The 70247-nt window shown below is 46.8% G+C and overlaps 3 protein-coding genes across 7 annotated transcripts in view; 1 reads left to right on the plus strand and 2 right to left on the minus strand.

The window, feature by feature from the left end:
- The first annotated feature begins 2074 nt into the window (after positions 1 to 2074).
- LTF (lactotransferrin) lies at positions 2075 to 31413 on the plus strand. 3 transcript variants are annotated; one of them, XM_057555512.1, is made up of 17 exons: positions 2075 to 2145; positions 5988 to 6151; positions 7472 to 7580; positions 7877 to 8062; positions 8402 to 8549; positions 9492 to 9547; positions 12834 to 13012; positions 13464 to 13638; positions 14598 to 14752; positions 15857 to 15947; positions 18427 to 18474; positions 19428 to 19583; positions 21305 to 21446; positions 26107 to 26174; positions 28210 to 28394; positions 29511 to 29700; positions 31220 to 31413. In XM_057555512.1, exons 1-17 carry the CDS (start codon positions 2103 to 2105, stop codon positions 31315 to 31317), a joined length of 2193 nt encoding a protein of 730 aa, XP_057411495.1. In that variant the 5' UTR covers positions 2075 to 2102; the 3' UTR covers positions 31318 to 31413. The 3 variants fall into 3 exon arrangements, with proteins under 3 accessions (XP_057411495.1, XP_057411496.1, XP_057411497.1); XM_057555513.1 differs by having other exon boundaries at positions 7880 to 8062; XM_057555514.1 differs by lacking the exons at positions 26107 to 26174; positions 29511 to 29700; positions 31220 to 31413 and having other exon boundaries at positions 28210 to 28332.
- Positions 31414 to 42334: 10921 nt separating this feature from the next.
- Positions 42335 to 44139, minus strand: CCRL2 (C-C motif chemokine receptor like 2). Of its 3 annotated transcripts, none has more exons than XM_007168857.1 (2): positions 43985 to 44139; positions 42335 to 43414 (listed from the first exon to the last, which is right to left on the minus strand). In XM_007168857.1, the coding sequence occupies exons 1-2, from the start codon at positions 44024 to 44026 to the stop codon at positions 42356 to 42358; spliced, it is 1101 nt and encodes a 366-aa protein (XP_007168919.1). In that variant the 5' UTR covers positions 44027 to 44139; the 3' UTR covers positions 42335 to 42355. The 3 variants fall into 3 exon arrangements, with proteins under 3 accessions (XP_007168919.1, XP_007168920.1, XP_007168921.1); XM_007168858.3 differs by having other exon boundaries at positions 43978 to 44053; XM_007168859.2 differs by lacking the exon at positions 43985 to 44139 and adding an exon at positions 43843 to 43872.
- Positions 44140 to 66194: 22055 nt separating this feature from the next.
- Positions 66195 to 70247, minus strand: part of LOC103002871 (C-C chemokine receptor type 5) — a 4642-nt gene continuing 589 nt past the window's right edge. The window contains exon 2 of the mRNA XM_007168860.2: positions 66195 to 69230. Coding sequence (XP_007168922.1) covers positions 68161 to 69219 — 1059 coding nt within the window. The 5' untranslated portion in view covers positions 69220 to 69230 and the 3' untranslated portion in view covers positions 66195 to 68160. The remainder of the gene's footprint in view (positions 69231 to 70247) is intronic.

Genomic DNA, 70247 nt, shown 5'->3' on the forward strand with positions numbered 1-70247 from the left:
CTTAAGCTCAGCCTTTCGGTTTTGGCCCCAGGTTCTCTGTGTTCCTGCCAGCAGACATAAGAGGCTCTAGAGGCCTCTGACCTCCCAGCACATCCTTTTTCTAATTTGCACTTGGAGATACAGACATGGGTTGTGACATTTCTTAATTCTTTTATAATCATGGAAAGGCAAAGCCAAATTGCTAATTTACGTAAAAAGATGTTTCAGTGCTCCTGAGAACTAGCCAATTTTGTATTACTTCATTATTTTTGAAACAGCTTATTGCAACTATTGATGAAAGCAACTTTTAATGTTGCGACACTATATTTCCAAACAATGAGAGACCCTGGATCTGTCACCCCAAAGCCTGGCTGGTGATTCTAGTGCTGAACCTTGGACTCCACTCTCGTGCCCATCAAGCAGGATCCCTGGTCAGACACCACTCTCGTGCCTTGGCAGGATCCACACCCAAGACAGAAGGGCCCCACAGCCTCCTTGAGGGCCTCAAAGACTTGGGCTGGCTCTGCTTCTCCATGGCCAAGTGCTACTCGCCACATGCCCACTCTCAACAGTGCTGTCTCCCTAGGTCTTGCCCCTCTGCTCCAAGAAATGCTTTTTGTACCAAGTAGTCTAAGCAAAGAATCGAGACCAGCTTTTCAGGACGAGCAGATTTCAGAATAACATATTGTCCAGACTAAACACTAGAGGGCATGTTTAGATGACCTGCGATTTCCCTCATTGTTAGTACCTGACTTCTTCACTTAGCATCTCCTGGAGCTAAGTTCACACCAATACATGCAGGGTGGCCTGCTCTTTCTGGGGCCTCCAGTGTGTCCCACTGTAGGCACAGCACCATGCTCTATGTCAGCGGTCCCCAACCTTTTTGGCACCAGGGACCGGTTTCGTGGAAGACAAGTTTTTCATGGAACGGGGCAGGGGGGTGCTGGTGCAGGGATATTGTTCAGGCGGTAATGCGAGCAATGGGGAGCAATGGGGAGCAGCAGATGAAGCTTTGCTCGCTTGCCAGCTGCTCACCTCCTGCCATGCGGCCCAGTTCCTAACAGGCTACGGACCAGTACTTGTCCGCGGCCCGGGGGTCGGGGACCCCTGCTCTGTGTGACACCCCACACGCACACACACTCCGTGATGGACATTTAGTCTGCTTGCAACCAGTGAATGATACGCAGGGCTGCACTGGAGACCCCTGTATGTGAGCCGTTGTGCATCAGGGGAGTGTATTTAAAAGATGTAGAAGCAGAATTCTAGTTTTAGAATTTAAAACCAGCTTCCTGAAATAGGGTCAGCTTGTGTACTGAGGACAAAATAGGACATTTATCAAAATGAGATTCCCACCTCCCATCTCATACTGCCACAAAACAAAACAAAAACAAGTGGTAGGATATCCTTTACATCGGTAAATAAGGGAACCGGGAGACAGCTGTTGGTCACTGAGGCCTCTGGCTCTGTTTTCTGGGAGTTGTATTGCGGTCTCAATAGGGCCAGGAGGGCCCCATGGGCAGCCTGGGTCAGACAATGGGCAGCCTCTGTTACCTCTGCTAGCTGTGCCAGCCTGCTGCGGACCTCGGGCCAGGCAGCGCGTCCTCTTTCGAACGCTGGGCTGGCTGCCGCGTGCCGATGGAGGGGCACCCTTCTGCCCTAACTGGCTCCCAGGCACTTTAGGTACCATCTGTACAGTCAAGATGATCCACAAAGATTCACCTTAGGACCGCTCCTCTGTGTCCCACTCTCTAGGAAGCACTGAGACCAGAGGGAGGGCAAAACTTAGGGGCCGCCACTCCCCAGGGGCTGCAGACTAGTGGGAGAGGAAAAACATCCCAAATCCAGGCAGCACCGGGGCAGACTTGAGAGGTGGGCGTGGGCTGTGTATCCTCTCGGGTGTGCCAAACCCAGCCCAGGCACTATTCAGGCTTCCTCTGTCCTCTCCCCGCTGGTGCTTCCCTTCAAGGAACTAGTAGACCTGGGGAGGGGGGAGGCGACGGGGCGCTTATTGGGCCACAGGGCGTGGCTAACCTCGTGAGGTCACCAAGCGCTGGATAAACAGGTGCAGAGCGAGCGCAGGTGGCAGACCCTTCGTTCCCCGGAGTCGCCTCAAGAGCCCAGACATGAAGCTCTTCTTCCCCGCCCTGCTGTCCCTTGGGGCCCTTGGTGAGTGCGGGTACCTGGGGGCACGCCACTCCGGGTGGGCGTACGGGTCCTCTGGCCCCTCAGTGTGCGCGTCCCGGTCCCGCGCACCGCCAGGTTGGCACCAGCGCCTGCAGCGGGGGAGGAGCCCGGGAGTGGGCCGGCTCCCGCCCACTCGCCTGGGGAGGGGCCCGAGCAGGGCTCCGCGAAGCAGGTGGGGTCTTTTCCCTGGAGCTGGCAGAGCTCCCCGAAGGGTCTTCCAGGTCCGTGTCCCATTTTGTCCTACCCATAGTACTGTTACATGCGTATACGTGGGGGGAAAATGAGACTCAGAGAGGGTGAGTGACTTGCCCAAGACACACAGGAGACTGGAGATGGGATCCCAGCTCCTGCAAGGACTATGTAACTTGGGCAAGAGAGGGTCTTTCTGAACCTTGGTTTCATTTAAAAATGGTCCAGTCCTCTTCCCACACAGCTGTGAGGAGGGGGCAGGGGCCACCCGCTCTGTGGTAGGCAAAGGTGTACACAAGCCTCCCACTGCAGAAGGTCAGGGGTGGTGGCACAGACCCTGCTGATGGGACCCTTCTGCCAGAGGGTGTGAGAGAAGTGATCGGTTTCTGGTTTTTAATGTGCCAGGACTAGAAGGGGACTAAATAGAAGGGACTAAACAATTGTTAGTTCTGTACCCAAGTATCTGAAATAATTTCTGGGGTGCTCCGAGGACACTCACCTATGACGGACATTAGTGATGTAAATGTGAGGGCAGGGCTTCCTGCAGCGGAGGGGGAGGGTCCAGGGCAGCAGCGGTAAGGGCTCGAGGGCGTCAGCACCTAGGCAGTGTGTATGCATGGGGCTCAGAGTGAAAGCCCAGGCGTCACCCCCTCCCCCCGGCGGCAGCCCAGTGCAGCCTCCTCCTGTCCTAGGGCATCTACGCTGGGCTGGGAGCTTCCTGGATGAAAAGGGGTGGCTAAAGGATAGCAATGAGCTTATGCCCCCAAACCTGTCCCTGTCTTTTCTGGTCCCCTTCTCCAAATTCCTTCCCATGGGTATTGGTTATTTCTCTCTTCTCTAAGGCAGGATTGGCCTAGCCAGGACCAACTGCTCAGGACCAACTTCGCCTCTGCTCCCTGACACGTGGCCTGCTGGGCCCACAGCACAGGGTCAGGGCCACCTGGGAGAGGCCCGAGGGGTAGGAAGCCTTGCTTTCCTAGAGGTGGTCACGGGCGGTGGTCTGGATTCTGGCTCAGAGTTGCACCACTGGGTTCCATTTTCACTTGAATCTTTGGTTGTCTTGGCCCCCACAGAGGTCTGCAGTTTAAATCCTGCAGTCCACGGGATGGTGGCCAATGTCCCAAAGTGTCACGGAATCCCTTGTCCTACCCAGCGGAAGGAGTGGCAGCTGCCCTAGGGGATTCCTGCCCTGCTCCTCATGGGTGTCCTGGCTGGCAAAGGCTGGGTGGGGTGGGGAGAGTAACTCCATCCCAGCCCCTGCCTTTGAGACCGGGGCACTGCATGTCTGCACAGAAGGAATCTGAGGATTTGTACTTTCAGGAAGGTTCCATCGAGGCTCAGGTGGGCAGCATCTGAGTGGCTGAGACAGATCAGGAGCAGGGCTGGGGATACAGGAGGGGCCAGACCCAGACCTGCTTCAGGGAGCATTTTGTCTTGAGAGGGACACATAGCTTCAGAGCTGGCTGGTGGGAGCTGGTGAGGGGATGAGCAGAATGCTGTGTTCTGCACCCAGCCCTGGTGTTTGGGGGGCTGGGGACTGTGGATCTCAGAAAACTTCTCAGTGATGCTTTAGTATCTTGGTTCATCCCCTCCCAGGGGAGCAAACGAGCTCTTCCCCAGGTTCCCATTCCTGCCCCTGCTCACGCCCTCCCCCCAGCTTGAGACATGGTCTTCGTTTGGCTCTCTCCCTTCACCCACAGGTCCCATCTATTACTAAGCTAACTTTTGACACCAACGCCTTATTTCTGCCCTGTTCTCCATTCTCGATGCCTTTCTGCCTGGTTCCCAGGCTTCAGTCCACCTGTCCCTGCCCTCCCAATGAGTCACTGTTCCACTGCTTCCCAATAAGACCTTCTTGGGCCAGCACTGGAGGCTCTCCATGATCTGACCCCAAACACTTCACCAGCCCCATCTCCATGGCAGCCCGTCTCTAACCCAGTTAGCCTAAATAGGCAGGGGGTTTGGTGTCTGACTGCCTAGGTTCAAATCCTAGATCCTAACTTATTAGTTGTGAAACCGTGGGCAAGCCACATAACTAGTTCAAGCCACAGTTTCATCACCTGGAAAATGCGGATATTGGCAAAACTCACAATAAAGAGGGGCTGGGAGGGTTGAAGGAGACAGAACACATGAAGGGCTGAGTAAAGACCTGCGTAGAATGTGCTTGCAACCGTCGTTGTGCACGTGGCCCATTGTTCCCACCTCTTGGAATGCCCCCCCGCCCCCCCATTATTGGCTGAGGTCATGGGGACATCACTCCTGGCTTGGTATTTGTTCTCTTCTAGAACATTCATCATACTTAGCGTCCTCTTTTTGGGCTTTTGCCTCTCCAGATGGGAGATGAGAGCTGGTGCTGTCTGCTTGCACGTTCCTCTGCATATCACTCAGTGCTGTGTATACAGAGGGCATCCAGGACATGCTATTGGGTCACAAATGGCTGAATCTGATAAGGCTAATTCTCACTTCAGGACAGTTCCAGGAAGGTTTCCAAGGATAGATCACACCCACAGAGATTTCCCTGGGATGATGGCTGGGGGAGGAAGGGTGTGGCAGCCACACCCTTGGCGGGTGTCTCAATACCCTGGTGGGTCTGACTGCGCAGGGGGACGGCTCATGAATAGGAGGTGGCAGAGGGCTGAATGGTCCACCCCAAAGGACATCCTAAAGGGGAGGTGGCTTTTGCAACCAAGAGTTTTTTGTTTTGTTTTTGTTTTTGGTAACAGCTTTACTGAGTTATATTTTACATATCATAAAATTCACCTATTTAACGTGTACAATTTAACGATTTTTAGTAATTTTACCAAGTGGTGCAACCATCACGGTAAATCAGTTTTAGAACATATCCATCCCCCCATAAGAGTCCTCTCTCTGACACAGTGGTGAATGGTGATAACTCAGGCAAACTGACCCAAACTGACAACACCTACTGCAACTACTGACAAGGGGTGCGGTGTATTTTCCTTTGTTCCTTTGGCATCCTCTGGGAGATGCTCGTAGCCACAACAATCTAGAGAGACCCAGATTCCAGGTGGGACGTTGCCACTGCTGAGCAGCCATCACTCAGTGTCCTCAAGAGTCAGATTCCACACCAGAAACACAGGAGTAATAATCCCTTCCCTGCCTGCCTCCCAGGTTCCAGGGGGAGAAAGCAGGTGGAAAAACTCCATGAACTGATAGAAGGCAGCATCATTGTTTTTTTTCAGGGAATAGGAAGTATGTCAGTCATAGGAGGGCAAAGAATCCAGAGAGACAATCCAGATTGTCTCCTCTAATTTGTTGAGAATTACAGCCCTCTGGCCAGCATGGTGTTGTCATTAGGCTAGCAAGACACCTCCATTCATAGTATGAGTGTGTTTCATGTTTGGTAATTGCAATCATTGTTGCTTTTGTTGTGGTCATCCATGTACAATGCTTGGTGTCAGTCTATTTATCTCTTGTAAAAATAAAATACAGTGTGTGTGTGTGTGTGTGTGTGTGTGAAAAAAAAAAAAAAAAAAAGACACCTCCATTTGAGGAGAGTGGCCTGACTTAGCCACAGAATGGAGAGGGAAGGGGAGGACAACTCCATGAGAGGGTGAGGCGGTCTCTTCCATGGGCAGTGGTGGAGCCCTCACTCCTCGGCCTCTTTCTCCCAGGACTGTGTCTGGCTGTCCCTAAGAAAAAGGTTCGATGGTGCGCCATATCACAACCAGAGTGGTTAAAATGCTACCGATGGCAATGGAGGATGAAAAAACTGGGTACTCCCTCTGTCACCTGTGTGAGGAGGACCTCTCGCTTTGAATGTATCCAGGCCATTGCAGTAAGTCCATGCCATAGGTTGGGTGGGACCAGACTGAAAGGGACAGGATCCGAGTGCAATAGAATATGTGCTCTCCCTGCTCCCTCTGTTCTTCTTCCTGGACACCTGTAAGCTGGGAGCCGTCCTCTCTCGTAGGACACAATGCTATTTTGAAAGCAGAAATGAACATTCTGAAGTGGAGAACCATGTGTAGGGAAACTGGGATGGCCACAGAAATTGCGAATAAGCAAAAAATTTGAAAGCACCAGAGGGAATATGCAACAGCTCTGACAAGTGACTGCTATTTACACTCGATAAAGAACTAAGTCAATTGGTAAGAAACGTAGGATCATATAAGAAAAACAATATGAGGAGATGCAGTTCATAATGAAAATGGTCCCCTTAATAATCAAGAGAAATACAAATCTAAGCAATTTGTTAGCACTTGCATTTCCTAAATAATAACCCTTAATAAAATGAAACCCTGTCCCACTGGTGATTCTGTAGTGAAATTGATCTTCATAGTGAGTGGCCTTCCAAATCAGAAAGGAATCAGCTGGAAAGCAGAATGGCAATGACAGCCAAGGCCTTGATGATAAAATGCCTATTGTCTGGGTGATCCCACCCTCAGATGCCTATCCGAAGGCAACAGGTCATCAGAAGGAAAAACAAACTATGAGGACAAAGCTGTCCGTAAAAGTACAGTTTTAACAGCAAAGAGTTAGAAGGAACCCAAGTGGTGAACATTGGAGGGAATTTTTTAAATTTATAATAAAATATCATGAAGTCAATAAAATCAATAAAGGCACTACAGAAGTAAGAAAATGTAGTCAGTTTTAGACGAATAAAACAGTCCGCAAAATATTATCTATACCAGGTTGCAAATATGAGAAATAGGTAAGCATATGAGGAGTAACATGCCAAAGAGAATGAACATGGTTTATTATTATGATAAATTTAAGATATATTAAGAGTTAAAATTTCTATTCAATAAACAAGAACTTAAAAGAAATAAATATAGAGCAAAAAACAGGGGAGAAAGCATCTAGAACAACTTTTAATATAAATGACCGCGAAGGTTGCGATCCGCGGAGAGATCTAAGCCACGTGAAAAAGCGGCCACCCGCCAGCCTCAGGAGTTAAAGCAGTTCCACTGGGGCTCATTACCCAAAGAAGAGGGGCCTTGGGCTTGTGCCAGCTCTCATGGCACCTGCGAGGACGTGACTGAAAGCTGACCCTTTGGAAGAGCCTTCCAGCCATGGAGCCTTCTGACCTTCTGAAGTTCACTTGAGTGGCTTAGGGCGGGTTTTCTCCTGAAGCCGGTCTGGCCTCTGCTTTCAGGCAAAAAAGGCAGATGCTGTGACCCTGGATGGCGGTTTGGTGTTTGAGGCAGGCCTGGACCCCTACAAACTGCGGCCGGTAGCGGCGGAGGTCTACGGGACGGAAAAGGGTGAGTTGTCCCTGGGGACCCAGAAGTTGGGGTGGCCTGGGCCCTGGGCTCCGTGGAGTCAGAGCGGATGAGGCACAGAGGTGGTGTCTCGGGCAACATCACACTTACAGGGAACGGAGTCCCTGGGCTCTTTGGGCCGGTCGCTGACCCACCGGGGAAACAGAGCAGGCTCTGGGCTGCGGTGACCAGATGAAACGGCAGCACACATTCCCCTTCCCACTGGGGGCTTGGTCAGGGTGGGCTGTTTCTCTCCCTCCGGTCCAGGCTAAGAGCTCTCGATTCTTTCTGCCCTTTAGCAGAGCCCCAAACCCAGTATTATGCCGTGGCTGTAGTGAAGAAGGGCAGCAACTTTCAGCTGAACCAGCTACAAGGCCGGAAGTCCTGCCACACGGGCCTTGGCAGGTCCGCCGGGTGGAACATCCCTATGGGGATACTTCGCCCGTTCTTGAACTGGACAGGGCCACCTGAGCCCCTCCAGAAAGGTAAGATGGCTGGGGGAGGGGGGTTGGGGGTGATCTCAGGCTGGGGTCTCTACTCCCGTGGCACATACACAAGCCCCTTCGGGGTGGCCCAGGTGAACATGTGGGATGACTCCAAGGCAGGGGTGAAGTTAACTGATGTGAAACCTGCAGGGGCAGGTCTACCCGCATCAGCAGCCCTGGGAGGTGGCAGGTGAATCTGTTCTCAGCCAAAGTACATCTCTCTGAGCTCCTAGCTTTGCAAAGGCTGCCAGGCAGGGGCGGAGGGAGCGCGCACTGGGGGGTGCCACTGGCTGTGGCCCGGTGGGCTCACACTCTGGTTCATTTCTCTCTGTTCCACAGCTGTGGCCAAATTCTTCTCTGCCAGCTGTGTTCCCTGCGTGGATGGAAAAGAGTACCCCAACCTCTGTCAACTGTGCACAGGGACAGGGGGAAATAAATGCGCCTGCTCCTCCCAGGAACCATATTTTGGCTATTCTGGTGCCTTCAAGTGAGTGAGACTGTCCTCTTCTCCCCAGTGGCCCACATGTCCTCCGGCTAGGAAGCGCTTTCTCTGATCCCAAACAGAGCTCAGTCAGCTAGTGGGGACCATCAAGGAGGTCCAGTCCTACTGCTGTGCAGACAGAGAAACTGAGTCCGAAAAGGGTGCCCATTGCGCATTCCCAGTGCACTTTCCCCTCTAGCCCCCCAGGCCCGACATGTGCCCTCTTACCTCTGCACCGGCCCCATGAACAGCCACCTGGCCAGCGGCCCCTTCTGTCTCCCCAGAGAGCCCTGAATCGGGCTTTGTCCCGCTGTTGTCCTGGGCTCCTCCTGCTGACTCTGTCCCCTCCATAACCACAGAGGGACTGAAGGAGTCTTGTCATGAGAAGACCAGTCCCAGGCTCCTGGCCAGGCAGGAGAGCCTGGCCTGTCCCAGAGCCAGGAGGCGGTGGGCTCCGCCTGACTGACCGGCCCCATCCCCTCTCTGCAAACCCCCCGCCCAACTGACGCTGCTCCTGTTCCCCCATCTGCCTCTCGGACTCAGGCATTTTGCGCAGGGAGGCCTCCTGGCTTCTCCTCTGGCCAGGGCACATCTGCCACTTAGTCCTGGGAGAAAAAAGCTACATGGCCAAGGACACTACTTTTACCCCCTGGTGTAGAGGCTTCAAAACTCTTTTACATAGAAGGACAAAGTTTTGCCCTCTCAGCCCTTAAAGCAGAAAGCAGGGGTCTCCGGCCAGCACCTGAGCCCTTCTTCCTCAGAATTCACCTGGAGGTGACCCCTGAAGCCTTCGCAGTGGGGATGCCCCAAAGCCTGAAGGCCCTGCCCGCCACAGATCAGGAGCCCACAGAAGACAAGCCCCAGGACCCTGTTCCACAGGGAGGCATAAGGAAGAAGTCGGGGAGGGCCGCTCTGTGCTGACCCTTCTGGGGCTTTCTCATCCCACAGGTGTCTGCAAGACGGGGCTGGAGATGTGGCTTTCGTCAAAGACAGTACAGTGTTTGGTAAGAGGAGGAAGAGCCACGGGTACTGCCTCCTTTCCTTTTCTTTCCTTATTTTATTTCATTTCATTTTATTGTAATTCCAAGTAGTGAGCTAATTTGACTCCTCACTTCCTGGCACATGATCATCAAGGTTCCCTACAGAGCATAGCTCTTATTTTATGTTATTTCATATTTTAAACGATCAGTTTTCTTCAAATCTCCCATGCCCGCTGTCTTTCTCTTCCCCCTCAAAGACGCCCATGCCAACGTATTTGACACGTGTCCTCCGAGATATATGTGGTCTTGCAAAATGTGTAGTGCTGGTTTGTGTTTCTGGATTCTAAGCTCACAGAAGCTTTACTGATCATTATCGATCATGATGTGATCAAGGTTTTCCACTCAGCATTTTGTTTTGGAGATTTATCCGTGTCGTTGTACTTGTCTGGTTCAGTGGTTCTAATAGATGAGAAATGCTCCATGGAAAGCACACATCACTTTTTTTTTTTTGGCTGCACTGGGTCTTCGTTGATGCATGCGAGCGTTCTCTAGTTGCAGCAAGCGGGAGCTACTCTTCGTTGCGGTGCCCGGGCTTCTCATTGTGTTGGCTTCTCTTGTTGTGGAGCACGGGCTCTACGCGTGTGGGCTTCAGTAGTTGCAGTGTGTGGGCTGAGTAGTTGTGGCTCGCGGGCTCTAGAGCGCAGGCTCAGTAGTTGTTGCAACTAACTAGGCTTAGTTGCTCCGCGGCATATGGGATCTTCCCGGACCAAGGATCAAACCCGTGTCCCCTGCACTGGCAAGCGGGTTCTTACCCACTGCGCCACCAGGGAAGTCCACACACATCACATTTTATTATCTATGGTTGTAAAGCAATAGATATGTCATTGTTGGTTTATTTTGCATTTCTCTGACGTCTAGTGAGTTTGATCATCTCAATATATTTGCTAGTAGTTTGGGCTTCCCTTTCTTCTTTTATGATCTTTGACTATTTTCCTCTTGATTTTCATGTCTGTTTCTTCATAATTTTGATTCAAGGCTAGGCATTCCTTCTCTCTAGATATCCAGCCATTGTTGGTTCTAGACTTTAGGAAAATCTTTTCTCAGTCAAAAAATCTGTCAGTAGCACCTTTGTTGAACAGAAGCCCTTGATATTGATAAGGTCAAATTGGTCACTTTTGCCCTGCTGGTTTGTGTTTTGGGGACTTTTAAAGATGCCCTCTTCCCTCCAAATCATAAAGATTTTCTACAATAAGATTTATAGACTCCCCTCCCTAACACACACTTGTTTGTTCATATGTACTCTACCTAGGAAATCAGGTATGGATTTAGCTTCAGCATTTTTCCCCTTTAGAGTGAGACCATTTTCCTTACAGTAACGACTGTAAAAAATTCCACCCTTTTCCTGCTGATATGTGGAGCCTCCTATACATCAAGCTTGTTTATAATCATGGATCAGTTTCTGAGCTATTTTGTTTCATTTGTCTATTTGTATTTTTCTGCTTTTATTACTCTGGCTTGTAGTGGTTCTTAATAGCTTGTGGGGGTCTGGGGAGAGAGTGTGCACGCAAGCGCCTTCCCCCAACACTTTGCTATTTATTTTCTAACTAAAATTTTAGAATTATTTTGTTGAATTTCTAAAAACATCATACTTTAAGTAGAATTGTATTGAATTTAAATTGATTCATGAAAAATTGACATATTTATGTCAAACTGTCCAATCCCTGATCATGATAAATCTCTCCCTTTTGATCACACCTCTTTTTATGTCCCTTAATAGAACTTATAGAACTTAACATTTTTCTCTTGGTCTCCTGCATTGTTTGTTTTTGTTTCTGTTTTATTTTGGCTGCACAGCATGGCTTGCGGGATCTCAGTTCTCCAACCAGGGATTGAACCCAGGCCACCGCAGTGAAAGCACCGAATCCTAACCCCTAGGCCCACAGGGAACTCCTTCCTGCATTGTTTAATGAGGCTAATTACCAGCTATTTAATGGTTTTAGCTGCTATTATAGTATCATATTCTGTATTAGTTTCTGTCTTATTATTGCTAATGAGAGTAACACTTGATTTTTGTAGTGTTGCCTTGCTGGACTCTCTTGTTAGTTTTATTAGTTTTTTCTTGGTTTCACTGGCTTTTCTATGTAGGTGAGTACCTCATCTTTAAAAAATTAGAGTTTGTCTTTTTCCCAGTGTTTATATCTCTTATTTCTTTAGTAAATTGTGAAATCCAGGTCGTCTGATATTGTATTGGCAACGTGACAGCTGACATCTTTGCCTTGTTCCTGATTTTGAAGTGACTGTTTAAATTTTCTTCTTTTAGTATGGTTTTGCTGTAGATATTTTGATAAGTGGCGTTTATCAAGTTTAATACCTTTGCCAAGTTCTCTATGTTACTAGTTTTCCAAAACTAAAAAAAAAAAAAAAAAAAAGCACATATAGATGTTGAACATATAAATGCTTTTTCTGCACCTATTATGATTAAGATGATCTCATGGTTTTCCTTTAACCCATTCTTGTCATGAATTACTTTAGCTTCTTTGACATTCAGCCATTCTTTTGTGAATGGAATAAACTGATAAACCTTAATCCTGATCTATTAGTTTTAAAATACTCTGTTATATTGGGTTCGCTAATTATTTTAGATTTTTGTGTTTATGTTCGTAAGTAAAATAGGTCTGTAATTATTCCCTCCTGTACTTCTTTCTCTGATTTTGAGATCAAGATTATACTAAGCTCATAAAACAACTTGGGTCAGTTTCCGTCACTTTATGTATTCTGAAGCAATTTACATGTGATACAGATTAACAGTTCCAAATCGGGATGAACTCACTCATAAAAATAATATTTTCTCTTCTTTTGATACACCCAAGTGTTGAGAAGTGGCTCAACTGTATTTCTTGCTTTAAAATTTTTCTTGTTTTTATTCTTGCTAGAGATGTGGGTAAGGCAGCAGCCCCTGGCCGGCCCCCTGGGCTTGTCTCCATCATGTGACCCTTTTCTAGGTGGAGTTGCTGTGGAAACAGATGGGTCTGGTTCAGCCTCCTTGGCTTGCCAGGCAGGATTTGCAGCAACCCCAGGGCCTGTATGATCCAATCAGAGGAACATGGGCTTGCCCCTAATGCTTTTGGGGCACTGTCTTTACCTTTCTGGATATTCTGAAGCAATCCACTGCCTTTCTGACCCCCAGTTTTGTCAACTGTGTAAGATGTCTCCTCCAGCTGAAATTCTATGGGGGAAGGGGGACTACAGCTCATGGCTACTGCCTGGGGTTGCCTCATCTGGGCTCCCCTCCACCTCCCTCTTTCCCTAGAGAACCTGCCAGAGAAGGCTGACAGGGACCAGTATGAGCTGCTCTGCCCAAACAATACTCGGAAGCCAGTGGATGCCTTCAAGGAGTGCCACCTAGCCCAGATCCCTTCTCATGCTGTTGTGGCCCGAAGTGTGGATGGCAAGGAGGACTTGATCTGGAAGCTTCTCCGCAAGGCACAGGTATCCCCACCCAGAGTACCCCCAACCTGCTTGGATTTGGTGGTGGGGAGGTTTCCTTCCTTCCCTAACTTCCCGCCACCCTAGAAGCCCTCTGTAGCCTCACTGCACAGATGCAGTGGCTTGCCTGTCTCTAGGCCATACTCCACGCAGCAGGAACAATGAAGCCCCTTCTAGCATTACGGACTGGCGGTGTCTCATGGGCTGGAGTAGAAGCAGGGGGAGGACAATGCAATATTCTCAGGACTCTAAGGTGCTTGGAACCCAGCAGCTTTTTAAAGATGAAGCCATGACTGAGCTATGTCACAGGGATGGCTTGAGTCCCTCTATGGGGGGAAGTCAACCAAGGTTCCTCCTCTCAGAATCATCCCTAAGTTCCAGATATTCTTTTTCAACATCGTGTTTTTGTTTCCTATTTACCACTGACATCATAATTCTCTTTTCCCTTAATTAGGAGAAGTTTGGAAAAAGCAGTGTACAGGGGTTCCAGCTCTTTGGCTCGCCTCGTGGGCAGAAGGACCTGCTGTTCAAAGACTCTGCCCTTGGGTTTTTGAGGATCCCCTCAAAGATAGATTCTGGACTGTACCTGGGCTTCCGCTACCTCACCGCATTGCAGGGCCTGAGGGAAAGTGAGTGAGGACCAGTAAGGCCCCAAGGGCAGGCTGGTGTGGGTGGTGAGCCATGGGTGAGGCCTTCGGGGAGCACCTCACCCCCACCCCATGGGCAGCTTGGCCCTGCTCTGTAGTGGTCACTTGGCCATCTCCCAGCCACTGGAGGTCTTCACCATGGTAGGTTTGATGTGAGTGTGACCACCTTCTGTGGGCCAAGTCAGGTGAAAAGTGTCTCCAAAGGAATGTGCTGCCTCCTGATAATACTGCCACAGGCCTCTGTGTGCGTCAGGCTCCCCAGCCCTGACGGAATAGTCAGTTTGCCTCCCAGGAAGTGAGAAGTATGAACATGAACCAAGAGAGCCAGGGCCCCTCCTGGGATGAATCCAGAGGCCTGGTGGGACACGGCCCAGTGCCTGGGCCCTGAACTTGGCTGGGATACCACATTGGGCCAGCTCAGCCATGGCTGCTTCTCCACTGGAGGCTTCAGAGGGAGTCTGGGTGAACTGGGAAGCTGCGCTGTTGTCAGTGGTGGCGACTGCCTGCCTTAGGGGAAGTCAGGACAGGGCTCAAGGTCCCCTAGGCCATCTCTTGGGGCTGCCACTGTTTCTGTGTCCTGGAGCTTTTATCCCGTAGGACAGAGATATTAGGCAATATCTCGGTATCTCTTTCATTACACTAAAGCTTGAAGGGTGGATTAGAAGCCAGGGAAGCCTCCAAAGGAACAGAAATGAGACACAAGGAGGGCTATGCCTGAAGAAGGGTTTGGGGAGCTGAGAGTGGAGGGGGGAGAGGAGCACGTGGATGGGAAGAGGCGCAGGTGTCTGATTCCACTCTTCCCTGGAGGAAGTAGCTCCCGCCCAGGGAGCGTCGGGGCAGGAAGGGCGCTCTGAGTGGAGCCCGCGCTCCAGGGAGGTCAGCGGGCCTGGGTGTCCCTCGCTGGGCTCAGGGCCCCTGCCGACCGCCATGTCCCCGGGCAGCTGCAGCGGAGGTGGAAGCGCGGCGCGCGCGGGTCGTGTGGTGCGCAGTGGGACCTGAGGAGCAGCGCAAGTGCCAGCAGTGGAGCCTCCACAGCAGCCAGAGCGTGGCCTGCGCCTCGGCCTCCACCACCGACGACTGCATCGCCCTGGTGCTGGTAGGTGGCCGGCGGCGGGCCTGCGGGCGGTGCGGGCGGGACCGAGGTCACAGGCATCTGGTCTGAAGCGAGGCGGACCTTAGAGGCGCTACGGCCCCGGGGGCGGGGTCTGCTCGCGCCTGCGCAGTGTGGGAACAGGCACAGCTTTCTGTCTGCAATCTGTTTACTGTGGGCTTTCCGCTCTCCTGATTTTAAGAACAAGTTGCGATGAATGCAGGTAATTTGGAAAATATAGAAAGATGTGATGTAAAAACAAACAAAACACTGGGACGTCACACAGAGATACCACAGTTAGAGTTTTGCTAACTTCCCACTCCAGGATTTCTCGGTTCATCTCAGTTTAGGCTCGGAACAGTACTGGGTCGTTCCAGTTATGTAGTTTGAGTCCTTTTCACTTAACCGTGTATCATGGCCATTTCCCCACGTGACACATTCTCTGAAAACACTTTAAAAAGTGATTTCAGGATATCTTTTATATGGTGTGGCACAGTTTAGTCATGACCCTATTCTTCTTTGTCTCCGTATTTTGTTGTTATCAATAACCCTGTGCTGTGCAGCCTTGAATAGAAATCTTCATCCACATCTCCTATTAGCTTTAATAATGTTGTAAAAAAAATTATTACTTAGTCAAAGAGGGAGTTTTACAATCTTGATGAATCCATGTTCTAGTTCTGGAGCGTGGGCTCGTTCATTCTGATGGTGAGCGAATTTTAATTGTTTCTGCTCACTTGCTGAATAGCTTCTGTGTAGCACTTTGAGTGTAGTGCTAATGAGCAGCGACTAGACAAGACCAGCTGTTCCCCTCTGTCTCCTCAGTGAGGGAGGCTGGTCCAGGAGGGCATCCAATAGTGCTCCAAGTGCAGAAAGGGATTTCGTTCAGAGGACCGGGCTACCTGTGCCGGGTCTTTCCAATGGAAGCGACAGCATGAAAGGCATGTAGGGCTGGTAGAGAATTAATAGTGCACAGGGCGTTTCCATGGGGTGCTCACTTCAACCCTTGCTGCTTTACTGGGGGACCTGACAGCCATTCTCTCAGAGCTGTAAAGACAGGCGGGACAGGAAACAGCCTCACTGTGGTGCTGGAGATATGCTTTGTCTTGGCAGAAAGGAGAAGCTGATGCCCTGAGCTTAGATGGAGGATATGTCTACACTGCGGGCAAGTGTGGTTTGGTGCCTGTCCTGGCAGAGAACCAAAGTAAGTGGAGAAGAGTCCTCTCTGGTTTATTCCCTCAGGGCTTCGGGAGTGGGGTAGAGAGGAGTAACCCCACTTGGTGGGTCCAAGTAGAGACATTAAAATGGACAGATACATTCAAACAGGAGAATCAGGGGAAAGAATAGATGAAAGGGGCTGTGTTACCCACACAGCCTATTGTAGTGAGAACTGACAAAGCCCAGGTTGGTTTCCTCTTTTTAATTTTTAAAAAGATTTTAGTATAAAAGTATAATATAAATGCAGTATAGTATAATAAAAAGTATAATATATATGCAGAAAAGTGCACACAAGTGTACAACTCAAGGACATTTCACGAAGTGGTACATCCCCAAGCGCTAGTGCCCAGAGCAGACACAGCAGGTTCCACAAGTCCCCTTGTGTCCTCCTGTCACCAGCCCCCTTACTCCAGCAAGGGTAATGACTCCTGACTTCAGATGGCACAGATCAGTTCTGCCATTTTTTTAAATTTAATTAATTAATTAATTATTTATTTTTGGCTGTGTTGGGTCTTTGTTTCTGTGCAGGGCTTTCTCTAGTTGCGGCAAGTGGGGGCCACTCTTCATCGCGATGCGCAGGCCTCTCACTATCGCGGCCTCTTTTGTTGCTGAGCACAGGCTCCAGACGCGCAGCCTCAGTAGTTGTGGCTCACGGGCCTAGTTGCTCCGCGGCATGTGGGATCTTCCCAGACCAGGGCTCGAACCTGTGTCCCCTGCATTGGCAGGCAGATTCTCAACCACGGCGCCACCAGGAAGCCAGTTATGCCCGTTTTTGAACTCTATGTAAAAGGAGTTGCACAGCATGTGCTTTTAAAAAATGTCTTTTGCTCAGCATTATACTTCGTTTTGTAGTATTCTATTGAGTGACTCCACTGCAGTTATTTATTCTACTGTGGATGAGCATTTGGGTAATTTCCAGTTGGCTGCTGTGGATAGCGTTGCTATGAACATCTGTGTCCGTGTCGTTTGGTGAGCACATATATGCATTTCTGCTGCATGGAACTGCTGGGACAGTCTCTTTGGACTTGATTCTGCAAAGACAAATGCCTTCTGATTTCACTCCTATGTGGAATATTAAAAAAAATAAGTGAACAAACCAAACCAAATCAAACAAAAACAAACACACAGATTCAGGGAATAGAGTAGTGGATACCAGAGGGAAAAGGGGAGTGGGGGGAGAGGGAAAGGGGTAAAGGGCGTCAGCTGTAGGTGATGTATGGAAACTAAACTTTTGGTAGGTATATAGAAGTCAAAATATAATGCTGTATGCATGAAACTTACATAATATTATAAACCAATTAAAAATACTTTTCCAGTAAAACAACACCTACAGATTCACATTATCCATCACATGAAACGGGAGTGATGTGACTTTTTCCCAAGGAGAAGCCAGTTACTGAGTCTGAAAGCATGGATCTCCCCATGCTGAAGGGACATAAGAAATGCTACTTTATCCTTAGCCTCTCCAGAGGGAACTAGAGGATGTCAGGCAGGTGAGACAAGGTGCCCCTCACCTCCAATGGGCGAGGATTAGGCAGGAGTACTTTGGTTGCAAATGACACAATCCCATTGCCATGTGGCTTAAACAAAAAAGATAGTTGATTGGTTTATGTGGTGATTGAACTGTCCAGACGTTAGTTTCAGCAGTTCCACCCCTGGGTACGTCCCCAGACGTGTATGAAGATGTCAGTGACAACATTGGAAGCAGTGAACTTAGGAGCCCTAACTCAGCTCAGTGAGTTACAGACAGTAAGGCAGTTTGAACTTAAAAACACAGTATTGGGACAAATACCATATGATATCACTTATATGGGGAATCTAAAATATGGCACAAATAAACCTATCCACAAAACAGACTCACAGACATAGAGATCAAACGTGTGGTTGCCAAGGGGGAGAGGGAGATGGAGAGGGATGGACTGGGAGTTAGGAGTTGGTAGATGCAAACTATTACATTTAGTATGGATAAACAACAAGGCCCTACTGTATAGCACAGGGAACTATATCCAGTCTCCTGGGACAAACCATAATGGAAAAGAATATAAAAAAAAAAGAATGCAGGTATGTGTATAACTGAGTCACTTCGCTGTACAGCAGAGACTGGCACAACATTGTAAATCATCTATACTTCAATTAGGGAATTCCCTGGCGGTCCAGTGGGGTTAGGACTCGGTGCTTTCACTGTCGGGGCCCAAGTTCGATCCCTGGTTGGGGAACTAAGATCCTGCAAGCCACGTGGCACAGCCAAAAAAAAAAAAAAGCTTAAAAACACAGTATTGGGTTGAAAATAAAAAAAGGAGGAAACTTAGTGAAGTCTATAATACAATGCCATTTATTTATATTAAAAACACATATACACAAAACTGTGCCAGTATATGTTCTTTGATATGTGTGTATCTTTGAAAAATATATGAACACAATAAAACATGTGTTTAATGACGTTTTGCTTGTCTTTATTCTTTCAGAATCCTCCAAAAGCAACAGCACAGATTGTGTGCACAGACCAACGGAAGGTGAGTTGGAATCAATCACTTTCAGCGTCAAGGGTAAGTTTTTGTATCTGGAGGAGGAGGAGGTGGGAGCTTAAAAAAACCTCACAGAGATGCAGCCATAGAAGCTGTAAGTTCTTTTGCAGATGCAAATCATTCAGAGATGAGTAACTATAATTATGTTTCTATGGACCTTCATACATGGCAGAGAAATATCAGAGTTCCTCATTTTGTCCTGACCGCGGAGAAGGTGGGGTGTTACACCCCCATCTCATATGGATGCGGAAACAGTGTCCCAGATCTCACTCACAGCCATTGAGAATACTGTGGCAAATCCTGGCCTGGAACCAGGTCCCTTGTGCTAAATCCCTTGCCCTGTGCACCAGCCCACCTGCCTGCCAGAGCTGGTGCTTCCTCAGCTTCAGTAGAGCTCTGCACTCGCCGGCAGCGGAGTCTGCCAGGTGCGTGCTCTCAGGAGGAGGACTGCACCCCATTGACCCTCTCTCAGCACAGGGAGGTCCTTGGGGACACACCCCCTGCATCCACACAGCACTTATTCCGGCGGCCATCACTGCTCTGGCCTGATGCAGTTGGTATATTGCATGTTGCAGTTGGCGATTTATGCACTCTTGGGGTCATGCTCCTTGGTCAGTGTTTGTGGCTTTAGTAGCCCACATCTAAAATAGAATGACTTGCCAGTTTATAACTCAGGGACAGTATTTGGCTGGTCAAGGACAGTCCCCAGCTATCACTTCAAGGATCAGCTTACTATTTCATGTCATAACCCAGATCAATCTCATCTTAACATAGAGCAGCAGCTTAAAGTTTGTTGGTCTATCAGACAGTGGCCAGTCATCTGGGGGAATCATTGCCTGGTGATGCTGCTTGACCCTTGTTGGCTTGGGCTGCACACAGCTGCAGTAGAGTCCATGGACCAGGCCCTGGGAGGCTAAGACTTGGCTCTTCTCTTGTCCAAGGGTATCTTGCCGTGGCAGTTGTCAAGAAGGCAAATGATGAGCTCACGTGGAATTCTCTGAGAGGCAAGAAGTCCTGCCACACTGCCGTGGACAGGACTGCAGGCTGGAACATCCCCATGGGCCTGATCGCCAACCAGACAGGCTCCTGCAAATTTGGTAGGAGTCCTGAGGGAGTCGTGGGTCGGCCATCCTGAGGGGCAGGCTGGGGTCCTCTGAAGAACTCAGGGAGGGGAGGGGTGGGGACTTGCAGGCTGACCGTGGCTTACAGGCCTTTTCTGGTGTAAGCAAGATCCCCCTGCGGCTGCCTTCTGCAGCTTCTCCACACAGCACTTCCCACACCCCATCCGCCCCACACGAAGGCGCAAAACTGGAGGATCAGTCTGTTTCTCTGCACCCTAAGAATGGATGCAGGTCCTGAGAAGTGCAAAAGTCATTTTTTGCTTCCTGGAGCTCCGGATCTAAATTCCTCCCAGGCACTGGCTTCTCAATTTGGGAAAAGCCATTTGCCTTCCTCATGAAAGGTGACTTCTGTTACTAAACAGAATTGACTTCTTACTCCACGCTGTAGAGGAAACTGAGTAAGACCTCCAGGCTTTTGGCTCAGTCTCCCCTCCCGCCGTGCTCACACCCCACACGTGAGCCACGCCCTACCTGCCGTGGGCCTGGTGGCGTGGAGCTGTGTGCCACGTTCTTGTCGTGGCCCACCTCCCGGGCAGGCGTCTGCTCGAGTGGGGCCCTGCTGCATTTTGAATGGGTCTGCGATCCCGGCTTGGCGGGCTCTAGTGTGGCTCTGTTCCTCACTAGCAGTGCACACTGGTGTCGCTCTCTGTGACCCCCACGGCAGCCTCCAGGTTGTGGGCAAGCTGCCAGGACCACAGTGGGACACTCCCAGCCCTAACCAGAGCTCGGCACGTGGCGTGGTTCTTCCAGTGGCAGGGGCTGCATGAGTCTGATAATGGGTGCTACTTGCTCGTCGGGGCAGGGCTTTCTTGTCACCTTTATTTCCTCTCTCATTAATCCGTATTAATCCATGTTAACTCCTTAATGTGGGTTTAAATCACGTGGTGGGTTGGTTCATATTAGGTTCAGCTGCAAGGACAGAAAACCTCCAGTAGAAGTGAATAGACGTTTATTTCTCTCCCACGTGAGTGAAGTCCAGAGGTGGATTGTCCAGAGCTGGCAGGACGACCACATGGTGTCAGGGGCCCAGGTTTCAAACATCTGGCTATTCTGAAACATATGTGGCTTCCGTGCTCAAGGTCGCTCATGGCCCATGTCACATCTGGGGGTCCAGTCCCCACTTCTGCATTCCATGTGCAGAATGAAGGAAGGGAAGGAGAAGGGGCAAAACACATGTGCCAACTGTCTTTTAAGGATGTCAAGACACTGGCACCCAACACTCCTCCTCATATTTCACTGGCGATACTTAGCCATGTGGCTTACTAGCCACAGAGTAAGGCTTGTCTCTGTTCTAAGGGACCAGGTGCCCAGGTAAAAAGCAGGGTTCCTATTATTGAGGAAAAGGGGAAATCAGATCCTGGAGTGGACATTTTGCAGCTTCTGCTGAGATGGCCATCAGATTCATCAAGTTGAGTCCCCAGCTCGAGGCTGTGATGATGGGACCCTTTGTACAATTACACACTCTCTTCCCCAGCCCCAATCAGGTTTCCTGTCTCAAGTACCTACAGTCTCAAGTTTTTCTGAACCTTGATGGCGCCCGGGTTGGTGGTAACATGTTACTGTGTGTTATAATGACTGTGTTCTATCTGCCTTGGTCAATATGATGAATGGAAACCAAGCCACATCACCCGTTAGGTAAAGACCGCTTATCTTGACTCAGGTAGGAAGAGCTGACTCCCCGTGCTTCTTCTCTGCAGATGAATTCTTTGATAAAAGCTGTGCCCCTGGGGCTGACCCGAGATCCAGTCTCTGTGCACTGTGTGTTGGCGATGACCAGAACGTGGACAAGTGTGTGCCCAACAGTAAAGAGAGGTACTATGGCTACACCGGGGCTTTCAGGTGAGTGCTGTGGGCAGGCTTCACCAGGACAGGGCCTTGTTCTTCATCCTCCAGCATCTTGGCACTGCATTTCTAAGGGGCCCAACGTGGCCCATCACAGCAGAGCCAAGAGGCAGCCTGGGGATCAGCTGATGGGCGGGCTGGGGAGGGCTCCTCCCATCGCGCCCACCACCCCAAGAGTGGGGACTGGCCCGGGGGCTGTCTGACCTCAGCTCTGCTGGTCTCCCCCTTGTGGCCTGGAGCCAAGGTCAACGTCAGTGGGCCTCAATGTCCTCATCCTCAGCATCAGACGGGGAGAGGTTGTGGTATCAGTCCTTTCTGCAATTCAGTTTTATGGGGAAGAATTCTCTTTCTCACAGGCACTACCCTCTACCCCAACCTAGGTCAGTGTTATGTTTCACGTTTTACTTTTCTCTTTGATTTTGGCCTTAGAAATGGCAAAATAGCACAGTGTTATTCTCCACTAGTGAAAAATAAACCAAAAAATAAGTTTTCAGAATTCACCAATTATAAACACTTAGTAAATCACAGTATCTTTCCACAGTCTTCATTTTATAATCCAGATGTTACTTCTCAGTGGTACAATTAGGGGTTTGAAGGGCAGAGTTCTCCCCTATCCGTTTTTCTGTATTCGCCAAGAATATATTTCACCACCAGGTGGCGTCATGTATCTGAGAATGACTGCCCAAACTGGTCTTTGAATTTTTTAATGTAAATTCAGTAGCCTTCTCTCCAGTGATGGGATGATATAAAAGTAGCTTTTGCTATACTCTGAGTGACTTATAAAAAAAAATTTCATGAATGTACAAAAATATCTTTAAGGAGCTAAAGTTTTGCAAATGGAAGAGTTGTGATTCTACTCAGAAATATTGAATAGACAACATGTCTGATAAAAAACCATGTGGTTTTCTTTTTCAAACCTATGGTAAGGTATTATTTCACTGGAACACCTACACTTTAGTATTCCTATTTATACCAGAAGGAAATTCTTTGTCTTTTGCTCAAATCGAAAGCTGGAACCGGAACCATATTTATCTCTATGTTTCTAACTAACATCCTTATATATTGCTGGTTCTTGATTTTTAAATGTCAGCTATTTTCTGCTGACTTTCCATTATGAAAGAAGAAGATCTAGCCTCTCGTACTGCTCCTGTGCTTCTTCCACCCATAACCACAAACTTCACCTCCTTTTAGTATCCAACAAGAGTATGACATATTTAGTGCTTACTTTATTATGAATATGTAAATATTAGTCTCGTATTAAATATGTGACATAATAAGATTATATTTCCCTTATTGAACAGAGTTTTTCTTTACTCTGGAGTTGATCGGTGTCTTTTTAAAATTTGCTTAATTTTCTGTACTTCTTTTAAAAAATCACTCATTCATCCCCAAACCTTCTACTAGTAGCATAAATCTAGCAATCCATGCACAAACAGACTGGATGCTGTCCCAGGTTCATCATTTACCTGGGAATGTTGCACCTGAAGATCTCCACCCTCCTCCCCAGTCTGGATTGGGCCTCTCGAGGCCCCCTACATATCTGTGGTCTGGGGATTCCCCTTAAGCATCATTCTGGGATTTTTCATTGTCTTACTTCCTCTTAAATGACCTGTTTCCTAGATCCCACATCTTTAGTTTTCTTAGTTTTGTTGCAGCAGAACACATGTTCTTGAGAAAGGGTGAATAGGAGTTCTGTTTTTTGAGTATTTACATGTCTAAAAACATCTTTAGTCTACCCTTGAAGTGATTTATAGTTTGGCTGGATAACTAAGTGCAGGCTGGAAAACAATTTCCCTAGGAATTTTGACAGGATTTGCATATCTGGGAAATGGGAGCATTAACTGTTTTGACCAACTGTCCCACTAAAAACAAGCAAAAATGTTGGGTTAAGTACACACACACACACACACACACACACGTGTGCTCACACACACCCACACACGTGCACGCACGCACACCCGTGTTCTTTTTTTTTTTTTAATTTTTATTTATTTATTTATGGCTGTGTTGGGTCTTCGTTTCTATGCGAGGGCTTTCTCTAGTTGGGGCAAGTGGGGGCCACTCTTCATCGCAGTGCGCGGGCCTCTCATTATCGCAGCCTCTCTTGTTGCAGAGCACAGGCTCCAGACGCGCAGGCTCAGTAGGTGTGGCTCACGGGCCTAGTTGCTCCGCGGCATGTGGGATCTTCCCAGACCAGGGCTCGAACCCGTGTCCCCTGCATTGGCAGGCAGATTCTCAACCACTGCGCCACCAGGGAAGCCCCCACACCCGTGTTCTTAAGAGCATTGAATAACTGACAAAGTGACAAGGGATTATTAGACTAAAATCTAAGGGGAATAGGAATTCGGAGACCTAGGTGGAGACACTTTGTCCTGAGGGTAGCTATTCTGACAAACTTGAACTCAGAGGTTACATACACCTTTAAGGTAGGAGTGAACCAGAAGTAACTTCCACCCCACTCCCAGGAGGCTTCAGGTTGCCTGGATGCTGAGGAAAACAGGGAGGAAAATACATGTCATTCCTGAAAAATTGAAACCATGGGCCAGCTCTTGCATGGATTTGCAGCTCCAACTTGTGTCCCCTAGGATGGTCCAGAAATTCTCAACTCATAATTTTTAAAAAAGTGGTCCCAGACTAGCGCTCCCTTTAGGAATCTGTCTGGAAGACAGCATCTTCAGTTTAAGCCTCAAATACTGCTCAGAAGTACTCTCTCAGTAACAATGAGCAGGACACAGTAAAAAGTAATTATAACAATGTGAAACAAACACACAGCGGAAAAGTTGCCAGAAGCAAAAAACAGCAGAATAAACAGGTTAGTATTTTTAAAAAGGAATAAATAGAACTTCTAGAAAGGAAAAAAATTACAGCAACTGAAGTTTGCTATATAATTGACCAGTTTAACAGATTAAGCATAGCTAAAAAGAGAAGTAGCGATGTGGAAATATGTGAAAAAAATTATGCAGAATGTAACATAGAAAGACAGAAAATCAAGCAAATTCAGAAATTTAAAAGCATTAATCCATTGTCTTCTAAAGCTAGAGTTTCTGTTGAGAAATCTGGTACCATTTTTCGATCCCTGATTCTTTGTATATGACATTTTTTCTTCTTGAAAAGAATTTTTTTTTTTTAAAGGATTTTCTTTTTATTTATTTATTTATTTATTTATTTATCTATTACTTTTGTCTGTATCGGGTCTTCGGTTCGTGCGAGGGCTTTCTCCAGTTGCGGCAAGCGGGGGCCACTCTTCATCGCGGTGCGGGGACCGCTCTTCATCGCGGTGCGCGGGCCTTTCTCTATCGCGGCCCCTCCCGTTGCGGGGCACAGGCTCCAGACGCGCAGGCTCAGCAATTGTGGCTCACGGGCCCAGCCGCTCCGCGGCATGCGGGATCTTCCCAGACCAGGGCTCGAACCCGCGTCCCCCGCACCAGCAGGCAGACCCTCAACCACTGCGCCACCAGGGAAGCCCGAAAAGAATTTTTTTTTTTGAGTTTTCAACAATTTATTTTTGGCTTCCTAATCCTGAGAGAGAAGCTTTAGAAGGCTCATGATGTGTCTTAGACAAACAGGTCTACAGAAAGAATATTTTGTGAAGAGTAAATAAATCAGACACATATGTTTTATATTTCTCTCTAAATTTACAGAGATTTAACTATGAATGAAAAATACTCTTTAGGAAAAATGAGTTTTGTGTTTCATCCAATGTAAAATGCTTTGAAAACTATTTTTGTGAAAAGTTTTTGATTTAAAGAAATAAAATAAAAAATAGTTCTAAAAATTATTTTTAAATCTCCCTCCAGTGTTCTGAAACTTCACAATGGTATTTCTTCAGTGGGTCTTCTTTTAATTCATCGGATTGGGCATATATATTTACACTGCATGTATATAGGCTCTATCTAGTCCTGCTGTTCTCAGCTACTTTCAGTGGTGCCTAGTACTTCTAATTGTTGAGTCTTTCTGGAGTTCTGCCGTGCACATCAGCTTTCTCCTGGGCGCCCCCCACTTCCAACTTATGTCACAGCTTTCTTTGCTCTTTTGGGTCAATTACTGCTCACCCATTTGATCTCTACTTCCAAACGTTGCCATTATTATCTTCTCTCTTTCCCTCTTGCCTTCCTCTGGCTCATAGATATATGGCTTTAAAAAAAAATCTCATTCATGTCATTTTATTGGAATTTTAGAAGGAGGGAAGGTACCCGTATATCTTCAATTTACCATTTTAAACTCTAAGTTCCTGGAAATATTTGTCTTTATCTTTTCTATGTTTACTTCCATGTTTCAGTTTTTGGAATGTGTATTATGAATATTTATGAAAACTCTAATAGTTTTTCTTCTCTGGCAATTTTTTTTTTTTTTTTTTTTTGGCTGTGCTGGGTCTTCGTTGCTGCACGCGGGCTTTCTCTAGTTGCGGCAGGCGGGGGCTACTCTTTGTTGCGGTGCACGGGCTTCTCATTGCGGTGGCTTCTCTTGCTGCGGAGCACGGGCTTTAGGCGCGCAGGCTCAGTAGTTGTGGCTCACAGGCTTAGTTGCTCCGCGGCACATGGGATCTTCCCGGACCAGGGCTCAAACCCATGTCCCCTGCATTGGCAGGCAGATTCTGAACCACTGTGCCACCAGGGAAGCCCCTCTGGCAATGTTTTTATTCTCTGAAACATTTTAGGTGCCTGGCTGAGGACGCTGGGGATGTTGCATTTGTGAAAGATGTCACTGTCTTGGAGAATACTAACGGTAGGTAAAGATGTTTCCCTTTCCCCTTCAAAGAAGAATCTTTGCCACCATGACACAGATTACTATTCAGATTTGCAATTGGAAATTATTATAATCTTTTCCAGACTTGGATCAAATTAATTCTAAAATACTTTACCTCAGTATGCAACATAGTAACATCTATAGGTGTCACATTGATTTTGAAACCAAATTTCCTCTCTCCCTCGCTCTCTCTCCCTCTGACACACACACACACACACACACACACACATACACACACACACACACACACACACACACACACACACACACACACACACCACCCCCCCCCCCCATACTCAGGGGCAACTATCTCCCTGGCTTTGTCTAGTCAGCCACAGAAGCACACCATCTTCCTGTCTCAGCCTATCGGAAACTGAATGTGGATGATACATGAAAAAAAAATTTGGACATATGCAGGTTAAATTTCCCCTTTTAAACAAGGAAGTAGGAGCGTTCATTCAGCCCATGTGAGCCCTCAGTGTGGAAACTCCTTGGGGGTTAATGAGGACAAAATCATAGGCAGATGCAAATGATAGAAGGTAAAATACCCCAGCCAATAGAGGAATAGTCACTCTCTCTTCTGACCTCTGGTGAAAATACTAATTACCAAGTTTAAGACTCCCAGCGGTGTGCTGCCTTCCAAACCGCACCTCTCTCCTTACCCGCTGCACTTAGCCCTCCACGCCCCACAGAGGACTTGCCACTTCCCCCCTCAAAGGGGCTGCTTACACTTTCTGCCTCTTCCCTTCAGTGACAGCCACAGCCAGAGCCACTCCTCCAAGTCCCCGGGGAGAGCGATAGAGGCCAGACATGTAAATCTGGGGTGATCTCAGTATCGAATGGACAAAGCCAAGAGAATGCAGGAAGTCTTTTCCTGAGGGGACAGGGCAAAAGGAGAGAAGCAGCCTCCTGACCACGAAAGCTACATTTGCACACACACAGGCATACCTGTGTACAATTACATTTCGAATTCAGGAACCATGAATCTAAGTGATCTCCAGGGATCAGATGGGTGGCAAATTTAGTTTTAAGCTTCTCTGGGATTTCACAACTGTATTTTATCGGAATTGACTGAAAGCATATTTGATAAACCCATAGACGTTCCTATCCTTCCTCTGGTTACACTAAGAGCATTGGAATACGAAAGGAAACAATTTCTTCTTCTTCTTCTTTTTTTTAAAAATACTTATTTATTTAATTTATTTATTTGGCTGAGCCAGTTCTTAGTTGCGGCACATGGTATCTTCGTTGCGGCATGCAGGACCTAGCTCCCTGACCAGGGATCGAACCCGGGCCCCCTGCCTTGGGAGCTGGTAGTCTTACCCACTGGACCACCAGGGAAGTCCCAACAATTTCTTCTTGAACACAAACCAGCACTTCTTTTTCTGAAACTCACTGGAAAATATGGCATACATGGAGGGTTTTCTTTTAAAGAAATGTAACAGCTTTATGGAGATACAATTTACATACTCCAAAATCCACCCATTCAGAGTGTAGATTCAATGGGATTCAGTGATCTCCAGCACATTCAAAGTTGTGCAGCTGCCAACAGAATCCAATTCTAGAACATTCACAAAACCCCTTAAAGAAACCCTGCACCTATTATCAGTCGCTTCCCCACTCCCCCAGAGCTGGCAACCATCAATTCACTTTCTGTCTCCATAGATTTGCGTATTCAGGACATTTCACATAAATGGAATGCTACGATATGTGATCTTTTGTGACTGGCTTCTTTTACTTAGCGTAATGTTTTCAAGGTTCATCCACGTTGCAGCGTGTGTCAGAACTTGACTCCTTTTCGTTGCTGAGTAATACTCCATCGTGAGGATATAGCACTAATGCTTGATATGTTTGAAGTTTGTGTATCTTGTGGAGCTTTATTTGCTCTCCTTCACATCACTGCAGCCCCACTGTGTGCATTTCAAGAGGCCGGTGGATGGTCAGAGCCACACGGAAAGGATGCTTTGACTCAGAGGGGCAGCCGTGGCTGATGCTGCCTTCTTTATATCTCCAGGAGAGAACACTGCAGCCTGGGCTAGGAAGTTGGATCGGGAGGACTTTAAGTTGCTGTGTCTCGATGGCACCAGGAAGCCTGTGACAGAGGCTCAGAGCTGCCACCTGGCTGTGGCCCCAAATCATGCCGTGGTGTCTCGGAGCGATAAGGCAGCACACGTGGAACAGGTGCTGCTCCTCCAACAGGTATGGGTCACCAGGGCCTCCTGCAGGGGCTCCTGTTAGGTGCGGCGATCACAGAGCTCAGGGAATCCACCCACCCCCAGCCTTTCTGTCCCGTCCCTCTGCTTGAAGCTGGTGATGAGAGTATTTGCTCCACGCTGGGGGGCTGCCCTGAGTCTCATGGCCCTGGACGTGTGCTCACTGCCTGGCTGGGAGATGCTTTCTCTCCTTGAGCCTCCTGTTGTTCTTCAGGCAAATGAGGGAGGCGACTGAGCCTTCCTCCCACAGCCAGGTAGAGAGTGGTTTGCTCTGCTGATGTTTCCAGAGCCCGGGCCGACTGGGGATGTTCTAGACTGGGCCCCTGCATTTGTAATCTCTAAAAACAACAAACCCAGAACTTGTATAGATTTAAGGCTATCCACGTGAAGTGGTTTGAAGGAAATCCTATAATTTCCTTGAAGTCTGGGATTCTCTATTAGGACATCCAGCTCTGTATTAAAATGGCACGTTTCTAGATGTGCGTTAAAGACAGTGGCCCTAGAATGTAAAAATAGGCACAATAACTAGCATTTATAGAGCCCCCACTGTGCACACTCACGGGTGCTGGTAAGAGGTCTGCTGCCATGCAGGTGCTTGGTTCTTGCAGCTCACCTCCGTGGGAGCCCTGGGCATGGAGGAGGAACCATGTCCAAGGGAGGCTAAGTGACCTGCCCAAGGCAATGACTGGGTCCGTGGCAGAGAGGATTTCCAATGCAGTCTGCCTCTCTGGGAGAGCTGGCCTATTAGAATGCTAGAGGTGATTACTTTGGGGATGGATCTCAAAATCCTCAGCTGTCACCTAGTCACACATAAGAGGTTCTAAGGGAAGAGGCCACAGATGAAAAAGAAAGGCAAGATGGCGGGAGGTGAGATCAGAAGTGGTGAGGGGCCTGGGCACTGGGCTGGGGTGTGGAGCAGGGGGACGTGGGGCAGGGGAAGACTTAGCCAGGACAGTGGAGTGATTCCAGAACTTAGCTCCTTTTGCCCCCACGGTTTTCCTATGGCTGATTCTGTGCAGAAGAAATGCCCTTGGCCTCCCTGAATCCATAACCTCTCCTGTTTTCCTCCGCTGCTCTCTTACTGTCTGCCCTTTTGACACAGGCTCAGTTTGGGAAAAATGGAAAAGACTGCCCGGGCAAGTTTTGCTTGTTCCAGTCTGAAACCAAAAACCTTCTGTTCAATGACAACACTGAGTGTCTGGCCAAACTCGGAGGCAAAACAACATATGAAAAATATTTGGGACCAGAGTATGTCACGGCCATTGCTAACCTGAAAAAATGCTCAACCACCCGTAAGTGGAACATAGGTAGCATCACTGGGAAACCACCGCAGGTGAAGGTCAAGGTTGGAGGGCCAAACATTCTAGGGATGAAGCGGGTATAAAAACATTAAGGCAATACAATGTCTCTATACTGTGGGAAATTACACTCTCATTGATGAGGTGAAAGAATTAGAGAATAAAATAAAGCAGTAGTAATATGCTAAATTTTTATAATGCTGATAGCGACTGTAAATATATGTATGTATGTATATACTTACACACAAAGGTATACATATATATACATATATATTGAGAAATGACAAATTCTGGCTTCTAGGCAGTTACCGTAAGTACTAACCGTAGAGAATACAAATTCTCAAAGAACATTTTAGCCAGGAAAATGTATTGACAATAATTTAACTCTTTAAAAACATATATATTGAGAAATGACAAATTCTGGTTTCTAGGCAGTTACCGTAAGTACTAACCGTAGAGAATACAAATTCTCAGAAAACATTTTAGCCAGGAAAATGTATTGACAATAATTTAATTCTTTAAAAACATTTAGAAGACATAGCAGAGTGTTGTAAGCCTCGAGGCAATGATTGTTGAGTTTCGGCAAGTTTTGCCTCCTCTGTGCACTGGTGTCATCTGGGTTCCTATTCCTGGTCCCTCACCAGGGGAGTTGGAGGCATTGGTGGGTGTTGTGTGGTGGTCCAGGGGTTGGGGAAGGGCTGAGAATCTCTATATCAGTGGTTCTCAACCAGGGATGATTTTGCCCCTGAGGCATTTGGCAATGCCGGGAGGTATTTTTAATTCTCATGATATAGGGGGTGCTCTTGGCATCTGTGCTACTAAAAAGAGCACAGAACAGCCTTCGCAACAAAGAATTCCCCAGCCCCAAATGTGAAGAGTGCCAAAGTTGAGAAACCCTGCTATTTCCACGGACATCTCAGGGAATTGTGATGCAGGTGGATCTAGGGCTACACTTAGAAATTGCGCTGCAGGGCTACTCTTGTGAGCAGCCCGCTCAGGATTGCACAGATGGTACACCCCTTGAGGGCAGGGCTTATCTGTCTGTGTTGAATCCCCAGCACTTAACACAGAGGCTCACACAAAGCCAGTGCTCAGGAGGGATTCACGGATGAATGAGTGAATGAGTAGGTGGATATTACTGCAAGCAGATTTGCATGAAGATGATCAATTGCTCACATTCCAGAACAAATTCGAGGACCATCAATACCTTGTGAACTTGAGAGTGTGACAGCTGATTCACCTGGAGACAAGTGGGTGGCAGCTGTGTCACTCAGGCCAGAGCAGGGAATCTCGCAGCTTGATAAGGACCAGAGGTTTTGTGTGCTCCCTTGGGTCCTGTAGCTCTTAGCAGGACAGACAGTGGGGAAATGTGGGGATGGCAAGCCTTGACCTACAGTGGTGGGAGAAGGGCAGAGGAAAGTTTGTTTTAGTGTCCTCTTTGATTGATGTATTGATTCAAAAAAAAAAAAAAAGGAATCAGTTTCTGAATCTCCTGCTTTGCTGTGTCCCACAGCGCTTCTGGAAGCCTGCGCCTTCCTGACAAGGTCAAACCTGAAAAGAAGCTGCCCCACCTCCCCGGGGGCCTCAGCCCCTCCCTGCTTCCAGCCCTGATCCTTCTTCTCCCCTCCTCTCCCTTCCTGAGGGCGGATTTTGCCAAGCTCATCAGTTTTCACAGATCCCTGCTATCAACAAGAAATAAAATTAGAAATGCTGTTGATTTTCATTCCCTATAAAGTGCCATTCATCTTTTCTAGAATTTCGTACTGAAATCATGTGTCTGACCAAACACCTGCCCAGTGGAACCTTTCCTTCCCTGTATTCCCGGTCCCACTCCCACTCTTTCCGGCAGTTTTGGGCTTAGTGCCTGATGGTCTGGAGTCTAAGGTCAGGCCAAGCAACTCTTTTCCTCAAGGACACCTGTTGGTCCCTCATATAGTTGTGTGTGTGTGTGTGTGTGTGTGTGTGTTTGAGTGTGTATGTGCGTGTGTGTGTGTGTTTCTAAGGCGGGGGAAGGAATAGAGAGTAGGAATCAAGGGATTAGTGGAAGAAGCTGGGTATCAAAAAGATTTATGAGTATTTGCTATTTTAAGTAAATAGCATCAGGTGTAGTAAATGTACAAATACAGACATAGGAAAATGTGGAATACAGTGAGCCCTCCATGTCCATGGGTTACACATCCTTGAATTCAACCAACTGAGGATTGAAAATATTTGAAAACAAATTACAGAAAGTTCCAGAAAGCAAAACTTGAATTTGCAATTTACACTGTATTAGGTATGGTAAGTAGTCCAGAGATGATTTAAAATATATGGGAGGACATGCATAGATTATATGCAAATACTACGCCATTTTATATAAGGGACTGGAGCATCCTTGGATTTTGGCATCCACAGGGTGTCCTGGAACCAATCCCTGCAAATACTGAGGTACAGGGGACAACTGTACATCTATCCCTTGGCCTTATTGGCCCTCAACCTCCGGTTAACCTCTGGTCACCAGTTTATTCCCACTTTTCTCAGCCAAGCTCTTTAAAGCGTGGTCAAAGAGGGCTGCCTTCACTTCAGCAAATCAGGTGGGTGTTTGGGTCATTCTCTCTTCACCCCACTGTAGTTTGATTCTAACCTGTTCACTCCCTTGAAGTGGTTCTGGAATAGGTCAGCCCCACCTTCCCAAATGGCCAAGCTTAGTAGGGTTCACATCTCTTTTCCCTGAGCCCCTTACTATCTCTGATCCTGTGGACATGTGCTCCTTGAAGTTCTGTTTCCTCAGGTTCCATGCTGCTCCTCCTTCCTTTTTCTGCCTTTTTGAAGGTCCATGCTTTGTCCTTTAAGTGTGTTCCCCATAGTTTTCTTCTCCAGAGTTTCAATTCTGACCCACTCTCTTGATGCCAGGGAAGGGAATTAAGAGAGAACCAAATGGCTGGGTTTTAGCTGCTAATGCACAGACTCTTCCCACCAGTAAACAGGGCCCATTGGGGTCCTACCTTAGATTAGTAACTCTTCCCTGAGAAAGGATCATTTTCCTGTTTTTAGTATTTCCAATGGCTCATTGGACTCAACAGGCAAACCTGCATCAACCAGGGTGAATCTTCCCTTTCAAAGGCAGAGAGCAGACAAGAATGGCCAGCATTGACCAGTATCAATGAGATAGGCAGGCATAGCACAGGGAGATCAGCTCAGTGCTTTGTGACCATCTAGAGGATGCAAGAGAGAGGGGATATGGGGATATATGTATACGTATAGCTGATTCACTTTGTTATACAGCAGAAACTAACACAACACTGTAAAGCAGTTATACTCCAATGAAGATGTTAAAAAAAAATGAGATAGGCAGTTCTGCTGCTGCCTGCAGAAGCCTCTGAAATCTGTCAGGAAAGAAAGATTGGGACATTAATTACGGTCCCATAATCCTAGAATGAAAACTCCCTTTTTTGCTACTTTGAATTATGGCCCAGATATGTAGTCCAGCCTCACTAGTAAACTAGAAGTTTACTGAGGGAGCAACATTTGATGGTGTAGCCATATTAGTCATAACACCAGCAAGATAAAACATAATATTTGAACTGTATAAACCTTCTTGTATAAATAAGATACTTAGGTGAAATTAAAGGCCCATGAAATCCCCTTTTCTGGCTGAAATAAAAATTTCAAAATCTAACATCACTGTATCCATTAACTCATGCTAAGTGATGTCAATGTCTTACACAACAAAGGTTTGTTTCTGTGTCTCGTTCATACCTGTCATGGGTCATCAGTGGCTCTGTTGTTCATCTCTTTATTCTGAGACCCAGGCTGAACCAGCAGCCCCTGCCTGGGGCACACTGGCCTGTAGACAGAGGGGGAAATAAAAGAGAGATGGAGGTAACACACAATAACTCTTAAAGCTTCCTTCTAGGAGAGGCCATATCATTTCCATCATTTCATCGCCCAAAGCAAGTCAGGCGGCCGTAGCATCAATGAGGGGGGTCTTTGGTCCCGCATTCTTTCACCCTGACACTGAATTGAGTGTGGGGCTGTGTTTGGTGTCCCTGCTTTTACTTCCTCAGACCTCAATTTCCTTACAGTCTTCAAGGAAAGCTTGCATTCTGCGCGGTCCCCACTCTAAGCTTTTTTTCTGCCCAACACAGATTTTAACAACCATCAATTGTAATACATTTCAGCAGATTCCACTTCAGATTGTACTGAATTAGTGTTTCCTCAATTTTCTGGAAAATATTCTTGCCTGTAGTTATCCCATGTGGACTATTCCTGGAGGCTAATTCTTTACTCACTTCAAACTCACCACTGATTCCTCAAATAGACAATAGTTAACAGCATCTGTAACATCTGTTTACTCATCAAAAGCCAAGGAAAGCCACTCCAAATCATTTGTCTTATTTCTTAGTTGACTACTGATATTGTTCCCAATGTTTTCAGCTCTTTAAGCAAGAGATGTCAGTGAAAGGCTAAAGTCTTAAGTTAATTTTCTCTGGGCACATTTGGTTACAGCTACAATCAAACATGATTTCGTTAACTCAACATAGTTAAATGGCTTTTCTTGCTTGGCTAACAAATGAGCTATTTAGAAAGTTACTTTGCTTGCAGCCTTATTTCATTTTTTGTTTTGAAGGTTTTTTTGTTTTTTTTGGGTTTTTTTTGCCGTGCTGCACAACTTGTGGGATCTCAGTTCCCCCACCAAAGACTGAACCCAGGCCCACGGCAGTGAAAGTGCCAAGTCCTAACCACGGGACCTCCAGGGAAGTCCCTTGAAGAAATTCTGTTGTGATGAAATATTTCACTTTAAAATTTCTAATTTTCCTGACCATTTTTCCCCTACGAGTTTGGAATAGTGCAATGAATGCTTAGTCTGGAAATGTCAACACATGTTGTATTCTTTTAGCACAACTATAGTTTCATTGCATAATAAATACAGTGCTTTGTCATCTAATTTGATAACAAAATAATCCACAATCCACAGTGTCTTATTAGTGTGACATTCAAAATTCACTTTTCTCTTCTTTGCTTGTTTTAACATGATGAATATGCACTGGTAATAAAAATTTTAAAAAATGTGGTTTGGCTCTATGTGTATAAAGATAAACTGTTCTCTCTACTTACAACACTTTTATTTTTTATATTGAACTAGAGTTGATTTACAATGTTGTGTTAATTTCTGCTGTACAGCAAAGTGATTCAGTTATATATTCTTTTTCATATTCTTTTCCATTATGGTTTATCACAGGATACTGAATATAGTTCCCTGTGCTATACAGTAGGACCTTGTTGTTTATCCATTCTATAGATAATAGTTTGTATCTGCTAATCCCAAACTCCCAATTCATCCCTCTCCCATTCCCCTCCCCCTTGGCAACCACAAGTCTGTTCTCTATGTCTATCTACTCACAACATTTATGACAGCAAATATGTGTGGGTTTTCTACACCAAACAATTCTCTAATTCTCTGTGGACACCAACTGGGTTTCCTGCAAGTCAGTTCAATTCTGACACGAACCACTTGGAGTTAACACAGACCCCCAAGGTTAAGGGCTCAGGCCCACAAGACTGCCCTCTTTCTTCAGACGCCGATCACAAGTAGTGGGTTCCCAGGTTACCTATACTTTTGTCCAACTTGGCTGTAAACTGGGGAATCCCACGACCCCCTTCTCAGGTTTGATAATTTGCTATAATGGCTCACAGAACCCACGGAAACACTTTACTATTTACTATCTACGACCTATTTATATTAAAGGATGGTATAAAAGATAGAAAAAGAATAGCCGGATGAAGAGGTACATAGGCTAAGGTCTGGAAGGGTCTAGAGCATAGGAGCTTCTGTCCCCGTGGAGTTGGGGTGTGCCACTCTTCCAGTACATGAATGTGTTCACTAACCAAGAAGCTCTCTGAATCCTGTAGTTTAGGGTTTGTATGGAAGTTTTGTAACATAGACACAATTGACTAAGTCATTGACCATTGGTGATTATCCAGCCACTCTCCCATCCCTGGAAGTCAGGAAGCAGAGCTGAAAGTTCCAATCCTCTCATCACAGGGTTGGTTCTGGGAACAAGCTCCCATCCTGAAGCTATCTAGGGAAGCACCAAGAGTCACCTCATCAGCATACACTCAGGTCTGACTGAAACTCAGGTAGAGGGTTTATTATGAATAACAAAGGACACTCCTATCACCCCATCAGTCAGGGCTGAAGACCGGAGGTATATGTCTTATTGTATCACAACATCACAGTCTGGTACTTGAAATGCTATTGAATTATAACTGGCTGTAATTTACAATGCAACAAGCAGCAGTGGGAAGCCATGAGAGTGCCACAGACCATCTCTGTCACAACCACTGGACTCAGCCATTGTAGTGCAAAAGCAACCACTGGCAATACATATATAAATGAGTGTGGTCGTGTTCCAATAAAACTTTATTTTATTGAAAATAAAGTTTCTGAAATTCAACACTGAAGTTCGAATTTCATATAATTTTCACGTCATGAAATATTCTTATTTTGATTTTTTCCAACTATTAAAAAAAAAAAGTAAACGCTACTCTTTGCGCATGCGCCCATCCCTTGGCTGCTGCTCTTTGTCCTGGCGTAGGAACATCCCTGGCTCCTTTCATCCATTCTTGCAAGGTGGGATCTGCCTCTGTCGGATGTGCAGGACCAGTTCCTGGAAGTGCTCTAGAAGTACAACGGGGACGACTCTTCCTTCCAACGCAACAGGTGTTCTGAGGCCTGGAGCTGCCCCGGAGCAGGTATACGTCCGCCGCGGTACCCCGGACGCTCGGCCCCTGGTGCCGGGACTATCTGTTCCGCGGAGGAGTCCAAGCTGCTGCCTGCGCCTGCGCGGTGCTTCCGCGGAGTGTGGCGTTGCACGAGGGCTGGAAGGTACGCCGGTAGGCAGCTTCTCTAGCAGTGCGCGTTTAGTTTTGAGGGAAGAGCCACTACCCTGTGGTGCTGGGAGCTTCCTATCACATCACGTCAGGAGGAACGTCGTGTGTACTTAGGTCGTTGGGAAACGGACTGAGTCTGCATACTTTTTTCTCAGCTGTTAGCCATAGCGTATTCGGAATCATTTAGCCCGCCATTGTCTCCAGAAATAATTACAGGTTAGTCCTGAGTGGGAAAGAAGTGGCATGTGCTGCAGGACGTCTAGAGCAAAGTCGCAGCTCTGCTGCTGTGTGGCTGTATGACCTCGGATAAGTCCTTTACCTTCTCTGGGCTCAGCTTTGTAAGTAAAATGAGGGGTTGGGGCTTTTTCTCTCTACGACTCTCCTGCAGATTGAGTCTGACCCCAGTCATGAGGGACCAGGAGGGAGGAGACTTTTAAAATTTGTACTTGGGGTCAGTCTTTTTTCTTTGTTTTTATCCAGACAAAATCAAAGTCAGTTTTGCCCTTCAACTTGGTCTTATGAACATTTCCGTTTGTGCAGTGGGGGGTCAGAGAGGGTTCAGTGGACTTTCATTTACCCTCCATGTAGGGTTGACAGGTGTTAACATTTTGATGTGTTTTCCTCCTTGCTGCTTTTGTATGCACCTGGTGTGTGTGTATGTGTGTGATTAAATTACTTGAATGTGAGTTTTGACTACGACATTTCACTCCTAAATTCTTGAGCATGCATCCTCTAAGAATAGGGACATTCTCCCACATAATCGCAATTTTATTGTCACCCTTGAAAATGATAAGTATGTCATCTGACATTTTGTTTATAGTCATATTTTCCCGATTTTCTCTGGAATGACTAAGCCTCTTTTTTAAGGAAGTGCTCCCATTACCCATTGGCAGTCAACTCCTCCTGCTTGCCTTCCCTCACAGGCATGAGTGTCACCTCTCTGGGGGAATAACAGCACCTGTGTTGGCTGGAGTCTCTCTCTTGGCCACCTCCTCATCCATCACCACGTCGCGTCTCCTCTAGTCCATTTGGAGATGAATCCCACAGACTCTGCCTTGGAGTCCTTCAGAGACAAAAGAGTGGAGACAGTGAGTATGCGTGCAGATAGTCATCCGCTGGAACCGGCGTGAGCTTGGGGACATGGGTTGTGTGCTTTGCAGAGGAGGGCGGGTCTGTTTGCACGGGGCAGCTGGGGACGGTCCTGAGCCATGGTGAGCAAGCAGGGTGCACCCCCCAGGAAGTGTGTGGCAGGTATTCTGCAAAGATGGACGCCTGAAAGAGCGTGTGGGCGGGGGCTTTGGCGGGATGGCTGTCCACAGACTCATAGCAAGATTGTTGAGCTGATATATGTATATGTACAGATGATTCACTTTGTTATAAAGCAGAAACTAACACACCATTGTAAAGCAATTATATTCCAATAAAGATGTTAAAAAAAAAACAAAAAAAAAATTGTTGAGCTGACCACGTGGTTGAAGGCAGAGGAAAACACATTTTGTCATAGGTGATGTAAGCGAGATGGTCTGATCCTCCCCACCACTCCTTCAAACAAAGAAGCTGGGGCTGAGCCACATGTCCCCAGATCCTTTTGTCAACATAGTCGTTTACCTGGAGCAGCTGCAGGAGGCTGACGTGGGGACGAGGAGGCCCATCACAACTGAAATTCAAGCACCATTAGGGTGCAGGCAGCATCTGTGGAGGGTGTGAGGAAAAGTGGTGTGTGGGCAGCGTCCCGTGGGCCAGTCACTGTGCTGCTCACTAAGCCCTCATCCTGGCCAGCAGCCCTGTGAGGGGGGGTGTCTTATTCCCAGTTGTCTGAGGCACAGGGAGGCTAGATGGCCTGTGTTGGGTCCCACAGGAAGAGAGAGACACCCTTTCCTACCCTCTCCCAGAGCAGGCATGGCAGGGGACTCCAGGGAGGTGACTCATGGCCCCGCTCATAGCTAAAGGCCACACCACAGGGAAAACTCAAAGGATTCAGAGTCTGAAATTTAGATCAAAGATTTTCTTCTGTTAGATGTGCCAGAGATGGTTCTTTGGCCAACTTTGCTTTTCACAGGGTCTGTAAATGGGTGGCTTAGGGGAGCAGCAATCCTTGGATCTGCCTTCCCCCAGTCCTTTGGACTGTTGTGAAAAATCTGGTGCAACAATATACAGGAACCCACTCTATAAACCAAGTTCTGTAGACAAGCCAGGAAGTACTGGGTGGAGGAGAGGAAAGAGCGTGGGATTTGATATCAGAAAATGTCAAGCCCAGATTCTGACCCCTGAGAGCTGTGAGATTTAAGCCTCAGTTTCCACACTTGTAAAATGAGGCTGATGATGGTCAGTTTTCTTTGAAGGACTGTTATGTGGTGCAAATACGTCTGTGAAGGCAGTTGGTAAAGGATAAAGTCCTCTTGAAATTCAGGCTTGGTGTGGGAGCCTAAGACCAGGGAAGGGTGAGCGGCTCTTAGGAGGGAGGGTAACTTGGGATGATGTGGTCACAGCACATTTGTGAGAAACAAAAAAGCAAGATTATTTGTTGCTTAACTGAAATTCAAAATTAACTGGGCATCCTGTATTTTTTTTTCAACTTCAGGTTTTATTGCTTTCTCATTTGCTAAATCAGTCACGTTTACCATTTTAAAATTTGTTCCATTTGTACCCACAAATACATCAATTGAGATGAATCAGAGATTTCTCATGAGATTTCAGTCTTTCTCTCAAATGTCCCAAAACAGAATTATCTTGACCTGATAGGAAACTTTTTTTTGCATTAGAAAATAATTTACAGGCAAAAACAGAAACACTGTCAAATTTTCTTAAATATGCTAGCTACCTTCTCTTGGGCTTTTTACTGGTTGTTAGTTTTCTAATGCAGTAGTTTGTAGAAAAGTGGAAAAGCATGTGTTATTTTTTAAATTGAAGTATCGTTGATTCACAATATTATTAGTTTCAAGTCCATAGCATAGTGATTCAGTATTTTTTTTTTATAAATTTATTTATTTTATTTATTTATTTTTGGCTGCATTGGGTCTTCGTTGCTATGCGTGGGCTTTCTCTAGTTTTGGTGAGCAGGAGCTACTCTTCGTTGCGGTGCACAGGCTTCTCATTGCGGTGGCTTCTCTTGTCGCGGAGCATGGGCTCAAGGCGTGCAGGCTTCAGTAGTTGTGGCTCGCGGGCTCTAGAGCGCAGGCTCAGTAGTTGTGGCACACGGGCTTTGTTGCTCTGCAGCATGTGGGATCTTCCCAGACCAGGGATTGAACCCGTGTCCCCTGCATTGGCAGGCGGATTCTTAACCACTGCGCCACCAGGGAAACCCACACAAGTTTATTTTCTATATCCATGAGTCTTTTTCTATTTTGCATGTACATTCATTTGTGTTATTTTCTTTCTTTTTTTTTTTTTTTTATTTATTTATTTAATTAATTAATTTATTTATTTTTGGCTGTGCTGGGTCTTCGGTTCGTGCGAGGGCTTTCTCTAGTTGCGGCAAGTGGGGGCCACTCTTCATCGCGGTGCGGGGACCGCTCTTCATCGCGGTGCGCGGGCCTTTCACTATCGCGGCCCCTCCCGTTGCGGGGCACAGGCTCCAGACGCGCAGGCTCAGCAGCTGTGGCTCACGGGCCCAGCCGCTCCGCGGCATGTGGGATCCTCCCAGACCAGGGCTCGAACCCGTGTCCCCTGCATTAGCAGGCAGACTCTCAACCACTGCGCCACCAGGGAAGCCCTGTGTTATTTTCTAGATTCCACATATAAGTGATATCATACAGTATGTCTTTCTCTGTCTGACTTATTTCACATAGCATAATATTCTGTAGTCCATCCACGTTTCTGCAAATGTCAGGATTTCATTCTTCTTTATGGCTGAGTATTATTCCATTGTGTGTGTGTATCCATTCATCTGACTTGCACTTGATAGGCACTTGGGCTGCTTTTATTGTAAATAGTGCAAGTATGAATCATTTTTATCTTTAGGACAACTGTCTTCTTCTTCTGACAGGGGAAGAAGACCTTGCTGGATTATCAGTGTTCCAAATATACTACTTATGTGTGTGGGCTGTTGTAGCTGGATCAGCCATCACAAACTTTTGATTTTCAATAACCATTTCACTCTCAGTCACTGTAAGAGTTCATTCTCTATACGCTCCATGTTTTCATTCTGAAAATTCTGAAAGGGTTTTTTTCTGTGAATTCATCACTGTGTCTGTAAACATCCAAAAACGATGTCATTTTGCCTGAGGTTTCTGTCCCATATGTGGTAGAAGTGAATGGAGAGTCCAGACCTACTCATATCTGGTGAGTATGAGTGTGAAGAAGATATCTCTGTCCCTTCTCCTTCTCCTCTTTTCATATCTGCTGGGGTACTTTCAGCTGAGGTCTTGCTCTTGACTTGTGATGGTGTTTTTATTTGCTATTTAATGTCATTCAGGGTGAGCCCTGTCTTACTCAGCTCAGGCTGTCACAACAAAATACCATAGACTGGGTGGCTTAAATAGCAGAAATTTATTTCTCACAGTACTCGAGGCTGGGAAGTCCAGGATCAAGGTGCCGGCATGGTGGGGTTTCTGGTGCAGGCTCTCTTCCTGGCTTGCAGATGGCTGCCTTCTTGCTGTGCCCTCACATGGTGTAGAGAGAGCGCAGGTTCTCTGGTGTCTCTTCTTATAAGGCACTAATCCCATCCTGAGGACTCCGCCTCATCTAAACCTAATTACCCCACAAAGGTCCCATTTCCAAATACCATCTCACTGGGGCTTGGGCTTCAACATATGAATGTTTTGCGGGACACAGTTCATCCATAGCACCTGGTGAGGACATGGAAGAGCCAGTGACTGGTATAGACTGTGCTCCCTACGGGGTCTCCCCCAGGTGCCACCTCCTCCTCCTCCCTCCTCAGTGATGGAGGTGAGAGATTGTGGTCCACGGGCATCCTGTATTTCATCTGTCACCTATCCTTGGGGTATGTAACAGAAGATGGGCACTGGATCGCCCCAGGCAAACTCTTATTGTGACATTTTGTAGTCACAGGGGGTGAGGCCTGAGGTGTACGTTACACTGAAAAGGACAAAACATGCCTTGTGTTAAACATTTCTAGACATAATCGTACATTTGCTATTGTGAAATAGCAGAAAGTGCTAGAAACCTTGGGAGGCTCAGAGGTTGGGGGTATCTGGGGGCCTCAGGGGTATCTGGGGGCTTCGGGGGTGTGGCGAATAGCCAAGAAAACCCAGAAAACTTTCCACAGAGCAAGTCCCTTTTCCTCTTTTTATCCAGAGCCTCCAGCTAGCCATCTCTTTCAATTACCTGAAAGAAAATTTGCCTGATAAATTACTTTTGTGTGAATGGGTTGCTTCTAATTTGGAATGTGGTCCAGTTGGTTTTAAAAGTGCGTATTTGCTTTATGTGTTTTCTTGCCTGAATTTTAGAAGTTCGGCATGCTGGACAAAGCATAGGTTCTGGAGTGAATGGCACCGGGATTGTGTCCCAGCCTTGCCACTCTTTAGCTGTGTGATCTCAGACAAATTTCTGAGCCTCAATTTCCTCCCCCAGAGAAATGAGACTAATTCCACCTACACCATGAGCAATCAGTGAGGCACGGAGGAGCTCACGTTTGTCAAGAACCTAGCACAGCGCCTGAGACAAATTCAGCGCTTGGTGAATGTTTCTTCATCTCCCCCTTTTCTTCCTGGAGCCTATTTTATGTACAAATGTGTAAAAACTATTGCACAAAACAATGCAATGAGGGAAAAATTATTGTTTATTTATCCCGCTTTTGGTAGGAGCTAGTTTACATTTAAGTGGAAAGGTGATATTCTTCCCTTGATGTGCCTTGGGCAGGTTCCTCAGTGGGTTGAGGTGCGGTGTCACTGCACAGATGGCAAAGGTGGCAGAGGTGTTTCCTAAATGCCTTGTTGAGAAACACGTAGAGGAGAGGGTTGATGCAGCAGTGGGTGGTGGCGATGATTTTCATGATCTGGATACTTCTGTTCAGGTTGTAACTACTCTCACAGCCATGCAGGGAGAAGTGTTCGTTGAAAGCAGACAGGAAAAGTGCAATATTGTAGGGTCCCCACATCAGAAGGAAAACAACCATTATGGTGAAAACAAGCTTGAAAAGGTCACAGTTCCTCACGCCACACTTTAGTGTTTTCCTCATTCGCACGTAGCAAAATACGAAAAAAAACAGGGGCAAAAGAAATCCCAAAATGTTCATCTTTAAGGTCAGAAAATGCTTCCAGAATGTCTCATCAGCTGGTAGGAAGTGAGGTCTGGTAAAGAAGCACTTGTATTTCTGGCTTTCCATCTGAGGTTTGTAAAAAGCAAGTTCAGGCAAAGTGACCAGAATGGCTGTGACCCACGCCAGAGCACTTGTGAAGATGCTGCCAGCCACCATCCTGCAGGCCGAGAAAAGCCTTCTCATGCGGAAAAACTCCTGGTACCTTTGCACAGTCAGAAGGACATTGAAAAATGCCTCACTGTACAGGCCTATGGAGTAGAGTGCCACGAGAATTTTACACAGGGGGTCACGAAGAACCCCCTCACGTGAGGCCGTGTAAGCCCAGAACGGCAAGGTGAGCAAGAAACACAAGTTAGAAATTGCCAAGTTGAGGAAATAGATATTTTCCACTTGCTTGAGTCCTTTGTATTTTACCACGATAAGCACAACCAAGATGTTGTCCAGGAGGCCAGCCGTGAACACCGTGGTGTAGAGGTAGGGCACCAGCTGGGCTGAGAGCATCTTGGGCTCGTATGGGGTGCATGTCTCCATGTCGTCGTTACTCAGATTGTCTTCTATGAGGACATCATAATCATCCTCTGGTGCGGACGTGTAATTAGCCATCTTCAGGCTGCCCTGTGGAGAAATGAAAGATGATTTTTCCCTTCATACAGCTGTGCGGTCCTGGAGGAAACGGCACACAGGACTAGAGCCCAGGCAGCCATACTTGCCCTTTTCTGGTGTCTGATTTTAGCCAGAGCAGGTCTACAACTCAGAAGACTGAAAATAAACATTTCTTTAACACGCCCCTGTATCCTGAGAGCAGCTGCTATGATTCATCCCTTCATTAAGCACTTAGGTGTTTAGTAGTATGCGAGCTACCACAGGCAGACAAAAGTAAGCATTACCCTTCTTCATATAACTTCATTCTCTTGGTAGAAACAAGACTTGCCTACCTGAAGCCATGTAGGAAAAAACACAATTAAAGAGAACCAAGTACCGGGGTTTAGTTTCACAAAATTGGTGTCAGTCGCAATTTCTGTGCATTTAAAAAGTTTACTCACCCCCCGTAACAGCTTCCTGTGACTGGTGGAGAGGTCTGAGTTCTTCTCTTGAAGGATATAAATAAATGTTTGCAAAAGCGAAACCACCCTAAGCATTAACATGGACATAACTGGTTAAATACATCGAAGACTTACCACTGACCGAGTTCGTAGGCGGAGAGGGTATGGCCTCCTGACCTACCATCCGAGTTGCTGTGGGAACCGTCTGGGCCAGTTGAAAGGCTGGCTTCCTTCGGAACAGCTGGCCCCTGACCCTGAGGGGCAAGAGAAACCACTGTTTATCCCCCTGGTGGCTGTGTTCCACCAGTCACACATCTCAGGGACTAACCAAAATAAAGCAACTTGAAAGCTCCCCCAGACCCCCGGAGAGTTTCTTAAGCTGCAGAGAGAAACTGGGAAGTTGTTTTCTCCTGCTGCTTCCACCCCCACCCCGTACCCCGCCTTTGATTTCCCCGTGGCCATCCTGCTGGCTGCCCTAGATAAGGGAACTAAGTTACTGCTGCTTCTCAGTGATACTGAGGGAGGGATAGGAAAGTGCTCTGACGTGTAACTCTGAGCAGGTAGTGGCTAGCAGCAGAGGAGAGAAGTGTCACATACGATGACTGTGCGTCCAGGCCCAGGGGCCTGACGCTCCCATGTAGCATTTCATCAGCGTTAGCATATGGGGCTTCAAGAACTTGCAGTGAGAACCACTGCTTGGGTTTTCATTGTCCCTTTTGAGAGATGCTGTGTGCTTTGGCTGAGGAATGGGGCCCCAGTTGGGTCCGCTCTGGGGACAGTGGAAGCCACAGAGTGATGTCAGTTGGGAAGGGGGTGGTGCAGAGACGGACCCTCAGTACCAGTGCCTGGGGGAAATTGATGTGAGGGAACCAAGGAGTTAGGCAGGATGTTAGGAGCTGACCCTCCTCCTAGAAGGAGGGCCCAGCACAGGAAAATTCCATGCTGAGGATGCAGAGGCTCCATCAAGTCACGTGCAGAGAATGTGAGGGGAACAAGTTCAACCCCTCTTTGAGGCTGGGGTGGGGTGAGGTTTAAGGCCAGAGAGAAAGGAAGCTGAGAGTCCAGATTTGGAGTGGTGGGAGGAGGGCGTGGGGAGGAGGAAGGGGATGGGGGCGGTTTGGAAGAAAGGTAAACTGAGAAAAAGAACTTGAAATACCTGGAAAATCTGTATGAACTTCTCCTGGATCAACTGTTTGTACCTGTGATGGACTTAATTTGAGGACTAGTCTTGCATGTTGGCTTAGCGTTCATTTCGCTGGTTAAACGACATCTGTTAATGCCAAAGCTATGTTTGAGGTGGTAGTCGGTGCAGAATGTGGACCAGCCAAAATAGAAATAGAACTGAGGAAACTATTAAGGGAAAGGAAAAATAAACATTAAAAGGGCCTGGACAAATATGTGATTGAGCATTAAATTTAACTCAGAGAGAAACTCATGATGTTCCTCCGTATGGAGGGGTTGAGAGGGGTTGGTGCTGGTGGGAACCTGGCTGTGAATGTTTCCCAGCAAGGCTTGCCCACCGCCCCCCAGTATGGCTTCTGTGAGTGAGTGAGGGCCACCGTGCCCTGCTCCTTCCTCCTGGGGCTCAGCCCCCTGCGGCTGGGCTATCTGTAGCCACGCCAGTACCCCCAGAACTTTGACGGAGTAAGTGATGGTGGCTCGTGGTGCTTTATTGCCTGATACTCACTAGTCAGTCCCAGGCAGGGGACTGAGGGTCAAGTCAAACTTTGAAACTTGAAAAACCCCATGAACATACACACTGCCTTATATGGTAAGTGGAGGAAAATGGCAGCAGGCAGGTGCCTCATCTGTGTCACAGAATCATGTGAAATTTGAAGTTTCCTAAAGAAGGCACTGTTTGGTAAATTCAGGATCACCCTAACTTCCTGATATTTGTATGGCCTTCACTTTCTGAATTATTTTATTTTAGCTTGATTCCCATTCTGCTTATCCACACCCAGACCATGGGATTCCTTTTTTTTTTAAATTGAGATATAATTGACAAGTAACATTGTGTACGTTTAAGGTGTACCTTATTGATTTGATACATTTATATTGCAATATGATTGCCATGATAGTGTTAGCTAACAAAATTATCAACTTTTCTGGTGGTGGGAACAATTAAGGTCTATTCTCTTAGCAATTTTAATGTTTATAATACAGTTTTTTGTTGTCTGTAATCACTGTACTGTGTATTAGATCTCTAAGACTGTGGGATTCTTGAAAATTCTAAATTGGTAGGAAAGAATGGTTTAAAGGTCTGAAGTTGAGGCAAGAGGAAAGTTTTATTTACCATTCTAATATCTGGAACTGTAATAGGGTCATCATTATTGGTGAAACTTCACCACATGCTGTGGCTTTGGCATGTAGCTCACAAACCTTACCTTTGAGGGTCTGAGTTCCTCTTTATTACTATAATTAAATCCCAGTTTTAAAAAAAATTAAAGTATAGTTGATTTACAATATTATATTAGTTTCAGGTATATAACATAGTGATTCAGTATTTTTATAGATTACACTCCATTTAAAGTTATTACAAAATAATGGCTATATTTCCCTTTGCTGTACAATATATCCTTGTTGCTTGTTTATTTTATACATAATAGTTTGTATCTTTTAATCCTTTACCCCTGTCTTGCCCTTTCTCCCCTTTCCTCTCCCCACTGGTAACCACTAGTTTGTTCTCTACATCCGTGTGTACCTTTCTATTTTGTTAAATGCATTAGTTTGTTTCATTTTTTAGATTCCACATATAAGTGATATAGTATTTGTGATAGGATATAGTATTTGTCTTTCTCTGACTTATTTCACTAAGCATAATACTCTCTAGGTCTATCCATGTTGTTGCAAATTGCAAAATTTTATTCATTTTTATGGCTAATACTCCATTGTATGTGTACACACCACATCTTCTTTATCCATTCATCTGTTTATGGACACTTAGGTTGCTTCCACATCTTAGCTAATGTAAATAATGCTGCTATGAACATTGGAGGGCATATATCTTTTCATATTAGTGGTTTCATTTTGTTCTGATATATACCCAGGAGTGTAATTGCTGGGTCATATGAAGTTTTATTTTTAGTTTTTTGAGGAACCTCCATACTCTTTTCCACAGTGGTTGTACCAATTTACATTCCCACCAACAGTGTAGGAGGGTTCCCTTTTCTCCACATCCTCACCAACGTTAGTTTTTTGTGGCCTTTTTGATGATAGCCATTCTGACAGGTGTGAGGTGATGATAATTTTATTGTGGTTTTGATTTGCATTTCTCTGATGATTAATGATGTTGAGCAGCTTTTCATGTGCCTTGTTGGCCATCTGACGTCTTCTTTGGAAAAATGTCTATTCAAGTTCAATCCCAGTTTCAGTCTAGGAAACTGTCATGTTATAACTCTCATTCCCCCATACATGTAGATCACGCATTTATTCAATTCATTTATTCAACAAATGTTTGTAAAGTGCCTGGCATGTGCCCAGCACTGTTCCAGGTGCTGGGGACACATCAGTAGGCAAACATCCTGACCTTCATGGGACTTACATTACAGACAAAAAGAAAATAAGTAAGTAAATTGTAGGGTAGTAGGAGAAAAGTCCTGTGGAGAAAAGCAAAGCAGGGAAGGAGACTAGGAAGGGCCAGGGTGGTTTGGGGGTTCACATTTTACGTAGGATAGTCAGAGAAAGCTGTACTGACAAGATGAGCTGTGACAAGATGAAGCATCAAATGATTAGGTCCAATAATTTATACTCATTATCTCATTTTTTTCTTGTTACTAAGTTCTTATATTAGGGAGGTTGGAAAACACACTGGGCGATGACTTTATTAATAATTTTACAGGAGATGCAGAAATATTCTTCATGTTACATTGGCCCTCAGTAAAAAAAAAACAAGCAAAGGATGCGGTGCACCCGTTAGTAATTTATTGCCTTTCAGCTCCTAACCCACCCTCCCTTGCCTTGCTTTGTGATCCTTCAGCTGAACCCTATAAACATTTCTCCTTTGCCGGCCGATGTAGAAGGCTCTGAGAATCACAGGAAGAGGCAGGGGCTTCTCATTCTGGTTCCAGAATTTTGTTATTGTTTGTTTGTTTGCTTTTGCTCCTTGGGATGACCTGACAGTGCTGTGTGGAGACCGAGTGGTGCCCACCCTCCTGTGGGTCTCACTGGTACCCCTGCAGGCAGTTTCCTGCTCACCAGCCCCCAAGGGCCTCACCTCGGCAAACTTCCTGACCATCCAGTGGGTTGCAGTCACCCTCTGTAACAGGTCTGAATCTCAGCCTTGGGAGGGAGGGCCTCTTGCAGGTGTGTTCCTTCTCGGGTGCTCGGGTGCTCTGCCTCAGTCTAGAGGCCTCTTCCTACCTCTGCTTCCTACTCCCTTAGACAGTTAATCCCCTTTGACTAGTTAATAATTCTTTGTAGTAAATGCTCTTTGATCAAATTACTGGTATGATTCCTGTCTTTTGACTGGATGCTGATTGATAGATACAACATTAAATTAGTTGAGTGAAGGGATGGGAGGGTGCTAGGATGCTGAATGCTAGCGTGATGACATTTTCAGAGGTCTACCTTGTTATTGAGAAATGGGTATTCAGAACTTTAGAATTAAAATAATTTATCTATCCCTTAAAATGGCTTCATCAGATATCAGTGTTTTCAGATTATCTGTCTAACTAATTTTTATTAGCAAATACTACATTACAGAAAATTTGGTAAGTATAGGAAAAAAATCTATGATAACGATATTCCCAAATAGCAGCTATTATAATTTTTAAATAGCACTACTTTTTTTTTTAACATCTTTATTGAAGTATAATTGCTTTACAATGGTGTGTTAGTTTCTGCTGTGTAACAAAGTGAATCAGCTATACATATACAGACATCCCCATATCTCCTCCCTCTTGCATCTCCCTCCCCCCTCCCCATCCCACCCCCAACCCCAGGTGGTCACAAAGCACTGAGCTGATCTCCCTGAATAACACTACTTCTTAATGGAAAGTGTGTAAAACCTACTCTTAGAAAACAATTTTCCTCTGGATTCGTTGTTTGGTACTGAGCAGTAGATTGAAGGGGCCCATACCTACATGTTATAATTTTAGGGATTCTAAGAATGTCTCATCCTGCCCCCACATTTTCTCCCACATCCTGGCTAAGCCTAAAATGTCACCTTAGTGCTTAGTCCTCTCAGTACCTGGGCTACCTGGGAGGGCAGCAAGGGGGAAATGATACTTCCAAAAAACAATTGTATTGATGACCAACCCTGAAATACAGATTTTATATGTACTTGCTGGAAGAAAAATAGTTAACTATATCCTTAAAAACCCTTCTTCAATTCATGTCCGGTTTATTCTGCTTTGTGCTGAAAGGTGTAAAAAAAAGGGGGGGTGGACTTCACTCAAGTAGGTTTGAAAAATAGGTGGACTGAAAATATAAAGCAAGTTTCTTTACTACAGTGCTTCTCAGAACTCTTCAAGTGCTAATAAGCATTAGGATCCTAGAGAAAGTATGGAGCATTTCCCAGAATTGTTTGATCATGGAATCCCCTTTTAATTCTTATGCAGTTACTTATGGACCAAGGACTCTGCAGGCTGTATTTCGAGAAATGTTGCCTCAGACATATAAATATTGCTGTGTTGTGTGGCGGCCATGGGAATGAGCATAACTAACTGAGGGTCCCAACTTCCTCGCTCTGAAATACATCCTTGCATCCATGCTGAGGCCATGCCGGCCACGGGCTGCTCCCAGTCAATGGCCCTATTAGGGGCACTGGGACAGGCCCATTCCTGGGAGATGGACTGGTGCTTCTCCCTAACCTCACTTCCTCCTTCTCTCCTTCCCTTGTAGTCAGACCTGCATTGTGATCTGGCAGCTTTCCCAGCTTCTCCCACCTCCCTTTGCAATCTCTCTCAGAGACGTTTCCTCTAATACATTTCTTTTATGCCACGTCCCATCTTAGCGTCTATATTTTGAAGAACTTGGGCTAACACAGCCTTGGAAGGGAGACATCAGTCTCTAGAGAGTCTTGAGTCCTTTGCTTACTGGAGAATGATACGTTCGGCAGCATCTTAATACTTCTGTCACCTTCTTAACCACCGTCTACCTGTGCTCTGCTGGGATCAGTCTTTTTGGAACACATAAGACCACTTGATGTCATCGTGCCCCCGTCCCCACCATCTTCAGTCAGCGCCTCAGGTCAGGCACCTTCTCACATTTCTCATTGCCATTCTCCTTTGTGCCTCCTCTGCCCTCACCTCACCTCACTTCCTAATGTTCCTACCATCTGTTGTCCCTTGAGGATGTTCCTTCTCTCTCTCACCCCCCTCACCCTTGGGGATCAGAAGGTGACGTCCCTGGCCCCAGTGCCACTTGGTGACCGTTACTCCAATAAGATCTAATAGGTACGTATATAAGAGACTACTGTGGTCTCCAGCCACTACCCTCTATTCCACCTCATCGTTACCACTGTCTGCCTGATTGCCCCCTTCTTTTATTAAGACTAGTGTACGTGGATAAGGAGCTTCTCTTCACCCCAGTTTTCTCCATCATCCTGGTGACTTAATTGCCCATGTTGACCCCCATGCAGGGCCCAGGGCTTTCAGCTCATTTACTCAGCCTCATTGGCCTTCAGTTTCACTCCACTATCGTCCACACTCATGGTCAGATTTCAGGTTTGTTAAATTGATCCACCACTGGACTTTCACAATAAAATCGCTCACTCTTACGATCACAACGTCTACTCCTTTGGTCTCTCTCAGTCCATTCGCTCCTTCCGTAACAGTCGTTCTTCTTCATCAAGCCCTCCAGCCTCTGCCTCTCAGCCCCTCAGCCCCTCAGCCCCTCGTGTGGTTGCATCCCCCTAGTCTAGCTGAGATCTAATAGTCTATCACATAGTCATTCTCTGGTCAGTACCCTGAGCTCCCTTGACCACCAGCCTTAGATCAATCCATCAATCTACTACTCCCTGCCATTCTTTCTTTGAGAATGTATTTCTGAGAATAGCTGGTTAAAACCACTTAGCCATGAAGACAAGATCCATCATTCATTTATGGTCTCCCATCTCAACTGGCTTCCAGAGATTTTTCTAGTTTCCCTCGTAACTCTTCTGAATATCCCAAATTGTCACTTTCTCTCATTTTCCATTGGCTACTTTGAGCAATTTAAAACTCTTCCCGTCTCTTCAAATGCCCACTCCCATCACCTACATTTATGCTCAGGAGATGAGCTCACCTTCTACGTTTTTCAAACTCTCTCACCTCCCTGGTCCCCAGCTTCAAATTCTCCATTCTTCCTCTTCCACGGACAGAGTTACTCCTCTTATATTGAAGGCTGGCGTCTCCTCCTGCACTCCGGATCTCATTCTGTCTAACCTCCGTTAGTTGTTTCCATGTTTTGCTTTAGCTACAGCCTCTCTTTCTCTATTGGATTCTCCAGAATTTTAAAATGCTCAGGTATCTCCCTTAAATAAAGACTGTAAATCCACCCTTAACCTCACACATTGCTCTAACTACTTACTCTCCCACTTCCCAGGCAGCCTTCATTAGTTGTCCAGCTGCTTCACGTTGTTTACTCCCTACTGAGTCCCCTCCGGCCTGGCTTCTGTCCCCACCGTTCCCCTGAGATTGGTCTCCCAGGGTCACCAACAACATCGTGTGGTGAAATGTAATCAGTTGCTTTGCTGAGTTGGGGCAAATGCCCCATAAACGAGGTGTCCGGTATCTCCCTGCCGCCCAACTGTAAACACCAACCCCACCAACAAAATTCTGAAGTCAGCATACAAACACAGCTACATCTAGGGCTGCCCAAGTTGAAGCAGTGCTTACCCCTGTAGAATCTCAAAAACATCAGTGTGGGGCTTTCTAGTAAAGATGGCAGAGTGAAGTAGGGTCAAGGACTCTTCCTCCTCCACTGCCTCGTAAAATGACTGAAAAATGGTTTGAACAAAAATTCTAAAAATTTGCCAGAGGCGACTGAACAAGAAATAGGGTACAGTCTTGTACTACAACTTTGAAATGTGGTACATTTGAGCTGTACCTAAACCTAATCCTACTACAGATATGGTACTGAAGAAAGAAGGGAAATCATTAAGTCCTGAGAATTATTTCAGTACTCTTCAATTAGGAGACAAGGGGACTCAGAGGGTGAGTATGTATCCCTAGGAAAAGAGAGGGGAAACACCTACTGAGTAAAAGCTCCCATATTCCAGAAGGGTTTCTAGGATTTTTCATACTCTAAGACAGTGTGCTGAGTTAGGGCAATAAGACAGATTCTGTTAGAGTGGAGCATACCTTTGTATACACTGAGTGGGTTCTGGTAATAATAGTTTGTTCCTTTTTTAGGATTTTGATTCCTTATAAAAATACTTTTAATCAAATCATGATTTAATCAGCTCTGTCAGAGTTCTAATCCTATAGTTGTTAGGCCTGCCAGCTGTCACTCATGGTGGTCCATTTCCTTGTGTGTTTTGTAGTCTCAATGTGAGTTCATCTTTATTGGGGATTATTTTCTCTGCAGCAGCTTTTTCATGACCTGAAGTGGGAACACTCCCTTCCGGAGGAGTTTTGCATTTGTTTCAGCCAGGAGCACTAAGATATCAATGGCCTGAGATGAGGTTTCCTAGCCTGTTTTGGGGTCTCCAATTTTGAGGGTATCGTAAAATTGAACCTCAGATTTTCATGAGGTGCAGGTTTTGGATTCTCAGAGATTTCCCCCCTGCCACGTAGAGCCTAGGCAAAACCAGATAAGCTTACTTATTGTCATCTGCCTCTGGGCAAGTTTCTTCTGGTCCACCTTTTCCCAAGCGCTAGCTTTATGTCAGGACTTCTCAGTTCCAGATCCCCATCTCACGTAGCCTAAGGCCTTATTGTCTGCCCACAGGTTGGAGTTACACTTAGTGGCCTTTTTATGTGTGCGGCCTTTGATTTGTCTACATGAAGACAGTGATCAGAATGATAAATATCCACTGAGTAGTGTTTCAATGCATATTTGTTGAAAAACATCATTCATTTATTCATTTCCCATGTATTTAGTGTCTGCTGTCTCATAAGTCTTCCTTTTGCTCTTCGGTGTCTGCTCTCTACTTTCCTCCACCTTGATTTATGTCCGGGGAGCCTTATACTTGTAATTGCAGACTCCTCTATCCTCTGAGTTGCAGTTGCGTTTGGCCAATGGGGAGTTTTAGGCAGGAGATTGGAAAGTGAGGTCAAGGGATTTAGCTCCCTGGATCCTTCCTGGTGGGTCTCCGGGGTCACCTTCCCGGCGCGGCTGATGTGTCTCTTGACCTATGAGCAGCTTTTGTCAGACAGCAGCCCCTGCCCCCTCCCTTGCCCTGTGCTCCTTGTTCCTAGCAGCAGGAATGGCGGCCTGCTCTCACTAGCATCGGGTACTGCACTATGTCCTGTGGTTTCCCCATGCCCTGTCTAAATCTTTGTAAAGAGTCCTTTTACCAAACTTTCCTCAGTTGCCCTACTTGCGTGTGCCATTTGTGCCAGGACCCTGCAGGACACATCTCCCAAGTGCCAGGAACTTTGCCAGGTCCCTGGAGAAAATGACGAGCAAAGTAGACCCCTTTTCTGCCCTCGTGGCATTGACTTTCCGGAGGGAGATGGTCAGGTGCATGCCTGGTTATAATTCAGGGAGTCGTGTGCTGTACTGGGGGAGAACACAGGAGCTGTGGGAGCTGTCAGCAGGGGCACCTGGCCCAGCCAGAGGGACCAGGCAGGGTTTCCCGGGGTGGGAGTCTTCTAAGCCCAAAGTCTGAATGGGAGTTAGCCAAACGAGGCGTGCATAGGCCTCTTCCCCTCTCCTCCCTTTTCCTCCTAGTGTCTTTTTTTCCAGGTCCTTGAGGGACCATCTACTTGAATGTCAGAGATGGAGCAAGGGAAGGGAAAATAACACAATTCAGGGTAGAGACATTTTATTACTTACTGGCATCTGTGATTGAGTTTCTGTGGAAGAGAAAGTTGAAACCAAGAATCAGACTACCTTAGATTGCGTTCCTGGTAATCCAGAGCTCTCAGGGGCGGAGGTCTTGTTGGGGCGGCTTCCAGGAGACACGCGTGTAAGGGAGTGAGCGAGGCAGGACCGGGCAGAGGGAGGGGCCCCCACGATGTGAGTACAGCCCACACCTCAGCACAGTGTGCGGTCTCAGTCCATCCTGTGTGGAACTCTGAGGTGGTCCTTGAGCGCCATCCCACAGTGAGAGAAGGGCCCCGGCCTCTGCAGTCCCACATCAGCCAGTCACCGGCCTCATCGGCCTCAACCACCCCATGGGCAGGCAGGTCCTGGTGGCTGAGGGTGGTTCCCAGTGAGGGGGGCAGCAGCCCTATCCCCAGGACTGAAGTGGGCATCTGGGCAGAGCACTGCACAGGCTGAGGGTTCTGGTTTCCTGTACATTTCATTTACCCTGAATGACAAGAAATGGAAACTGAAATTTTCAACACCACCATGTCGTAAGACCGTGAAACCCATGTGTATGGTGTACGGAGGAAGAGTCATGTGCACAGCAAGGCCGCACTGCCCACTCACTCCACTTGACCGTTCCCTTGGCTACTCACCGTTGTCATCAGGGTGTGAACAGAAGAGTGCAAGAGGAAGTGGCTCGTCCCTCCTGCCCCCCCCCCCAACATTCCCTTCTCCTCCTCTCCTTCCCCACCTCACTGGCCGCACTCCAGCTCGTAGGGTCGGTTGTGTTGGACAGTCACTGATTGGATACTAACCGTATCTTAATTAGATAAGAATTTTTTTCTTATAAACAGTGGTAAAAGATAATAAACTAAGTAGCATCTCACTTTAAAAATAGTTCCTTTAACAGAATTAAATCATGGCAGATTTTAATTGCAGGATGGGGTTTGCCTTGGTCCTCAGCCTGGCTGCTTGCTCTGGGCCCCTCCAAGGGCCAAGGCCCATGTGAGCCTCACATTTTGGAGACTGCAGGCTGTGCTCCCTCCTGCCGAGTGCTCCCCCAGGCTGGTCCTTGAGTCTCCTCAGAGGCTCTGCAGCCATTTCCTTCCAGGCCCTGGGGCCTCCGAGGACTCTGTTTGAGGTGACTCCTGTCTCTGCCTCAGAGTCCATGGTCCCATCCCTTCCTGTCCCATAGGATTCAGCCACACTCTCTGGAAAGATCACTGGAAAGGGCACGTCCCTCTACCAGTAAACCAGGACCTTCAGACCACAAAGGCCAGTCCTGTCCCCTTGGGAGAGCCCAAAACTTGGGGACAAAAATCATGTTTTTCTGGGGGAAGGAGGAAATATGATTCTATGGTCCTTTGCCATGAGTTGGTCCAGGAAGAGACAAGGCAGGAGCTACTAAGTTATTGTGCCTTTCTGATTGCATCACAGGGTCAGGAGGTGTTTTTTCCGTTCTTATCTTGCTTGGCAGCATTAGACATCACTGACATTTCCTGTTCCTCCCAGAGCTCTCTCCTCTGCAGTTGGCTTTGCCCTGCCCACTTTCTCCTTCTCCTCCTCTCAGGCTCCTTTGCTGTCTGTGTTCCTCTGGGTTCTGTCTAGAGCCACTTGTCCACCCCCCACCGTGTTCACTTCCTATGACCCCAAATGTGGATCTCCACCCGTTTGCTCTGCTGGGTTCAAGGCCAGCACATCCAGCGTCTCTTGACACTGCCACCTGAATGTCCTCCAGGATTTCTCACTCAACCTGTCCTAAAAATTGAACCCATCATCCCACATCCTGGAGCCAGTGCTCTCCATCCCTTTGGGCTGGGGCCCAAGCCTTGACCTCCACCACTCACTTACTCCCTAAATCCAAGTCTTAATGAGTGGTTCTCCCTCATAGCTTTCAAATACATTAATTTCTCTCCACACAGAGCTCTTTACCTTGGTAGAGGCCCCGTTGTGTCCCAGAAAGAGCACTGCCAAAACCTCCGCCTAGGGTCCCTGCCTCCCTTCTGGTCTTCTTCCAGCACATCTTCCACTCGCCAGGGCCATTCAGGGTCCAAAGTATGCATTTACTCCCTGGCTTCAAAGCCCCCTCCTCCCCCACTGGTCTACACTCCTTTAGCAGGGTGTGCGAGGCCCGTACTCATTTGTCTTCTACTCACCAGCCTCCAGTCCCAATTTTTTCCACTTCCTTCTCACTTTCCCCTGTCATGAAACCACTCACCATCTGTTCCCTGAAGCCACCTCTTCTCTGTGCCTCTGTGTTTTCTCATACATTGTTTGCATTGAAATTCTTCCATTCATCCCACATATATACACTTTTCCTTGTAATTTCTCCTCATATAATAGCCCCCTCCTCCCCAGCCCCATATGCACACAAACTGGATCACTGAGAAAGATAATCTGGAACTGCTGTGTTCTAAGGTCACCTGGCCAAGGGGGCTTGGGGAGGACAGGGAACACACACTCACTAGGTCTGCACATGCTGTAGGGAAGCTGAGAGCATCTTTGGTGGGACCACTGTGGGCTTGTCCTGCATCATCAGGTGTGGAAAGGCTGTGGAAGTGGTGGAGTGACAGGAATGGGTGCCTGTGGATAGCCTGAGTCTCCTGTGGCCATGCAGAGTGTCCAGAATGTTCCGTGAGTCTGGAGTCAGCTGCAGCAGTCTGTGCGGGGCCTGATCCAGGGTCCTCCTTGTTGAGGCTGGAGGAGGGTTCTCAGCGTGGCACTGCTGACAGCTGGGGTGGATACAGTTTTGTTGTGGGGGATTGTAGGATGCTGAGCAGCACCCCTAGTCTCTTCCCAAGCTGTAACAACCAGAATGTCTCCAGACGTGGCTGGATGGCCCCTGGAGGAAAGTCATCCCCTGGTTGAGATCCACTACACTAGAAGAATCAACCATGGGAGTTAGGGGAAAGGGGAAAAATTTTTGGCAACAGAGCACCGGCAGAAAATGAATTGTATGCATCCTGAATTTAGCTGAAAAATCATGGAGTTGGATTGAACATGCTAGGAAGGATGGAATGGAACTTTGTGTTCTGAAACAAATGCAGCTCAGAATGAGGAAAAGGATGTCTGGTTATAAAATAGTTTCATTTATGCTTCTGAGCATGGGGCCTGATTTAACCCTGAGTTGTCAGAAGGCCCTCCTTGGTTTTCAGGCTTTCGCTGAGCCATCATCACTGCCAGGAGGCCAACTCTGACAGCCCAGCACTGGGCTGGGAAGCCCTCCTCGGTGCTGGAGCATGCCTCACTCTACGCTGTACAATTGTCTGTTTATTTCTCTGGCTCCTGTCTCTAGACTCTTACATCATTCTGTGAACACAGGAACTTGTGCCCCATTGTGACCCTAGCACCAGCACACTAGCTTCTCTATAAGTATTTTTGGGTATATAAATGATTAACTTAAAATGCAAATCCCCCGAATTAGTGACACTTTTCCACTGTAATCTATTATTTACCCTGTGCTGGGTGAAAAATGGGAGAGGAGGTTTTGATAGAGGAGGAAAACTATGCGGTGGGGGACAGCACTTTAAGAGGGGCAGAAGCGTTCACTTTCCAAAAGTGATATTATTTTGTGATTAATATAGATCCCTTAAAAAAGCAGTTTCCAAAAGGACAGAGAAACACTTTGGGGTCTTCCCTGGTGGTCCAGTGGGTAAGGCTCCGCGCTTCTAATGCAGGGGGCCCGGGTCGGTCCCTGGTTGGGGAACTAGATCCCGCATGCATGCTGCAGGTAAGAGTTCACATGCTGCATCCAAGGAGTCTGCATGCTGCAACTAAGAGTCTGTGTGCCACAACTAAGAGCCCGCATGCCGCAACGGAGAGCCTGCGTGCCGCAACTAAGACCCGGCACAGCCAAAATAGGTAGGTAGATAGATAGATAGATAGATAGATAGATAGATAGATAGATAGATAGATAGATAGAAAGAAAGAAAGAAAGAAAGAAACACTTTGTAGCGAAATGCCTGATGTCTTGATCACCTAGGGTTGACTGTAACCAATTACTGTAGATGGAGTGGCTTAAACAACAGGCATTTATTTTTCACACTGGGAAGGCTGGGAAGTCCAAGATCAAGGTGCCAGCTGGTCTGGTGTCTGGTGAAAGCCTGGTGAAAGCCTCCAGATGTCCATCTTCTCCTTGTATCCTCACGGGGAAGAGCAGAGAAAGAGCAAGCTCTCCTGTCTCTCCTGTCTCTTTTATAAGGGCACTAATGCCAATCATGAGGGCTCCACCCTCATGACCTAATTACCTCCCAAAGGCCTCACCTCCAAATACATTGGAGTTAGGATTTCACATTGGAGTTACATTGGGGTTAGGATTTCAACAAATGAATGGGAGGGGGGTGGTGGTGGTTACAGACGTTCAGTTCACAATAGCTGGTGAACAAATATCTGTGCATCTGTGGATGCAACCTTCCACTCAACTGGAAAAAGAAGGGAGCCGCTGGAAAGTGTGGTGTGGAGAAGTGCTTCTGCTGCACGTGTGGGAGAAGCAGGGACTTCTACGTCTGTATTGTCTGTATTCCTGAAGGCGCCCTATGTGCAAACAGCAGAGAGCCACTCAGGCTTACCCAGCAATGAAGGGAAGTGCTGGCAGATTCTTGGGGTTGATCACAGGAGAGGAGGAATTGCCAAGCATCTGGCCTTGGGAAAGATGTGACCTGGGGCAGTTCTGTGTTGGGGCAGCCTCCCCCCGCACCCCCCACCGGGCAGTTATTGGTACTCTCTCCAGGTCACTGCTTGCTGCTCTGGGGCCCAGTCATGGTCATCATCTCTGGGAGCAGGATCTGACTGGCTCACCTGGGTATCATACACCCAGACTTCAGTGTAGGCAGGTGTCTTCTCTAATTTGTGTCCACTGCAGTGCCCTTGAAAGACCACCAAAGGCTGGCAGGGGGGCTCTCTAACTGATCTGCCCCGAGCCCAGTGCTCAACACTGACATCACAGTAACGGTGACAGTGCACCCCCTGTGTGGAGCGAGGGAAGGGCTCGCCCCATCCATGAGGTGTCTCCCCAGGGAATCACACCTGCAGCTCAAGAGGCCTCCAGATGTAACAACCAATTTGAAGAAAATACAGGGCACAGAGAAACGTGTTAAATGGCACCCCAGCGTGCAGTCATTTAACTGAAAGTACAGAAGTAGAGCCAGACATCGAAGGACATTTAAAATATTAGAGAGATGGCATTTTAAGTTAGTAGGAAAATTATTTAACAAATCGTCTTGGGATGATTGTGTGCCCCCTGGCAGGGGGAAATGTCTTAGATCACTCCATACTCCAAGATAAATCCCAGAGAGAGCAGTAAAAATTATTAAAAAAAAAAATGAAACCAAGAAAACACGGAGTCTTTTGCAATCTCAGAGTGGGAAAGGCTTTTCTGAACATGCCACAAAACCCAGAATCCAAAGAAAAAGTTAAGTTCACTTGCATACAAATAAAATCTTTCTGAATGGCAAACAACAACAATAGCTAAAATTCTGTGAGTGGCTGTCATGGGACAGTTAATACATGTCACATATTGCCATATGCCAGTTAATATATTTATTTACTCCGTAGAACAATCTATGGGGTTGGTATTATCCCTATTTCACAGATGGAGAAAGTGAGGCACAGAGAGCTTAAGTAAGTTGCCCAAGATCATAAAGTGAAAAGAACCAAGGTGTAGTATATTGTACTAGCATTTGTGTAAAAGTAGGAGATAAGGATGCAGAATTTGCTTATATATGCAGGAAATATCTCCTGAATGATAAGAATCTGGTAACTTCATTGCCTCTAGGATAGGAAACTGGGGAACTGGAGATAGGAATGGGAAGGAGACTTTTAAATTATTCCCTTTGGCACCTGCAAACTAGAGCAAGAGGAGAGACAGGGAAGTTACAAAACCAGATCCAAGAATTCAGAGAGCCTGGGGCCTTGTCTGCAGGTGCAGACATGTCCCCACCCCTCCACGACCTGCGCTCAGGACAGTGATGCTGGACAGTAAGGAATAAGTACATTCTGTTCAGTGTAATCTACTTAAGGAGGCGTAGATACAAGCAGAAGGTGGTAGACAGGCTCTCCTTATAAAATGGCCATGATGAAAACACTGGCACTAAAAGCAGAGAGCTTTAGATGTCTGGAAATAACTCTGCTTCCATGGAAACCTCCTTCCCTGGGGCCCATGTGATCCTTGGCTTTTCTCACCCTACCGCCTCTGGTTTGTGATGCCTGCTCCTTCCCTGAGTCTCTCCTTTTGTCCTACAGACAGAAGACTTCTTCTGAAAAGCAAAGCTGATGGGGTGTAATGGTGTCAGGGGTTTCCTGTGGCCAGCAGAAAGGAATCCACACCTGAGAGCTGGACACAGACATTTCACACAGTAGGCACTCAGTAAATGTTGAATTAATGAATAATTGGGGAATGTGGAATCATAAATAGCTAATGCACTTGGGTAGTATGTTGGGGAGACTCCCAGCTCCCCATCACCTTGTGTTTTGCTTCTGCTCAAAGGCAGGGCAGAGGGTTTGCCCAGGGGAAGCCTGGCGGGGACACTTCCTGGTCCTGCCCTCTCTGTACTGGCCACCACTCCTGACCTCCCTTGGGAGGAGTGCCCACTCCCCCCACACTCATGTAGTCTGTCTATCTGTCTATCCATCTACCTATCTCATTGGCTGTGCCACTTGAGGCCCCTGGCCTGTGCCTTGCTCTCGGTCACCTCTGTACACTTGTTCCCTCTCCCATGACCTACCTAAGGAGCTTCTCAGCAGCCCTTGCTCAAGTACACATTGCCTCCTGCAGGCTCGCTTCCCCGGGCCCCTGTACTCGGGCTGGGAGAGCTCACTCTCCTCCCTGTACCTCGTTCACAGCATGCTCTTCAAACACCAGGTCACTTTGTTTATTTGCCTGCCTTCCTCTCTTAACAGCGAATCTCGTGAGGACAGACTCCCTTTCGTGGAATGGTTGCTGTCTTGCATGTAGTAGGCCCTCCACAGATGTTTGTTGAATGAATGAATGAATGAATGTTGAGCTGCAGACCGTTAATGCACAGCCAATGGTACTAGAGAGACCTCCCTCACTTCTCATTTCTCCAGGTTTCTGCTTCTGCTCCACGGAGGGCAGAGCCTCTGCCCAAGTCCCCTCTCCCTCTCAGGGGAGGGCTGACGGGGACACTTGCCATCACTCTCCCACCCCTGACTGTCCCAGCTTCCATGGGAGGAGAGTGGGCCAAGGGTCTCTTGATTGCTCCCCTTTCTCCGGGCTCACCTGGGGGTGAGGTCCCAGATCTAGATGGAGGACAGTGGTGAGAAACCCCATTGCCTTCCTGCCTAAGCCACATCTGCCCATGTTACTTTGCCAGAGCTCATTGTATATTCAGTACTTACCCAGTTCTTGATTCTCCTTGTGTGTAAGCTTCTGTCAGAATCCCAGAGGCAGGGGAGGGGAGTTGGCCTGCCACCCACACCTCCATCTCCCATTTTGCTTTGAGCTACAGGGTCTGCATCCAGCCAGAATTACATTATCAGGTTAATTACCCTTGAAAGGCTTTTCAAAGGAGATCCATAAGGTCGAATGGATTGAACACAATGCCATAAAGTTGGGGGGCCCTTTCCATCTATTACTGTAAATCCATGGTGTTTGATTTCACACCCAAAGAGCCCTCTCAGGTCTGCAGTGCTTCTTTTCCACTACAGAAAGTGAGCTGGATCACCCAACATGCTGAAGAGCATTCTTTGTGGGGTGGGGGGGGGGCCCTAGTGTAAAGAGCAAACAGCCATTATTAGGAAAGCAGCCGACAGTTACAAGAGGGTCTTTCTGTGCGCCAGGTACTGCTCTAAGCCATTAACGTGCAATTTCTGTTTAATCCTCTGAACCAATCTGTGAGGTAGGTGTTATTATTAGCCACATATTACAGATGAGGAAACAGGCTTAGAAACATTTAATAATGTGCCTAGGAATTTAAACATAGGAATCCCTGATGTCAGTTCAAGTGTTACTGATATTTACGAGTATCTGTTGTATGCCAGACTTGCACTGTCCATTAATATAACCATTGGCCATATTAAAATTAAATTAATTAAAATAAAATAACCTAGTTCCACAGTCACATTAGCCACATTTTGCACTAGTCTGGTGGCCGCTGTATTGGCCAGTGCAGATACAGAGCATTTCCATCATTACAGAAAATCCTACTGGACAGTGCTGGTCTAGACACTATATCCCAGTATAATTCACTGGTGGATATTAACAGTACCCCAAATTACAGGAAAGGAATCTGAGATCCAGAGTCTTTAAGTCACTTCCACAAGATCCCACAGTCTCAAGGCTGGAGCTCAAGTCAGTCTGATTTTTTTTTTCCTTAAATATTTATTTATCTATTTATTTGGTTGCATTGGGTCTTAGTTGCAGCAGGCAGGGTCCTTAGTTGTGGCTCGCTGGCTTCCTAGTTGCGTCATGTGGGCTCAGTTGCGGCAGGGGGGCTCCTTACTTGTGGCATGCGAACTCTTAGTTGCAGCATGCATGTGGGATCTAGTTCCTGGACCATGGATCAAACCCGGGCCCCCTGCATTGGGAACGTGGAGTCTTAACCATTGCACCACCAGGGAAGTCCCAGTCTGATTTTTAAATACCTGCTCTTTTGTCTACCAGGGTCTACTTTGTACCCTGCATGAAGGAGTGAGTTAACCAATCAACAGAGCCCTGATTTGATTATATGTTAGAAAAAGTCATAATTTTCTTAAAAGGAATTTTTGAAGAATATTAGGTAAGTGGCAGGAAACACAAGTAGAGGAATTTTAGACTAAATAGGAACAATTGCTGTTTTAAAACTGTTGATTTCTCTGCGGAATTATTGCCTCACCCAGGGTTGACAGGGACTCCCAGAGTTATCTGGTTCTTCGGGTATAATGCTTTTTACTGGTCATGGTTAAAGGTGGGGCTCACTGGAGGGAGGAGGAGATGGGGGGAGAATTCTTTTGCCAACAGAAGCAAAATCTATATTCACTTGTAAACCATCTCAGACAGACCTTTTGTACATGATGGACTTTCTCTCTGTTGAAAATGAAGCCGTCAAGCTCAGCATGGGCACCAGACATCCCACTTTTATTTACTTTTCACTTGGAATGGATGGGTCAAAACATAATCCAAAACCAGAAATGAAAGCGAAATATTTGGAGCCTCAAATACAGATATTTTATATTGCCAATTAAGTCTAGATTTACACTCTTTTAAAACCAGCTTGGGGGAAGACAGAGTCAATGCACTGTTACGAGAATTGAAGATCTGAATCCAGAGTCGACCGGGCCCACATGCCACCCGCTTCCAGGCCGGGCAGCATCCTCCTCAGACATCAGCCGTCTCTTGAACCTGCTTTCGGTTCGACGGGCTGTAAGCAAGTGGTTTTCAAACTTGGTGACACCTAGAATCACCCGGGGAATTTGTGAAAGTCAAAACCACAGGCCGCATCGCAGACTGATCAAATCAGAATCCCAGAGATTGGCCAGATCTGTAGGGATTGGCCCTGGGCAGCTGGGACCTTCCCTGCAGGCATCAGTGTGGCCTCCCCTAATGCTCCTCTTGTTCTTCACAAATAACAAGGATGAGCTGTGCATCATCCACCCCGAGCTGCTGTGGAAGTACTTCTTGTCCACAACAGGAGTGGTGGCAGCAGAGACAGACATTAAACGGCTGAGTGTAAAAATGCCCCCTGTCTACATTCTCTGTGGTCAAGGATGGCTGCTGGCCACCCTGTTGGTTTACTAAGTGGCCACAGGGGGGCAGTATAGCCCAAGGTTCTTAATGGCTTTGAAGGGCTTCCCATTGAATTTAATGTGAAAAAGATGTTTAAGTGTGTGCTTTAAAAAACTAGTTAACCACTTTAAGAAAGGAGACAAAAATAAGTTCCTGAAACATGACAGAATCACAGTGACACAGAACTTATTCTCAAAGTAGTAACAATATGGAGCCAAATATAAGTAAGACTTGTAAATATGCTTACAACAAATTAAGGAAAATGGAAAATGTGGCACAATTATGACATACATAATGTAAAATATTAAAGTTTGACAGTATTTTGGAAAAATACAAGCAAGACTTTTTTTTTTTTTTTGAGAGTTTAAAGGAGGGAAGAGCTTAAATTTATTTATTTATTTATTTATGGCTGTGTTGGGTCTTCGTTTCTGTGCGAGGGCTTTCTCCAGTTGTGGCAAGCGGGGGCCACTCTTCATTGCGGTGCGCGGGCCTCTCACTATCGCGGCCTCTCTTGTTGCGGAGCACAGGCTCCAGACGTGCAGGCTCAGCAGTTGTGGCTCACGGGCCCGGTTGCTCCGCGGCATGTGGGATCCTCCCAGACCAGGGCTCGAACCCGTGTCCCCTGCATTGGCAGGCAGATTCTCAACCACTGCGCCACCAGGGAAGCCCCAAGCAAGACTTTTATAGTGAATTTTATTTAATTGCAAAGGAGCTATGGAAATGCCTCTTTTTCCCTCTTCTGTCCACCCTCACCCCTGAGGGTTATAGGAGCTCTTCGCAAACCCTGAACTGTAGGTAAAAGATATGTTATCAGACTATGAGCCAGAGCAGTTAGGAAGTTCAGGACTTGTTCTCTGGCTCACATCTCACTTCAGTGGTGTCTGATGTCTTCATTAGAAGGATTAACATCTGAACGTTGATGTTCATCTTGGGGAATCTGTCCTTCCTTCAGATAGAAAGTAAATGACTTATTAATTTAATCAGTAGAAATGCCAGTACGTCTTAGTTTAGTCAGAGCTGCTTCTACTGAGAACCCTTGGAATATAGATGTCAACAGAATCCTAGTTTATGAATTTGCACATTATTGCTCCCTGCTAAGGACGTTTACCTTTTCTTTGACTTTCTCCATGGCACATACAAAACCCCCTCCTTGATGGGGCCTCTGAGTTGAGGCAGTGAATGGAGTCAGAACCTGCAGGCCATAACGAGTTCACACTTGTTTGTTGATCTAAGGGATGGGCAGAGAAGAGGTGGGCAGTGGAGGGGCCTGCAGAGCAAGGGGCATGGAGGATCCAGGCAAACGAGGGGTGAGCATGGGGTATGCACCCTGGAAAGGCTGCAGACACGTTGGGTAGCTTTTTCTTCATGTTAACATTGGATTCATTTTTTCAGAGGGAAAGAGGATAAGAAGTGCATGTGTATCAGCCATAAAAACTGACACTTTCCAGTCTCCCTATGGTAGCTGCCTTTGTCATATGGGGCAGGCCTCCCTTCTCCCTGGCCCTTCCCTCTGCTCTAACCCCAGCCCCCTTCCAGCCTTCCTTGGTTCATGCCTCCTTGTAGTCTATGAGACGGAAGGAAGTCTTTCAGGTCTTGTTAGGGAGAAGCTGTCATTGTCTGCTGCTCATTTCACAGACCTGCGTGTAGGACGCTGGCCAACTCTAGAGTCCACTCTGGAAGGGGAGAGGACAGCAGGGGGAAAACCAGTGTGAATGTGCCCGGCCAGGTCACCTCCACATGGAGCACCTGTCCTCCTTGAGGGTGAGAGACACGTGCACAGAAGTTCACATGGGCACCGTTGCCATCGCTGAAATTACAGCCAAGTTTTGGGGAGAGATTTTAAATGAAAGAAAAGTAACCTTTATAGCCGCCAACCTCTTCCTCCTGCATTATGCATCTGTAACTCAAGACTACAGATAAATGACCAGGTTATGATATTCTATGTCTTCTTCATTTTCAAGCATAGACAGCTGGCATATGCTGAATCACACATTGATCTTCTTTTTAAAAAATATGTCAATTCTTTTGCTTGAGTAGTAGAATTAAATTTGAAATTTAAAAGTTTTCAGGGTCAATTGTTCAGAATCACCACTCTGGGAAGTAGCATCTTTTTTTTTTTTTTTTTTTTTTTTTAAAGTTTTAGTAATTTTTTTTTCCCTTTTAATTAATTAATTAATTTATTTTTGGCTGTGTTGGGTCTTCGTTTCTGTGCGAGGGCTTTCTCTAGTTGTGGCAAGCGGGGGCCACTCTTCATCGCAGTGCGCGGGCCTCTCACTGTCGCGGCCTCTCTCGTTGCGGAGCACAGGCTCCAGGCGCGCAGGCTCAGTAGTTGTGGCTCACGGGCCTAGTTGCTCCGCGGCATGTGGGATCTTCCCAGACCAGGGCTCGAACCCGTGTCCCCTGCATTAGCAGGCAGATTCTCAACCACTGCACCACCAGGGAAGCCCAAGTAGCATCTTTAAAAACAAATTATTCTGGCAATTTGACCCAGGGAGAGGGTCAACTTTTAAAAATAATTAGAAAAATAATTCTCAATATGTGTGTTTGTGTGTGTGTATGAAATTTTCCAAAACAGCTACACAAATTGCTCTCACAACTTTATGTGCTATTTTCTAAATGTAAACTTGGCTGAAAAAACAAGAATACAATCAGTTATTTTACAGGGTTTTTATTAGATACATATTTTCTTCTAAGCAGTTTGTACCTTTCTATATATGTAAGAATGTCATACACATGTATATGTATATGTGTATATATACATATATGTATGTTTATACGTATATACACACACAAAGATATCAGAATGTTTGAATTGACTCATAGGCGAGGGTCATGTGTCATATATGCACTCTCAGCAACCTTAAGGGCAAAAGAAAAGGCCCTTCCAGTCACTTCCCATTGACAGCCACAACCCTCAAGATTCACATTTTAGAGCTGGAGAAAAATCAGTAGAACCTCTTATTTTGACACCTTAATCTCCTGAGGGATTCTCACTCCTTTACATTTTCCCACCTAATCTTTACAGCGATAATCTTAGCTACCCCTGAATTCAAAACAATCTTAGGCATACACAAAATAACATAAGTAGCAACTGCAAAAAAATTTTAATTCTCTCTTTGAAATGAATAAGTCTCTTAGTGTTTGGATATGCTTTGTTTGGAGATGGTGTCTGGAAGATGTATCTAAAGCCTCCACACTCAGCCTGAAACGCAGAGGTTAGTAAATTGCACGTTTTGTGGCTTATGAAGCTTGAGGCAGCCTGTTTCCAAATGAGTGTGTCCTTCTTCCCTTTGTCTATTGATAGTTAAATCCGGAAAACCATAAATAGTGGTTAGCCTGGCAGGCAGAAACAGTCATTCAGGCTTCCTGCAGCTCTTGGGGACCTCTTTACTCAGTGCTTATAAAGCTCTGGGTTTTCATTAACTATGTAATCAGTCCTCACCTAGATGTCATATCTGACCTAAAAGTGTTCCTGGACTTCAGGCTTGTGCATTCGTAAATCTGGTGTTTCAAAGCCCCCTGGAGATGCCTCATGATTCAGTCCTGGATGGGACGGACTGCTCTGGGGGCAGGAGCAGTCAGTGATAGGCAGCCCAGGGTCTGTGTGCCTAGGGCTGTGTTCAGCTCACAGAACTGGACCCTTTCTCTTCCACCAACTCCTGTTTTGACCTAAACCTCCTCCTCCTCCTTGGTGTCTCTTTTAGGGCATCTCTGATGCTCGCGTGCAATCTAGGGGTTCACTGACTCTTCTCTGCTCCTCACCGCCAAGCCAAATCCGCCCCAACTATTGCCGACTCTCATCCTAAATGCTGTGAGAATGCACCCCTCCTTCCCATCTCCTGCGCCTCCACCTAAGTGGAGCCTCCTCACTCAATCAGATTGTTTTGGTCTCCTTGCCCTGAATGCTCACCTTTCCAGGCCATCCTTTGGCTGTGGAATGAGCCTTGTGCAACACTGGCAGGGGCTCCCTGCTCTGCTCTTGGACTTTGATGAGCAGCGCTGTCCGGGTTCCTCATGCTCTCACCTCATCCTTCCTCCCCTGGGGCTCCCCCAACCAGCGCACGTCTCCCCACAGCCAAGCTTTGCCAGTGCGGTGCCTGCAGCCTGGAGCTCATCTTCCCTCTCCACCAACAGACCATCCACCTCCAATCCCTTCTCTGCGAAGAAGCCTTCCCAGCTCTCAGCAGGCCACAGGGCTCCCCTGGTGTGAATGTCTGTGGAACTTATTAACCACACCTTGGAGGGGAGATCCCACATGGAAGTTGTCATTTCTTAACTGATCATGGCCATGTCTTTTCTCCCCATGGCAAGAGAAAGATCTATTTTAAGCACATTTGCAACCTGGATGTTGCCCTACACCGATAAACTATACAATACTTTCCTCAGTTCATTTTGTTATTCCCGTTCAGGTAACCAAACTCAGGAATTAGCAATTCTCTGAGGATTTTTTTTTTTTTTATATTGAACTTTTGCAGTGAAGGGAGAGTTTGCCAATAAATTGATGTATTTGGAGGGGAGGTGAGAAGGTTGCTATTTCATCACGTTTTGATTTGGCTTTCTAGAACTGATGAGCTTGAAATATCTAATATACTTAGAGCTGATGCCAAATAAATGGATGAAACTTAGACCCTCTATGACAGTAACTTCCTCTTTAAAAGAACCGCTCCCGCCCCTAGTCTGCATATAAAAGCTGAGTCAGGTCACAAGCCAACAGAGATTTCCTGCTCGCCCGTGGATCGTGTATAAACAGAGCTCGCTCGCTCTGGAGCGTCTCCCTGGAAGACTGGACAGCCTTTGCAGAAGCATCTGGCGACGTGCTTTCGGAAGAACTGTAAGAGATAGCTTCGGAACTTCTCCCCGACGAAGGCGTAGATGATGGGGTTGATGCAGCAGTGTGTCATCCCCAGGGTCTCTGTCACCTGCATGGCTTGGTCCAGCCTATTAGAGTCACTGCAGTTATTCAGGCCAAAAAATTCCTGGAAGGTGCTCAGAAGAAGGACGATGTTGTAGGGAGCCCAGAAGAGAAAGTAGACAATCATGACGGCAAAGATGAGCCTCACGGCCTTGTGCCTCTTCTTCTCGTTGCGACACCGAAGCAGGGTTTTTAGGATTCCCGAGTAGCAGACGATCATGACAAGCAGTGGCAGCACCAGGCCCAAGATGACTATCTTTAAAGTTTGGAAATTCTTCCAGAAATGATACTGACTGGATGGAAAATGAGGGCTGCATGTATAACGAGAACCCTCTTTTTGGGATTTGGTAAAGATGGTTCCTGGGAGAGAGGCGAACACAGCCACCACCCAGGTGACCCCACTTGTCACCACCCCAAAGGTGACTGTCCTGGCTTTCAAAGCAAACACAGCATGGACGATAGCCAGGTACCTGTCAATTGTCAAGAGGATGATGAAGAAGATTCCAGAGAAAAAGCCAATGAAATAGAACCCCGTGAAAAACTGGCACATTATATTTCCAAAGTCCCACTGGCCTGCAGCATAGTGAGCCCAGAACGGGATGGTGATGATGAAAAGCAGGTCAGAGATGGCCAAGTTGAGCAGGTAGATGTCAGTCATGCTCTTCAGCTTTTTGCAGTTGATCAGGATGAGGATGACCAGAATGTTACCCACAAAACCAAAGATGAACACCAGCGAGTAGAGCAGGGGCAGGAGCTGGGCTGCAGTTTGTCTCACGTTGACTTTTTGGCAGGGCTCTGACATCCCATAGTCAATGTCGTAGAGGGGACTTGATGTTTGATAATCCATTTTGCTCGACTCTGTGAATAAAGAAGAGATCTTTTATAAAGTCCTGGAATGTCCTTAACAGTCCGTCATGAATGCAAACTATCTTAAACACCAATAGATTTTAAAAGTTGATACCTAGATTTCTACATTTAACTGAAGTCCCTTTTTTGGTCAAACAGTGAACTTCTGTAGTAAGGGATGTTTGTTGCCTGCTTCTCTGCTTACTAGATGGAGAGCATCATCTCACCAAATAAAATCTGATGTTGCATAGCCACGTGGAGTGAATGAAGCTGTGATAACAATGTCCAGAAACCGGGTCAGGCACCGTCCGACACTGTCTTACAATCTGTTCTGAAGCTGCCATTCCCAGGAGTTAGCTTACACACAGCATCATTACGAGCGTGCTGGTGGTAATGAACAGTTGCGCGCTCTGCCTGCCAAACACTGTTCCAAGCTTCACTTCCATTCATTCAGTTAATCCTCAAGGTGACCCAGTGAGGCAGGTCAGGTTATTGTCCCTGTTTTGCACATAAGGACCTCAGAGCACAGAGAGGTTGAGTAACTTCACCAAAGACACACAGTGAGGAAGCAGCTAATTTTGAACGCAGGCAGCCTGTACTCTTATCCGTCGTGGTCCCCTCTCTTTCACTCTTTGGTGAGAGAACTAAAAACAGGACTGTCAGCCTGGCGCCTCAGTGTAGTCAAAATGAAACAGGCTGATGCCCGAGTCCCCTGAGAAGGTCATAGGAACCAGCAGCCAGTTGTGAAATCCAGACTGCCATTCTCACATTTTCTCTGAAGTTTGTGTTTGTAGTTTCTGAGCTGCTATGATTAAGAGCTCCCACACATACATAAGAAACGGCCAAGTGGACAGTGTTTCATCTCCCATCATACATCCTGGGTTAGCTCAGTCCCTTCACAACCCACTGACTTGCCTGGTCTATTTAAGTTCCACTGCTTGATTGAGAGTTTTCTCTAATTAGTCCTTGTGAGTCTCAAGCTCCTGGTACCTCAGATTAGGCAGCTGAGAGAAGCACACAGAAAATCTC

The sequence above is a fragment of the Balaenoptera acutorostrata genome, chromosome 10, assembly GCF_949987535.1.
Source record: "Balaenoptera acutorostrata chromosome 10, mBalAcu1.1, whole genome shotgun sequence".
Classification (NCBI taxonomy): domain Eukaryota; kingdom Metazoa; phylum Chordata; class Mammalia; order Artiodactyla; family Balaenopteridae; genus Balaenoptera; species Balaenoptera acutorostrata.

Excerpts from the sequence above, each read along its gene's own strand:
- LTF (XM_057555512.1), top strand. The coding sequence starts at position 2,103 with ATGAAGCTCTTCTTCCCCGCCCTGCTGTCCCTTGGGGCCCTTG. Across the intron at positions 15,948-18,426 it reads TGTCCTGGCAGAGAACCAAA|AATCCTCCAAAAGCAACAGC; the intron begins GTAAGTGGAGAA and ends TTATTCTTTCAG. Across the intron at positions 19,584-21,304 it reads GACAGGCTCCTGCAAATTTG|ATGAATTCTTTGATAAAAGC; the intron begins GTAGGAGTCCTG and ends TCTTCTCTGCAG.
- CCRL2 (XM_007168857.1), bottom strand. The coding sequence starts at position 44,026 with ATGGTAGGTCAGGAGGCCATACCCTCTCCGCCTACGAACTCG. Across the intron at positions 43,415-43,984 it reads CCTCTCCGCCTACGAACTCG|GGCAGCCTGAAGATGGCTAA; the intron begins GTCAGTGGTAAG and ends ATTTCTCCACAG.